The 72089-nt window shown below is 38.3% G+C and overlaps 1 protein-coding gene and 1 long non-coding RNA gene across 3 annotated transcripts; one reads left to right on the top strand and one right to left on the bottom strand.

Annotated features, from left to right (window-relative positions):
• Positions 1-13607: 13607 nt before the first annotated feature.
• Positions 13608-18916, bottom strand: LOC101179151. Its single transcript, XR_179513.3, has 2 exons — positions 18718-18916; positions 13608-16901 (listed from the first exon to the last, which is right to left on the bottom strand). It is a non-coding gene; the product is annotated as an uncharacterized LOC101179151 (long non-coding RNA).
• Positions 18917-19256: 340 nt separating this feature from the next.
• On the top strand, positions 19257-43414 carry TMEM64 (transmembrane protein 64). Of its 2 annotated transcripts, XM_003268281.3 has the most exons (3): positions 19257-20244; positions 33713-33868; positions 39528-43414. In XM_003268281.3, exons 1-3 carry the CDS (start codon positions 19453-19455, stop codon positions 39717-39719), a joined length of 1140 nt encoding a protein of 379 aa, XP_003268329.1. In that variant the 5' UTR covers positions 19257-19452; the 3' UTR covers positions 39720-43414. The 2 variants fall into 2 exon arrangements, with proteins under 2 accessions (XP_003268329.1, XP_003268330.1); XM_003268282.3 differs by lacking the exon at positions 33713-33868 and having other exon boundaries at positions 19453-20244.
• The last annotated feature ends 28675 nt before the right edge of the window (positions 43415-72089 follow it).

Genomic DNA, 72089 nt, shown 5'->3' on the forward strand with positions numbered 1-72089 from the left:
TAAGGTTGAAATCAACACAAAGAAACTTCTAAATCAATCCAGCAAATAAAAGAAGAAATAAATATCTTAAAAATAAGTCAATCAGAGCTACTGTAACTAAAAAACTCAATTAAGGAACTTCAAAATACAATGGAAACTTTTATCAATAGACTGAACCAAGAAGAAGAAAGAATTCAGAGCTTGAAGATTAGTCTTTTGAATTAGTCCAGTCAGAAAAAAATTAAGAAAAAAGAACTACAAAAATGAACAGTCTTCAAGAAATATTGGATTATGTAAAGCAACAAAGCCTATGGATTATTGGTATTCCTGAGAGAGATGGATAAAAAGAAGACAACCTGGAAAACATATTCGAGGGAATAATTCAAGAGAAATTTCTTAATCTTCCTAAAGACATACACATTCAGATACAAGAAATCCAGAGAACACCTGCAAAATGCTATATAAAACAAATATCACTAAGGCATATAATCACTAATCTGTCTACAATCAATGCTAAAGGAAAAATTTTAAAGGCAACTAGAGAAAAACGTCAGATTATGTACAAAGGGAACTCCACTGGGCTAATAGGAGACTTCTCAGCAAAAGTCATAAAGCCAGGAGAGATTGGGGACCTATTTTCAGCATTCTTAAAGACATGATACTTCAATCAAGAATTTCATATCCCATCAAACTAAGCTTCATAAACGAAGGAGAAATAAAATATTTTCCAGACAAGCAAGCACAAAGAGACTAACTTTACAAGAACTCCTTAAGGGAGGAGTGCTAAACATGAAAATGAAAGAATGATACCTGCTCCCTCCAAAAGACACTTAAATACATAGCCCACAGACACAGAGTCTGTAAAGCAACCACACGATAAAAACTACAAAGCAACCAGCTAATAACTTCATGATAGGATCAAAATTTCACATATCCACATTAACCTTAAACGTAAATGGTCTTAACACCCCACTTAAAAGCCACAGAGTGGCAGGTTGGATTAAAAAAACAAGACCTAGGCCTGGGGTGATGGTTCATGCCTGTAATCCCAGGACTTTTGGAGGCCGAGGTGGGCAGATCATTTGAGATCAGGAGTTTGAGACCAGCCTGGCCAACATGGTGAAACCCTGTCTCTACCAAAAATACAGAAATTAGCTGGGCGTGGTGGCATGTGCCTGTAGTACCAGCTTCTAGGGTGGCTGAGGCATAAAAATTGCTTGAACCCAGGAGGCGGAGGTTGCAGTGATCACACCACTGGGCAACAGAGCGAGACCCTGTCTCAAACAACAACAACAGCAAAAACAAAAACAAACCATCTATCTGCTGTCATCAAGAGACCCATCTCATGCGTAAGGACATCCCATGCTCAAAGTAAAGGGTTGGAGAAAGATCTATCATGCAAATGGAATGCATTAAAGACAGAGGTGACTATTCTCATGTTAGATAAAACAGACTTTAAACCAACATTAAACCAACAACAGTAAAAGAGGACAAAGAAGGACATTACACAATCAACATGCAGACTTAACTATCCTAAATATGTATGCACCCAATGTTGGAGCACCCAGATTCATACAACAAGTACTTCTAGACCTATGAGTAGAAATAGCCACACAATAATAGTAGAGAACTTCAACACTCCACTGACAGCGTTAGACAGATCACCAAGACAAAAAACTAACAAATAAATAGTGGACTTAAATTTCACATTTGACCAGTTGGACCTGATAGACATCTACAGAACAGTCCACTCATCATCCTTAGAATATACATTCTTCTTATCTGTACACAGAACATACTCTAAGAGTGGCCACATGCTCAGCCATAAAGCAAGTCTCAGCAAATTCAAAAAAATCAAAATCATACCAATTATACTTTCAGACAAGAGTGGAATAAAAATGGAAATCAATACCAAGAAGCTCTCTCAAAACCTCACAATTACATGGAAATTAAATCACTTTCTTCTGAATGACTATGGACAAACAACACAATTAAGGCAGAAGTCATTGTTATTTGAAATAAATAAAAAGAGAGACACAACATACCCAAATCTCTGAAAAAAAGCAAAAGCAGTGTTAAGAAGAAAGTTTATAGTGCTAAATGCCTATCTCAAGAAGTTGAAAGCTCTCAAATTAACAATCTAATATCACACACAGAGGAAGTTAAAAAAGAAGAACAAAGTAACCCCAAAGCTAGGAGAAGGAAAGAAGTAACCAAAATCAGAGCAGAACTGAATGAAATTGAGAACTAAAAGTCATATAAGGGGTGAATGAAACCAAAAGCTGTTTCTTTAAAAAGATAAAGAAGATCAATAGACTGCTAGCTAGATTAACAAAACAAAACAAAAACCCAGAAGATCTAACTAAGCACAATCAGACATGATCAAGGTGACATTACAACAAACTTCTTGACATAAAACAGTTCCAATGAGGGCATTTTAACAAGATAATCCATGAGCAAAACAAAACAAAACAACAACAACAACAACAAAAACAAACAAAAACCTAGAGGGATTTTCTGTCCAATTTTGCAGTTGGAACAAAGCAAAATAAAGTCCTGTTTCTCTGTCAAAAAAAAAGTTAGAAAGGATAAAAAGTACTACGCTGATTTAAAAAAATTACTTGTAATAACATTCAAAGGAAAACATTTTGGTATATTTCCTTCCAGTGTTTTTATGCATATTTTCAATATACATTTCTTATACACTAAGTTCTCATTTTATGTGTCAAAATAATACTGCCTAGCATAAAAGGGAATATCATACATGTTCAGTATTTAGTAAAAAATTAGAAGGGAGCCAATATAAAAGATAATATGAAACAGAGTAAAATACTAGCGCGGAGGGGAAGGGACTCAGAAGACAGTGGGAGTAATTAAGAAGGATGACCCTCAGTATGAGAGAACCTAGTGAGGATCTTAAGTTCCAAAATAAAATTTAGAGATAACTTAGACAATAGATCACATATTGCTTTACAGTTTAACCTGTAATAAAACCAAGAAGGACACTTTTTAGGTCACTCTGTAGCTTGCTGCACCAATATAAAACTAATATAGGGAAGAATCTTGGACTATTCATACCCAAGTCTAAATGCAACCCAAGGAATAATGCTCAATACATTCTTTCTGCGTCATCACAGAGCCAATTTGTTATTTGGCTTTTTGGCTTTTAACCTGAGGAACGGCTCCAGGACAACTGTGTTTTTGAAATAGGTACTGTATTTATGGGCTGTCAGAATATTTTTTAAAAGGCATATTTTATATACTGGGTATATGAAGAGGAATTATGCACAAATGCCCCCCTAGAAAAAGTCTCTTTATTAAATAGATTTTCCAGCTTATTCTCAATTGAAGATTTTCATTGGTTAGAAGGGAATGTTATTTCATCAACTTATAAGGCAATAAAAATATAAAAACAGGAATACAAAGATATTAATTTTAACTTCTATTCACGTGCATTAAATCTGAAAAGGAGTTTGGTCAGATTTTTTTGTGCAAATGAAAAATATTTAACTGTTTTTAAATATTAAACTGGTTTTGTTACGCAAAGCAGTATTTTTCCTGTATTTATTAATACTTATTAACAAACTCAAGCCAATTCCTTTTATTTTACCAACTTTTAGAATACCATTTTCCAAAGGACATAGAAGAATAACCAATATCACATTTGGCTGGGTGCAGTGGCTCACACTACATGGTGGCTCACACTACTGTAATGTCAGCACTTTGGGAGGCCAAAGTAGGAGAAAAACTTGAAGACAGGAGCTCAAGACCCCTGTCTTAAAAAAAAAATTACATTAAAAGTGTTTATATGATTTCTTGGTACTTAACTTTTAATATAATGATATTACTAAAATATAAATAAAATGTTTGCCTCTGTAAGTCATTTTATTTTCATATTAAGGTATTATTCCATTTTGATTAATCATTAAGTGGTAATATTTCCTAAGAATTAAGCTTTCAAATTATTTTCTTTCAGCATATTTCTCAAGTCGTTATCACTATTAGTAAGCATTCAACTAAATTAGAGGATATTTTATTTAAAAAATTTATTTTATAAAGTGAATGGCTTTAGAAGTACAAGTAACCTTTTTAAAAAATTAATATTTTTATCCTATTCACCAGACAGAATTATCATCATGGGACAAATTGCATATCTGATTTTCTTAGACAGGTAAACTTATTTTTCTAACAACTCAGTGAGTGATTTCCTCATTGCCAAGTAGCCTGTAATTCTCACATGAAATTTATTTTTAAAATGAATAAAATAGTATTGTCTACGAACATCTATGTTCTCCAAGGAGACAAGGAACCTCTTGAGGGCTGGGACCCTGTGGTTCATTTTATATGCCCTGCACCTTTCAGCAGCTGAAGCATTTCAGATAATTTTTTTAAAAAGTCATGAATGAATGAGTGAGCCAATATATAAAACTAATGTAAATAGTGCTCTGTGCTTCTCTCAGCATTTCATAACAATACAAGAAACTGTTCTTTTTATTTCTCCGTGTCCAGTTTCTCCATCCTCATGATCAAATTTTATTAGGTAGCTGTTCTAGTTTCCTGGAGCTGCCATAAGACATCACCACAATCTATGTATGTGGCTTAAAAACAACAGAAACTTATTTTCTCACACTTTGGAGGCCAGAAGTCTAAAATCAAATTGTCAGCTGGGCTACACTCTCTATAAAAGCTCTAGGGCAGAATCCTTCCTTGCCTTTTCCAGCTCCTGCGGACACCAGGTGTCCCTTGGCTTCACAAGCCTCACTTCCAACTCTGCCTCTGCCTTCACGTGGTTTCCTTGTCTTCTGGTTTCCTTTCTGTCTCTTATAAAGACATGTGCCATTGGATTTAGGGCTCACCTGGTTAATCCCGGATGATACCATCTGGCGATCCTTACTTTCATTGTATCTGTAAAGACTATATTTTCAAATAAACTCACATTCACAGGTTCTGAGTAGGCATATCATTTGGGGTCCATTATCCAATCCACTACAGTAGCTAATTGTACAGATATTTTCCTATTGAATTTTTTTTAAAATACGTTTCAAATGGGTATACATATTTGCGTTAAATGATATGTTAAGCTGATACAAAAAAAAAAAGGCCCTAAACATATAGTGGCCTAAATAACGTAGGAGTTTATTTCTCATCTCACAGTCTGGCCAGACTATGTGGTTAGAGTGGCTCTGCTTCATTAGGTCACAAAGGGTCCCTGGTGCCTTGGGTCTCTGCCATGTTGGCATTCAACTCAGAGGAGGAATGAAAGTGGGGAACAACTACTGGTTTTAAACAAGTAAGTTTCGGCTGGGCACGGTGGCTCGTGCCTATAATCCCAGCACTTTGGGAGGCCGAGCGGATCACTTGAGCCCGGGAGTTCAAGACCAGCCTAGGAAACATGGCAAAAACCCGCCTCTACAAAACATACAAAAATTAACTGGGTGTAGTAGCATGCACCTGTAGTCCTAGCTATTTGGGAGGCTGAGGAGGGAGGATTGCTTGAGCCTGGGAGGATGAGGAGGCAATGAGCTGTGATTGTGCCACTGCACTGCACTCCAGTCTTGGCAACAGGGTGAGACTGTCTCAAAAAAAAAAACCCAAAAAACAAACAAATGAAGTTAGATTTGCACACATCACTCTTATGTTACCATTCCACTGGAGAGAACTTATTCATGTGGCTACTTCTAGCTGCAAGTAAAGCTAAACAATTGTATTTCTAGCTGGGTGGCCATGGATCCAGCTTTAACTCCACCACTATGCAAACTGGAGGAACAGATGGAAGAAGAACTAGTGTGTGATGTTAGAAAACCTTAACTCTCCTAATTGTACCTTCTAAAAAATTAAACAGGCCTTTAGTGGAGTCAACACAAGATATGTATGTAATTAATCATCTTCATTCATAGATTGGAAAATATTAACTTTCTTGAATTTTTAAAATTCCTTATTGTGTTTGACATTTATTACCTTTGAGGGAAGAAACTATTTTTCTATAGTTTAGAAGTCATTGTTAGACATGGTTAGCCTTAGTCATTGTTATTTTCTTTTTTTAAAATGTATTTTGCAGAGATGGGGTCTCACTATGTTGTCCAGGATGGTCTCAAACTCCTGGTCTGAAGCGATCCTCCTGCCTTGGCTGCCCAAAGTTCTGGGATTACAGGTATGAGCCACTGCACCTGGCCATTTTTTATTACTATCTTTAAAACTCTCTTATAGAACATATGTCTTACATAACTTATCCTTTGCTTTCCATGAGGAAGTATTTCTCGTGGTTTCTTGCTCCGTGTGGTGGTTGAATTAATTACCTGGTAAGTGAGTGACAGTTATTGGCCTAGGTCAGTCTGTCTGCTCTACACTCAAATCTTCTAGCTACTGGGCTATTCCAAGTTTCCTGCTGGCAGCAGAGACTTATTATTTGGCTCTCACTCTAAGGTCCATTCTCCATCAACTCTATCAGGAATATTGCTAAAGTTTTGACCTTCATTTGACTGACCTACATCTCTCTCAACAGTTCAAAACTTAGGTGGTGAGGAGGTCTAATTTATTAACCCCCTCTTACCCCAATACTGAGGAAATGTATTATGCAAGTTTTTGTTTCCCATATGATTTGTGAGCACAAAATGGTGAATCAGAGAAGTTCCTGAAAGACTGCAGCCAAAGACTGTGTTTAATATTGCTATAAAGGAAGGGTAAAATTTCTGTCCAAGGGAGGAATTTTTCTTAGATTTATTTATTGTTGCAGGAAGTCAGGGACCCTGAATGGAGGGACCAGTTGGAGCCATGGCAGAGGAACATAAATTGTGAAGATTTCATTTTAATATGGACATATATCAGTTCCCAAAGTTAATACTTTTATAATTTCTTACGCCTGTCTTTACTGCAATCTCTGAACATAAATTGTGAAAATTTCGTTTTAATATGGACATTTATTACTTTCCAAATAATACTCTTATAATTTCTTATGCCTGTCTTACTTTAATCTCTTAATCCTATTATCTTCATAAGCTGAGGATGTACATCACCTCAGGACCACTATTGTGTTATCTGTACAAATTGATTGTAAAACATGTGTGTTTGAACAATATGAAATCAGTGCACCTAGAAAAAGAACAAAATAACAGTGATTTTCAGGGAACAAGGGAAGACCAACATAAGGTCTGACTGCCTGCGGTGTGGCGCAGAATAGAGCCATATTTTTCTTCTTGCAGAGAGCCTATAAATGGACATGCAAGTAGGGAAGATATCGCTGAATTCTTTTCCTAGCAAGGAATATTAATAATTAAGACCCTGGGAAAGGAATGCATTCCTGGGGGGAGATCTATAAACGGCTGCTCTGGGAGTGCCTGTCTTATGTGGTTGAGATAAGGACTGAAATACGCCCTGGTCTCCTGCAGTACTCTCAGGCTTATTAGGGTGGGGAAAACAACCCACCCTGGTGAATTTGAGGTCGGACTGGTTGTTTGCTCTCAAACCCTGTTTTCTGTTGTTTAAGATGTTTATCAAGACAATATGTGCACAGCTGAACATAGACCCTTATTGGGAGTTTTTGATTTTGCCCTTTGCCTTGTGATCGTTGCTTTGCCCTTTGCCTTGTGATCTTTATTGGCCCCAGAAGCATGTGATCTTTGTTCTCCTTTTTGCCTTTTGATGCATGTGATCTTTGTGACCTACTCCCTGTTCATACACCCCCACCCCTTTTAAAGTCCTTAATAAAAACCTGCTGGTTTTGTGGCTCAGGTGGGCATCATGGTCCTACCAATATGTGATGTCACCCCTGGAAGCCCAGCTGTAAAATTCCTCTCTTTGTACTCTTTCTCTTTATTTCTCAGCCGGCCGATACTTAGGGAAAATAGAAAGAACCTACGTTGAAATACTGGGGGCGGGTTCTCCCGATAATTTATTATTATTATTTTTAGATGGAGTCTAATGCTGTCACCCAGGCTGGAGTGCAGTAGCGTGATCTCAGCTCACTGCAACCTCCACCTCCTGGGTTCAAGCAATTCTCCCTACCTCAGCCTCCCAAGTAGCTGGATTACAGGGGCCCCCCACTACGCCTGGCTAATTTTTGTATTTTTAGTAGAGACTGGGTTTTACCATGTTGGCCAGGCTTGTCTTGAACTCCTGACCTCAAGTGATCCATCCACCTCGGCCTCCCAAAGTGCTGGGAATACAGGCATGACCCACTGCACCAGTCTTTTCTTCAGTTTAAACCCCATATGAAAGTTATCCTTCCAGTCAAAAGGAGCAAAATGTAACTCCTATCTTACTCCCACCCCACTCCATACTTTCCTTTCACCCCCTGTGCAGTCCTAACCAAGGGCACACCACAAAGGCTGTAGTCCAATCCAAGAGACACAGAGGGTTCATGGGCTGCAAAAACAGAAAGGCTAATGAGTTATAAATATTTAGCAATGAGGATTAAGGAAAGCAACTGCTTTGGATATACTACTGACAGAAATTATATTGATGGGACAATTCAAAATCTGCAAAAAGATAAATAAGTGTTTGTACAAAAGATTTGATTATTTCAACAGCCCCGCAAGAGATAAGAACATCATATAACTCGAGAAGAGTGTCACATAACCAAGGTACCTGAAGAAGAAAAACATTCAAAGGAGGATAGATCAGAACAGAGACTATTCCTTAAGTATTCTTGGCTAAGGGCTTCATAGTTGCTAGACAGAAAAACTGGAAGTTAATTTCAAAACTTCCCTGTAAGTGTTTAATATAATTGGTATCAACTTACTCAAATATATTTATGTTGCCATTTTGTGGCTTCCACCGGTCTCAATTTATCAATTTCTTATAGTTTTTATGAAGTCTCTTATGCACTGGGGGTCAGGGGACAGGGCTTCTACGCTTGCTGAAGTATATTCAGGCTGGTAACACCACAATTTTATTTTAACTTTTATTTTAGGTTCAAGGGTACATGTGCAGATTTGTTACATGGGTAAACTGTGTGTCATGGGAGTTTGGTGTACAGATTATTTAGTCACCCAGATAATAAGCATAGTACCCAATAGGTATTTTTTCTGATCCTCTCCTTCCTCCAACCCTCTACCCTCAAGTAGGTACTGGTGTCTGCTTTCCCTTCTTTGTGTCCATGTGTTCTTATTGTTTAGCTCTCACTTATAAGTGAGAAAATAAGATATTTTGGTTTTCTGTTCCTGCATTAGTTCCCTCAGGATAATGGCCTTCAGCTCCATCCATGTTGCTGCAAAGAACATTATCTCATTCTTTTCCATGGCTGTATAGTATTTAATGGTGCATATACAACACATTTTATTTATCAGGTCTACCATTGATGGGCATTCAGATTTATTTCTTGTCTTTGCTATTTGTGAATAGTGCTGCAATGAATATATGCATGCATGTTTCTTTATGGTAGAATAATTTATATTCCTTTGGATATATGCTCAATAATGAGATTGCTAGGTTGAATGGTAATTCTGTTTTGAGTTCTTTGAGGAATTGCAACACTTATTTCTACAATGGCTGAACTAATTTATACGCCTCCCTCTCGTTTCTCCACAACCTTGCCAGTATCTGTTATTTTTTGACTTTTTAATAACAGCCATTCTATTTGATGTGAGATGGTATCCCATTGTGGTTTTGATTAGCATTTCTCTAGTGATTAATAATGTTGAGCATTTCTTCTTATGCTTTTTGGCCACATGTATGTCTTTTTTTGAGAAGTGTTCATGGCCTTTGCCTATTGTTTAATGGTGTTGTTTACTTTTTGCTCGAAAATTTGTTTAAGTTCCATATAGATCCCGGATATTAGACATTTGTCAGATGCATAGTTTGCAAATATTTTCTCTTATTTTGTAGGTTGTCTGTCTACTCTGTTGAGTTTCTTTTGCTGAAACACCACAACTGATTTACAGCCAAGGTTCTGATACTAAGAGTGGGTGCAATGATTTCTGCAACCACCAGAAGTGGGTTAAGCACCCCTAGAAGTTTCCTTAGGAAGTTTTGCTCCTATCTGAGTGGGCTTCGTGTTACACATTTTTGAGATATGACTGCTGAATGACCATGACTGGGCCATCTCTTTGTCTAGCTGTAAAGGCCCAGCTCATGATACTGGCAAGAAAATGATCTAAAACTTTGTATGGTTTGTTGGTGGAATAAGATTCTTTGAATTCATAAACACTATAGAATTTCATTTATATTGTGGAACATAATTTTAAAATCCTGGACTCCTTCCCTTTCTTTTATTCCCCATATTCCATCATTCCAAGTAATCTTGTTATGCTTTAGACATTCTCAAGTTTATTTCATCTTTCCATAAATGGGTTGCAGTCTATTTACTGTGTCTCTTGGACATGTGACATAATCTACCAAGTGGTTTCCTTCCTTTTAGTAAATTTTCTAAATCCAAATACGTTTATTTCTTTCTAAAGCTCTAACAATTCCAGGGACTCCCAACTGATTATAGGAAGCAGTCCAGAAAACCAGAAATGGTTCTTAAAGTATGGTCCCAAGACCAGCTGCAGCAATATCACTCGGGAATTTGTGAGAAATGCAAATTCTTGCCTTCCAAGGCCACACACCAGCAGAATTAAAAACTCTGGGGATAAGGCCCAGTAAACAGCTCTTTGAAAAGCTCTCCTGGGAATTCTGATGCATGCTCAAGTCTGCAAACCACTGTTAGAGGATGGCATATTTGTTGATATTATTTGCCTGGCGTCCCCCAGAGTACACAGAGGTGCATTCTATGCATGTGTCCTCAGAACAGCTTGCCACTTCCCAAGCACATTGTACCTTTTCACACTTCTGTGCTTTGGCACTTTCTGTGCCTGAAAGGCTATTCTACCCTCCCACTGTCTGCTCAAATCCCAGAGACAGCTTAAATCCTTTTGAAATGAGTAAGATATAAATAACTGTATACTTATCCTTCAACACCCAGCTCAAATATCATTATGGCTGCAAAACTTTCTCTGACTCCCAGGCATTTAGTTATTCCTTCTGACAGTGCTGTCACCGTATTTAACACTTTGTGGTGCAGTTCTTTAGGCCTTGTCACACTGAAAGACAGATTCTTGAGGGCACATCTCCAATGTATCCTTTAAAATGCTGGGATCATGGTAGATGCCCAACAAGACCTTTTTGAGTAAGATCTTATTTAGTGGCTTAGCAGGCAAGCCCCTCTCTTCCTGTGCTTTGTTTTTCACTCCTTTCTTCTAACTGAAGACGATGTTTCCCCTCTTCTTCCTCTTCAACTGAGAGCACAGGTTTGGGAGAGAAGGTTGTAAAGAGATGAGGTCAGTCACGTTAAGCCTAGAGTTCCACAGAGTGGATCTTTCCTCCCTAACTCATATCTTATAAATGAATCAAATAATATTGATGCAAATCCAGATTCAAGTTCAAATTCTTAAAATTTTCTCCAATCATAGATTTTATTTGTCTTGATTAATGAGAAGAGTTAAAAAACCATAGTATTTAATAAATCTTGAAAGACATTATTCTGGGTGACTAAAAAGACATTATTAGTGTGACTAAAAAGTAATGAATTTATTCTGTGAAAGTAAGCAATATAAGTTTCTAATCATATTTTCTATACTAGCAAACAAAGGTTCATTGGCAGTAGAATATTCTGAATTTTCCTTTTTCTTACATTTTTAAACAAAAATTTAAGGTGGATAGTTTATACTACTTTTTCTCCTTAATATGCTATATGGTATTAATTAGTGTAGTGGCTAGACTGAGAAGTACTTTGTGTGTATATCAACTTGTATGGTAAGATAAGTATAATAACAGTAAGATTTGGCATTTTTGTTCACCATTATAAATGAACAACAGTTTTCTATTTGGAATCCTGAAATACTATTTCCCATGAAATTGAAATTAACAGAAACTGGAAACACCAAATCTTCTGACTCTTCTGGACTGGAAGTCACATCTACAGAGTCAACCTATAATTTTTCATTTTCTGACTGGGAGTGGTAATTAGCTAAACAATTACTTAGCTAATACGAGTTGGTGCTTACCCTTTCTCTACTAATCCTTATATGTTGCCTCCACTAAGACTCACTTCTTTGGGTCAAATATGTAGTGAGGAGCAGTGTGAGAGGGAGACTGGAGAGACTCCTCAGGGTGGTGTGTACTTGGTGAAGCATAGGCAGGTGTGTAAACATGAGGATGGCAGATCAAGCATGAATGAGATTGCAGCATTTCCCACTACAACTGTAACCTTGCATGGGAGAGTGGTCCAAGATTGGTTATTTTCACCATTAGCTCAGAGTATCAAGGACACCTTCAGTTTCAAGTGTCTAGTTAATACATCCAAGGAACAGAACTAGGAGCACTATTTGGAAACGGCCACCCGTTTCCATTATGCTTTCCCTTGCCATCCTAAACCTTTCAACACCACTCTGATGCACGCGCCACACAGGCTTTGTAATGGAGTTATTGTTCTTTTCTTCACAATTGGATTGTACTCCCTGAAGGTAGGAAATGCCTTTAATTCATCTTTATAGTCTCAAAAGAGTCTAGCAAAGTATATACCCTCAAGATACTCTTCTTGAACAAATAAGCTGAATACTCCTCATTCAGGAAGAATTAGTTGCTAACAGTGAAGACCAATTTCATACAGGGTCCAAATGTACTTATTTAAATTACAAATCTTAAGCAAGTCTGAAAAAAAGGCACTTGTCTTCTGTAAAATGCACCAAAAAGGGTCTACAAACTATTTGCCTTGCTAGCTGAAGAGCCTGTTAAAGAACAGCATTGTTTTCCTGAGGCCACCATTTGATGCAATGCACTTATATTTTCATTTCCTTTTGCTGCAGGAGTTATTCACTGAGGGATGCCTGGCTTATGTGTTTATGTGGTTCAGAATTTCATGAAGAATTCAGAGCTTCTGGTTAGCCACAGTGGCTCACACCTGTAAACTCAGCACTTTGGGAGGTCGAGGCAGGTGTATCGCTTGAGCCCAGGAGTTCTAAAGAAGCCTGGGCAACATGACAAAACACCATCTGTATAAAAAATACAAAAATTGTCGGGCGCGGTGGCTCACGCCTGTAATCCCAGCACTTTGGGAGGCCGAGGCGGGCGGATCACGAGGTCGGGAGATCGAGACCATCCTGGCTAACACGGTGAAACCCCGTCTCTATTAAAAAAATACAAAAAATTAGCCGGGCGTGGTGGCGGGCGCCTGTAGTCCCAGCTACGTGGGAGGCTGAGGCAGGAGAATGGCGTGAATCCCGGTGGGTGGAGCCTGCAGTGAGCCGAGATTGCGCCACTGCACTCTAGCCTGGGTGAAAGAGCAAGACTCCTTCCCAAACAAACAAACAAAAAATACAAAAATTAGCCAGGCAGGGTGGCATACGCCTGTAGTCCCAGCCACTCAGGAGGCTGAGGTGGGAGGATCACTTAAGCCAGGAGGTGGAGGCTGCAGTGAGCCATGCACACTCCACTGCATTCCAGCCAGGGTGACAGAGCAAGACCCTGTCTCAAAAATAAAAAATAAAATAAAATAAATAATTCAAGTATTCTGGAGCCCTGTTATAAAATAAACCAAATTCTAATTTTGAGCACACAACTCTAAAATCTCCCTTAATTAAAGATTTTAATGGGAGCCAGAGAAAGGCAAAAACACAGCAGGCCACTGAACCCAGAAGAAAAGGGGACTCCAGTTGCATTTGATAAACCATTTGTATGAATAACAATAAATCACAGCAAACTAATTTTAACAGTTAGCTTCAACAACCACATATCAAAACACATTTAATGTTATGGGTGCACTTAAAATTAACTGAAGCTAATATTGTACAGTACACGGAAATTCATAATTATAAAATAGCAAATTTAGAGTTTAGAGAGTGATGTACCATTGAATTCGTTAATAGTATCTTCCCATTTTCCATTTAAATGTGATTACTTAATGCTTGATTGGATTTTTCTCTTCTATCTCATTTTCAGTCCTCACAGATACTAACAAAGTCCACATCTAAGTCAGAAGTGTAGGGGCAAGTGTATAACAGGCAGCCTGGAAAAATTTGCTCATTGTATAATTGACACCTGAAGAGCTGAGAAGATAGATCGGTTCTTATTTTTGATCAGGAAAAGTCATAGAAATGAAGCCCCAGGCTATCAAAGGGGAGAGAAAAACTACCTGCCACTCCCCAACTACATTAAAATAAATACTGAAATGACAGAATCTATTACAATTAGAAATAGGCAGTGGCAAATTTGCATTCATCTCTACATCTTTCCTTTGAACCTCAGAGGAAGCACTGTCTCCCCTGCATCTAATCCTTCCCCTAATATCTTAACCACATCCTCTTTCATCTCCTTTACAACCTGGCTTCATAATATTTCCTCCCTTCTGTGCCTTAATGCCGTCTTCTCGCCAGCTTTCTTTACCTCAATCTATAAACACACTGGAATCCTTCAGTTAGAATGTCCCCATCTTCCTCACCCTGTATTACCTTCTAGCTATCACCTTTTTCTTCCTTTCCATCCAAAATTATTAAAAGTGCTATCTAAACTCACTCTTTTATAGTTACCTTTCATTCACTCTCAAACTGGTGCAATTTGTCTGTTCCTGAAAGTACTTTCCCTAAGGCCCTAGTGGCTACCTTTAAAAGAAGTATCTAAGGGACACTCATTGGTCCTTCTCTCATCTTGGGTCTTTATCTTAGGTCAGTAGTGCCCAATCTTAGTAGCACCCAATCTTTTTCTTTTAGAAATAAAATAAAATAGAGAATTAAAGGCTTCTGGAGCCCTATTACAAAATAAACCAAATTTTAATTTTGAGCCTAGGACTCTAAAATCTCCCTTAATTAAAGATTTTAATGAGAGTCAGAGAAAGGCAAAGGTACAGCAGGCCACCAAACCCAGAAGAAAAAGGGACTCCAATTGCACTTGACAAACCACTTTAACAATCCATCTTTCCATCTTAATATCTTAACATTCTCTCTTTCTTGGAGTTCTAATATAACAGTTTCTGCAGATCTCCTCACACTCCCTGAGTTTAAATTTGAAATCTGCTTCTATCACTTTCTCTGTGTGGCTATGGGTGAGTTATATGAACTCAAGTGTTAGTTGTACTGAGCTTGTCAGCCCCTGACCTGCCCCTGCTGTGTCAGTGAGAGTCCCTGCAGGCAACAAAAGCAACTGTAAATAGAGTCTAATCAAGGAAGTATTAAAAGGGATGACAAAGCATCAGAAAATCATTACTAGAGCTGGGAAAAAGTTGGAAACTTGGCAAATAAGAACTTCGTTCATAGAATTCAACCACTGCCAAAACCATAGTGAAACTCAACCGGGAAGAGGTAAATACCCTGACCACTTCTCACCTGTACTATCCTCCAATATTCTGCTGGTGCCTCTCACTGGTCAAGCCTAACTGGAAATCCAGAGCCCAGTGGAGGCTAAGTGACACCGTCTCTAGAGGCCAACCTCCTGAGACACACAGCAAGCCAGGGAAGGGTAGACACTGAACCTGGATAGAGGACACCAGAGAACAACCAGCACATGAGCACACTGCCCATCGTCCCTTTCCTTCACTTAAAAAATATTTAGTGTGCCAGGGACTATTCTAGGGAATCAGAGTACAGGGGCTCACAAGACAGGAAAGATACTCACTCTCACGGTATTTCATTCTGCTTAAGGAAGACAGAAAGTAAAGGAATAAACAAGGCAATTTCAGGTGATGATAAGTGCTATGAAGAAAATGAGGGTACCAGTAACCCGATGTAGAGAGGGCAGTCCTTTAGATGAGGATAATGAGGAAAGTCATCTCTGAGGAGAAGACAGAAGAGCTTAAAATGAATAAGAACGAAGAGACCAGGCTTTCTCAGAGCCAAGGGCAGCGTGTTCCAACAAGAAAGATTGGCAAGGGCAGAATGCAAATGTCCTGAGGAGGAAACAAGCTTGACTCATCCAAGGGAGACACAGGAGGCCTGGGTGGCTGGAACGTGTGAGAGGGAAGGTGGCAGAAGGTGAGGTAGGAATGTCAGGCAGAGGCTAGATCATAAAGGGCTTTGTAGGCCAGGCAGGGAGTTGGGTCTTTCCCTAATGCAATATAAGGGTTTTAGGCTGGTTGTGGTGGGCTGGTAGATGTGGATTAAGACACATCTGATATCCAATTTTAAAATATAATTTTCACAATTCTGTGAAAAATAAATTGTAGTGGGACGAGAATAGAAATATCCCACTGCAGCTTGCATTGCCCTACCAGAGGTCCTATGCCCAGGAAAGCTAAATGATGTTCCAGGTAGGAATGACACTGTTTAGAGCAGGATGAGCACCTGACCCAAGAGTAGCTTATTTCCACGTTGGCTGGCAGCCCATGAAGTGACTTAGAGCTAAGAGCTCTGGAACTGGCTTATATTCTTCTGAAATGCAGACTAGAGGATAAGAAGTGGATTAATTAGCCAGTTGGTAGTGTGAGAATAGATTGAAGAGGTAGAGAAGAGCAGAGACACAATGAGAAAGAAATAAGAGAGTAGCTTATGCCTGGGCTCCTAATAGCTACTCATATACCTATATAAACCCTTGTTCCTTCTTTTCATTAGTCTCTTGAGTTCCTCTTTCTTACAAGCAAAGGAGTCTGACAAGCACATTGGTGTTCACAAGTTTTCTTCCTTAAACCTTTTCTTCTCAGGCACATTAGCCAGGATGACAAAGATCTGCTCTGGTAACAAAACTCAAATCTCAATGGCTTAAAACAACCAAGGTTTACTTGTCACTTTACATGTCCTTCATGATGTGACTGGGACTCTGTTCTGCATCATCTTCCCTCCAATACCAAGACTGATAGTGCATATGCTCTCTGGAACACTGATGATTGCCATGGCAAAGAGAAAAAGAGTTCTGGAAGGTCTTGCATCAACAATTAAATGCTATGTTCACAATTAATTCGGAGAACATGTCATGTAGTTCAACCCCATCAAAGGGAGGCCAGGGCATACAATCCTATATTCCTGAAAGAGAACAGGAAATATTTGGCACACCTATCACCATGCACTCATTCATAACCATGGTCTTAACTGCTGCCCATATACCAATGTCAAAATTTCTAGGAGAGATGCCCCACTTAATTCCATATCTATATTTTCAACCACCTACTGGAATACCACATTTGGATGTTATCATGAGACCTCAAGTCTCATGTATCAAGAGTGAAGGCTATCTTTCTTATAGACTTGCTGTAGTCGCTTTCTTGGTCAATGGCCCCATTATCTATTACTTTAAATAAGAAATCCAGGTGTTATCCTTGACCCCTCCGTCTCTTCTGAAAACAAATCAGTTGCCCAGCTCCTCTTTAAACTTATCCCTATTCAACTAACACCAGGACCATTATCTTACTTCACGGATCCTCACAGCTTCTTGCCTATGCAATTTTGTCTGGTTTTCCTGCCTTCATTTCCCCCTACAAATGGCAATCACTTGTGTATGTTACAAACATTTAAAGAGGGCTCATTGCTCCTTAGATTAAATAAGTAATGGGCCCATCTTGAAGAAACTCAAAGCCTAAAGAGGGAGACAGTGATGTAAACAAAAAATTACAATACAACGGGACAAATGTGATAATGGCCATACAGAAAGTAGCCTGGGAAAGGAAAGGAAATACCAAATTGAGGGTGGTGGTGAAGGGAAGGTAGTGTAGGACTGATGATTTGGATTTGTGTCCCTGCCCAAATCTCATGGCAAACTGTATGTAATCCCCATTGTTGGGGGAGAGGCCTGGTGGGAGGTGATTGGATCATGGAAATGGAGTTCTCATGAGTGGTTTAGCACCATCCCTCCTTGGTACTGTTTTACGGAAGTAAAACTTTAGGTAAATGCTGTGGGAGCAGTAACAGCTACTCCTCCGTGTGAGTCACAAGACTTGGAAAAGAGAGTTGAAGGATGCAGCACTTGCCTGGCACCTAGTAGGGACTCTACCTGACTCAGCCCAACCAGGGTGGGTAGGAGAGAATGGCATGGAGGAGCAAGCAGGAGCCTGATCAGCAACAACCTAAGGTGTCCTGGTCCGTTATTTGGCAGGCAACTGGGTGGAAGGTCATCCACGGAGATATGAAACCCAGAAGGAAGTGTCAGTCTATGACTTTTAATGAAGGTTACCATCACATAGTTAACATTTACTGACGACTGATTTCAGGCATACTGCTAATCACATTACTTTCTATTTTGTTTAATCCTCACACTCTTAAGAAGCAAAGTTGTACCATTATCTCCATTTTGCAATAAAAAAAAAAAAAAAACAATGAGATTCAGGGACTGATTGACCAGTTACTAAACGTGATTTGCACCAGAGCCCAAGTTGATCATCTATCTACGAAGCTCTGCTGAGTTTCAGCTGCCTGCAGGAATTCCACCTGGATGTGTCCACAGGCCGGACCACAAGCTGGGAAGTGTGGGCAGAGACATTCACTTAGGGGTCACCTCTTATGGGGGGCACGGCAGGATCAAAGCTGTTGGGCCTGGATGAGATGGCTCAGGAAACTCTAAAAAGGAAGAAGGCAAGAAGACCTGGGGAACACACCTTAAACAGGCAAAAAGAGGAAAAGAAACCCGCGAATGAGTTTGAGAAGCTGCCCTCTGAGAAAGCGAACCCTTAAGAAATGTCCTTCAGTAAATCTTTTTCAAATGCCCTAGACCAATGCCTTGGCATTCGATGAAGGACCTCTGGAGTCAGAAGGGGCGTTCTGTCAAGGGGGTGAGGGGACTTTATACCTAATTTTTCCAGCTCCTAAAGGACCAAGCAATATGAAACCCACAGGGTGACCTCGCTACCTGGGAGGCAAGTCTGAGACAGGGCGAATAGGGTCAAGGACAATAGCCAAAGCCTCCTCAGAACAGGACAAGAACTCTTTCCCCAATTCGACAGGGCAGCGGCGGATGTGAGCGCCACTCACAGCTGCCCGCTCCGATAAGAGGTTACTGCGGAAACTACCAGGAGGGAACGGGCGAGGATCCAAGCCGCTCACGGACTGGGGTCGCCTCGGTCCGAGAGGGGGAGCGCGCGCCCTGACACGCAGGCATGCGCGCGCCTGTGGGAGGTCGGGGAGCGCGCCTGGGCCCCTGCCGGTCGCCCGGCTCTCCCCTTTTTGCAGCCTCGCTCTCTGCGGGCTCCTTCTCCCCTCCCAGCGGTTTCCCTCCGCAGCTCTGGGCCTCTGCTGGCCCAAGCGGACGCCCCGCGATCCCTGCAGCCTGGCGGGCAGCGCGTCACGGCAGCGGGACCAGAAAACAGCCCGCTCCGCCCCGAGCACCCGCGGCCCCGCCCCCTCTGGCCGACAAGGGGCGGGCACCACCGGAGTGGGCTCCGTGGGCGCTGGGGCCGGAGTTTCCTCACTCCCCGCCTGGCAGTCGCTCCTAGGCTGACTCCGCGCCCTTCTACGGGCCGTCTCCCACTCCCTGAGCGGACGCAGGGAGTCGAGGCCGGGCGAACCGGGCGCCATGAAGGGCAGCTGCCTAACGGGCGCCGCGGCGGAGGGGCTGGCCGGCTGAGGGCCCGCGCTGGGCCGAGGCATGCGGAGCCCGGGCGGGATCCTGCTCCAAGCGCTGCCTCGGCTGCTGCAGCACGCCGCCCTCCCGGGCCTTGCCGAGCTGCCGGCCCGCTGGGCCCTGCCGCGGGGTGCGGGCGGGGACGGCCCGGCGGACCGCCTTCCCCGCGGGGGCGGGGCGAGCGCGGCGGCGGCAGCGGCGGCGGCCTCGGGCGCCCTGCTCGGCGCCTTTCTGGAGCGCCACGGTCCGCCCGAGGCTTCGGAGCTGCCGGAGCCGGGCGGGGCCTTGGCGGGCGGCCCCGGGAGCGGCGGCGGCGTGGTGGTCGGCGTGGCCGAGGTGAGAAACTGGCGCTGCTGCTGCCTCGGCAGCACCTGTTGGTGCCGGAGCCTCGTGCTGGTCTGCGTGTTGGCCGCCTTGTGCTTCGCTTCCCTGGCCCTGGTCCGCCGCTACCTTCAGCACCTCCTGCTGTGGGTGGAGAGCCTTGACTCGCTGCTGGGGGTCCTGCTCTTCGTCGTGGGCTTCATCGTGGTCTCTTTCCCCTGCGGCTGGGGCTACATCGTGCTCAACGTGGCCGCTGGCTACCTGTACGGCTTCGTGCTGGGCATGGGTCTGATGATGGTGGGCGTCCTTATCGGCACCTTCATCGCCCATGTGGTCTGCAAGCGGCTTCTCACCGCCTGGGTTGCCGCCAGGATCCAGAGCAGCGAGAAGCTGAGCGCGGTTATTCGCGTCGTGGAGGGAGGAAGCGGCCTGAAAGTGGTGGCGCTGGCCAGACTGACACCCATACCTTTTGGGCTTCAGAATGCAGTGTTTTCGGTAAGTAGGGTCCTGCTGGCCTATCCCTCTCCAAGTCTGTTTTTGAGCAGTCTTGTGGCAGCCCTAGGAGGGCGCTCTATCAGATAAATACCAGCAGGGAAGTGACATTGACGGCAGGAGTTACAATTACTTTCCATCGCACCCTGGGAAATCTGTCATACACATAAAACTTACCTAACGCAGAGCCTCGAAAGAGAGTTTGTTAGATAAAAAACTAATGTTTGTTTTCGGGATGGGAATGTAATTAAAAATGAAAAGCCCTCTTAACAGTGGGCATGCAGGGACATGAATGGAAATGCCCATCTTTAATACTTGTCATCTTTTGTAGCAGCGTTGACAACATTTAGGGAGGAAAGCTTTCTCTCTTGCTTGCATAAATACATCCAGGGTTTGGATTCAAGTTTTTAGCGACGTGGACCGAAGGAAGTGTTTCAGTAAACAGTGGAGGAGCTAGTTGCAGACTCCAGATTTTGGAGTTTCCTAAATTTGTAATGGGCTTTTTCTTCTTAAAGTAATTGTGCTTTAATGCGATGTAAAGAAGAACATCCTACTGTTTATCTTTCTTTCTTTGGAGGAACTTCATTTCGAAATCACGGGGTAGTGAATAAAACAGAACAGATAACCTTTTGCTCAATTAGCATATATTTTTCTTCTGTATATGCACCATTATAGACTCTTTTCTGTCCTTGTATTCGTATGTTTTGCTTACTCAAGTTTCTGTAGCTAGTGTGCATCTCCATGCAACTGATTTAGGATAGAAACACTGCTAGTGAAGAGATCATCTTATTGGAAGAAAGTAATCTGGTTTTTACAAACTTTGTGACTTTGGATCAAGTTACTGACCCTGCCTGGCTTCACTTTTCTCTTTTCTAAAGTGAAGGACTTAAAAAAGTAGATTACCATGTTCCCCAAATTCAATGATTCTAAACTACCAAGAGCTTATGTAGATTCCCAGGAACTTAACCCTTCAGCTAGACTTAAAGAAAACTGTACTGAAGTAAAGAGATAATTGCATTCAAAACCATAGGAATTGATGTATTTTAAGTGATTCTGATGCATTGTTTTGTTTCAAAAAGTAAATTATTGTTAGTCTCTGGAAACTTTCTCATTTTGTTTTGAATTGGGAATAATTCTAACCAATCTACCTCTTTGTGATGAAATTAAAATATTTCTCTTTTTTCTTTTCTTTTAAATGCCTTTTGCAAACCTCTTGATTCCAAGCAACAGCAGCAATGACTATGGAGTGGTATTTGGTAGAGGCAGTGGAAACAGATAAGGGGTTTTCTGTAGAGATAAAGTTTAGTGTTAGCAGTAGTTTGGTATAGTCTTAGTCTTAAATTTCTTTTTCATACCCTCCTATAGTATGAAATATAAACTTGAACTTTGACCCAGTCTTGGGTAATAATAAATAAACTGTCCTAGGACTTTGAAGGAAGGTTGGGCTAAGGAACCTGAATAGATTGATTCTGTTAGTTTGTGTTTCAATATAGCATGTATCCTTGGGCCTTTTCTTGTCCACCTACTGTGTACCAACTTCTGTCCTAGGCTATCCACATATTTCTGATCCTTAAACCAGCCCTGCAGAAGTTGATTATGCACATATTACAGACTAGTGTCTACTAGTTGGGAGCACAGGGTTGGTGTTGTGAAGTCCTGCTGTCTGCTTAGAATCTAGTGACCTTGGGCAGTTGTTTATTCTCTCTGGGCTTCAGTTTCTTATTTGTAAAATGAGGAAAGTAATGATGCCTACTTCCATGGGATTGTTGAGAAGATTACATGAGATGAATACATGCAGCAGAGACTGGCTTAACAAAACGTGTTGGCTTTTGTCGTTTCTGTTGTTATGACCCAAGATCACCAAGGTACTAAATTAATGGTAGAGTCAAACTTTGAACCATGGTCTGATGGTAGGGTCTCAACCCACCACCTCTTTATTTCTTCAGTATATGTTTAATGCCTGGTGTAGTCATGCGTAAATAGTAAGGGCTCTTTATGTATTTATTGATTGACAATAAGGTAGGCTTTTCTTTTGATTATGTCTGTTACATATTAAGTATGTGACTAAGAAGTTGTATTTTGTACTTGGTAATAATTTAAGGTAATCATGTAGTTGAAACTGAGCTTGACAAGGGATAACTCTCAATTTAGCATTGTGTGGTCAATAAAAAAGAAGGGAAAAAAAAGAAAAATGGCCTCTTGCAATAGGTATTATTGTCACCATTTCACTGAGAAAGAAACAGAGGCTCAACCATCCAGGAACTTCTTCAGTCACCCACCTACCAAGTGGCTGAGCTAGGGTTTGAACCCAGGATCAGCTGATATGGTGCATCTTACTGTAAAATTTTGACTCATAGCCATAGCAGAGTGGGCTGTGAAGCCCCTGGATATGGTCTGTTACGTCCTGTTTATACCTATTGTTCTGAACTGCCTGCTTACAGAAGTAGTCCTTTCAACCAAAACAGTTTACTGAATTCACCCAGGATATGTGAAAGAAAAGAAAGCTTAGTTAAGGCTGACGTTGGTTTTAGTCTGACTTGACTTTCTGCCTTCTAGAATTCCATTCTGCCTCCTCATATATCCTCTCCACCTCATACCCCTCCTGCTGACCATAGCTGCCCCCTTTCTAGGCATATTTCTTGTGTTTTCCACATCCCTCCCTATCTTTGAAATCATCCTTTAAAAAAAAAAAATTCCAGTTAAAACTCATTTTTTTTGTGCCCATAATTAGAGAAATTCATCTGGGCTTACCTCAGAGAAGTTAGGTGTAGTGGTCATGTGAGGCCCAGGCTTTGGAAATAGATGATCCTGAATTAGTCTGTGCCGTCTGGCCTTCTCCATTTCCTCATCTGTAAAATGAAGTAGAGTTATAAGGCTTAAAAAAGCTGATACAGTGAAGGCGTTAAGTATTTTGTCTGGCTCATAGTCACTTCCCAGTAATTGTTAAGTGTTATTGTTTGTAGTGGTGGAGGTAGTTGTATTCACATTTTAGAAGCAGGGGCTGATTGTAAAGGATAATATATGGAAGAAGGAAAGGCGCTTTCCCTTACTTATCTCCTCAGAACCATTTTTTTCCCCTCTCCCATGCATGCTAGAAACTTGACATCAGATTGGTTCCAACATTTACAGTGTCATCTTGAAGTTAGTTATAGTTACTCTTTTGAGCTGTACTTTCTGTTGTGGGATGTGTTTAATAATACCTGCTGCAAAGCTGTGATAAAATATATAGTTTGCTCATTATTTACTATTTCTTTCTCATCATCCTCTGCTTTCTAAAATGAGGACACTGAAGCTGAGCTACTTTTTAAAAAAATTTAACAAATACCTATATTGTACTTAACTAATTGCCAGGCACTGTTTAATCATGCACACGTAACATTTACTGTTCATTTCAGCCCTGATCCTCATCTTATAGCTGAGGCAGTTGAGGCACAGTGGTGAAATAACTTAATCAAGATTACACAGTTAGTAAATGTTTAGAGTCATTAACTTACCCAGGGCACTAGTGTTGGTCCAAGAAGAGCTGGATTTCCCAGACACATCCTGATTCCAGTTGTCGAATACTTGTCCTAGCGCACCTTGAAGATCAGACATTATGGAGGACTGGGTAAGGTTCTATACAGTTGACTTAGGTATCATCCCAGATGTTAGAGCAGGGGTCAGAAAACCACAGCCCAATTTTGTATGACATACAAGCTAAGAATGATTCTTCCATTTTTAAATGGTTGGAAAAAATATCACAAGAATATTTCATGTACATGAGAATTGTATGAAATTCAGATCTCAGCATCTGTAAATAGTGTTATTGGAATACAGCTGTGCTCATTTATGTGTGTGCCATGTGTGTCTCCTTTTAAGCCAAAGCGGCAAATTGAGTAGTTACTACAGACCCTACTGCCTACAGAGCCTGAAGTGTTTACTACCTGGTGTTTCATGGAAAAAGTTTGCCAACTTCTGCCTTAGAGTCACAGCAACAAAACAGCTACCAAGGCTGAGCCCCTGCAACTGTAGGAAGAGGCCCTTAATTTCTCACATATATCTTGTATTTTTATTTAACAGAAAAAAAATTTTAAACAAAAGCAATAAGTGGGTACTGTGTGTAAAATGCAAACAAAATAGAAATGAGTAAATTTTAAAGTGCAAGACCTTACCCATCACCCTGGCTAACTTCTTAGTGAACTGCTTTATAGAATTGTGTGTTACCAACCTGCCAGTTACTTTGGTTATTTATATGAGCCCACCATAGGTTTGAAGCAACAAATAGATTCTTTGTTTTGGAGGGAGCCGGGGAGCTGTGAAACTGGTACTGACTGAAATAATAATAGTGAAGGATGTCATCATAACTTTAAGCAGATATAACTGTTCTCAAGTTTTTTTAGAGTTTGCATTGAGCTATCAAGAAGATAAATTACTTTTAGTAATTTAGTTTATATTTGAACTGAAATTTATTACAACTAAATAAAAGTTTTTGGCAAATGACTCTAAGACCACAAATACAGTATAGTCTTAGCTTATGCTATGGGGTCTTCTGGTTCTGTCTTAGCTCCTTTGTAGCCCTGGTGAAGTCATTTAATGATTCTGGCCTCCAGTTTTCCTTATTTGCAAAATGAGAGGATATAGATGAGGTCGGAGTTTGCTTTTAAAAAGACAAATGTTCTGAGCAACAATGTAACATTACCTTTTATTTTTTAACAGTTTAGTGATAGTATGTGTTATAAAAATACACATTTTCTCATTTTCGTAAGTTCTTATTCTGTAATATGTTTTCTTATTTTCTTAAATTCTTATTCTGTGCTGTAGATAGAGCCATAGATTCAGAAAAAGATATGATGGGTCATAATACTTGTCACTGTATGAGTGTATCTAATGATGATTTCTTCTTACTATTAAAGTGTAATGATTCGCTGCCAGTGGTACAGTTCAGGCAAAATAGAAAGGCAGACACAGTCTGTGTTTTGAAAGAGTTGGAGTCTGGCCCTTAAGGGTCATATAGGATGACCAAGTTGTGTGATGTCATCTCAGTGCACATCCTGAGACCTCACAGTACCACTGAATGCAGTTGACCTTTATTTCCTTGAAACTGTTTTCCCCTCTTTGTGTCTCTTTAGTTATCTCATCAGCTTCTGCAGTTTTTGTGTCATATGTAGGCCTACAATACACTAATATATATCTCTAGCCTGTTATATTGATGTATATACAGTATGTTTTATTAACCCTTCCTAGATTAAAAAAAGTTTGTTTAAAAGCAAAGAGGTTATTAAAACGTGTTTTAACAATATTTGTTTTTTCTGTCTATATGTATTCATTGTAAAAACTTTGAAAAGTATAGCAAGTACAAAGAAAAACATCATTAACATTTTAGTGTTTATTTTTCTCTTTGCAGTTTATTGATATGTATTTTTAATGTAATATTGAGTTAATGACTTTTGTGACCTTCTTTTACTTGAAGTAATGAACATCTTATTATTACATGTATTACAACATGACTTTTAATGACTGCACAATCAGCTGTAGTTTTCTATCTATCTTTGTATCTTTTTTATTCCTGCTTAGAACTGGGTCTTATATATAGAAGGCATATGATACATTTTTTTAGTACAAATAATAAACCTATAGTATGTCAGATTGTATGAAGAAAAGCTTTTCAACTTGTGTTCCAGAAATTATGTACAATAAGATACACATTTTTCCCCCCTTGGGAGAAGATTCAAGGCCTCTGTGTGTATGTGGGCGGGAGGGTGGAATTGGGGTTAAACCAGGTTCTCAAATAAATTGGTGACCCTTCCCTAAGATATTTGGGAGCCATTAAAAGCAGTTCCTAATTTAGGAACAGTGAACTCATGAAAAAGCTTGCATATATGAAGATGCTTCTGTGTTGTAGACAGACATTGACCTAACCATTTCTGTCAATAGAAATCTCTTTACCCTGAAGCCCTCTCTAGCTGTTAGGGTCTCAGCACTGCCGCGGCCTTGTTCTTCTTCTTTTTTTTTTTCCTCCAGTAGCAAGACTTTTTTCAGTACTCTCGGGGTTGCTTGGGAGACCCTAACCAGAGGGTCTTAGCCTTGACATTAGGTTCACCTTGGAGGTTTCTGGAAATATTTTTAGTATTTATTCAGTAAATAATTGGTAGGTGCCTAGCATGTGCCTGGTGCTGTTTTAAATGCTGGAGGTGTAGCCGTGAATAAAAGAAAGTCTGTCCCTTGAGGTGGTAGCATTCCAGTGGAGAAATAGCATTCTAGGTAAATCATGGTGTAAGTTTTGCTGATAATAAGTTAATTTTCATTTATAACATTTTTTCTGTGTGTTTGGCAGAGTGTTCTTAATTTCTGAAAATCCAATTAAAAATAGACTTTGCATTCCAACTTGTTTATAAACTGGCAACTATTCTAGGTTTCCATATTTATAAATAAAACATTGTTGGTGTTGGTACGTCCAACCTCCAATAAACATATATTTAGCACCTAATATATAGTAGGCATTTGTTAAGATCTAGGGACACAGTGAGCACCAAGACAGACAGATCCCTTTCCTCACAGAATTTGTAGTCTGGGAAAGGACTGAGGGGCAAACAAATGGCGAAACCTTCAGTTGTTCTCCAGTGCAAAGGGGACAGGGAAGTATAGTGTTCTGTCAGAGCACTTGAAAGCACTTACAAAGACTTGGGGAATCTGGGAAGGTTTCCTAGAGTAATTGATGACTGAGTAGTGAAAGACAGTGTAGGAGTTTTCGGAGTAAATGGAGTGGGAAGAAGGATGTGCTTGTTGTACTCCCCAGAAGGAACAATGTAGAAAGGCCCAGAGGGAAAGGGGAGCAAGTAGTGTTCTAGGAACTGAGAAAATTTTGATGTGACTGGGACATAGTGTGACAGGGTGCATGAAATGCTCAGAGGCCAGATCATGAAGCACTTTGCACTCCGAAGAACCTCATGGCAGTAGGAGGGAGTTTAAGCAGGATTAGGCTCACTTTTTTAAAAGATTTCTGCAGGAGTTAGCATAGGTAGTGAGTGGGGGTAGTCTGTGTGTCAGGACCAGAGAGGAGACTGAATGAGGAATAGGCCTAGACGGTGGATAGATTTCCCTAGAGAAGTTGACAAGACGTAGTAGATATTGGATGTGGGAATGAGGAATTAGCTATGTGCCTGACTGATGAGGTCTCCAGCTAGGCCGCTGAGATTGGGAACACAGAAAAGATGAAGAGGTATTTTGGGGAGCAAAGGAAAGAGAATAGGTAGTTACTGTTTTTCTTTAAACTGATTTTTAAAGTTTTGATTTTCTGAGAGTGAAAAATAGTTGCCGTTTCTGAATTCTTTTTCTCTCTTCCCCAATTTTTCTGAAATATTAATAGGAAGTATTTTGGGGATATGTACAGTAAAATAATTTATCAGTAAATATTAATTAGATGAAAAGACCAAACTGGTCATTTTAATTTCTCTTGACCAATCCTTTCTTAACAGTCCTAGGGATTCGTGATTTTTTTCTATAGGGGTTCATGATTTTTTCGTATATAATTAAATATATTTTAATTGGAATTTATAATATTTTAACAGTAACTTTGTTAATAAGCAGCATCCCAAATACCAAGCAACAAGTCTATACAGGAAGGTATAATTTGCCAAAATTAATGCTAGATTGACAGAGCTGCACATAAAATTTGAGGTCTTCTGAATACTGGTCACCTTTATATTCTTTATTACATCCATGCCAAGATATTCTATGTAAAAACAAAGTTTCTTGGTGGGTTAAATTAAAGTGGTAAAGCCATTGTGTAAACAGCTATAATCTTAGAAAGCGGAAGAGCTGGGTCGGGTTTCCTGAGCGCTGTGCTTGGTGCTGTGCCTAAGAGGACCGACCACAGCCCCAGCTTCAGTGAATGATCTGAAGACAGAGGTTCTCTGTTGTCAGCTCCAAAAATGCTGTGTTCAGAGGTGAATCAGCTCTTGCTCTTCAGAATTAGTTTTTTTTTTCTCTCATTTTTTTTCCCTCCCAGATGGAGTACTTCCTTGTTTTCAGGATCTATTTGGTATAGTGGTGAAGTGATGTTCTACATGTTAACCCCTGCTGACCCAGTTAAGTGAATCACATCTCCAAGTATATCACTGTACCTCTGGGAATAAGAGGATATATAATTTTATAGTGCTTCTAGAGTTTTTAAAACATGAGAGGACAGCAATCAGGTGGTGTTTGCCATCCCTTAAACTCTTGCTGTGGTATCTCATCATAGAAACTAACTAGCAAGATAGCATTGATATCCTAGGTTGAGAAATCTAGGGGTTCTTTGATTTGGAATACAACTCCTGAGCCAAAATGCTGGGTACTGCAGGCAGGAATTCCAATGGTATTGATATAGGCTCATGTTTAATGCCTTTCTACAAAGTAGAACAAGGAGACAGAATTTTAGAACTTTGGTGCTTAAAGACTTAACTGGGGAGGGAAGGCTGGATGCGTCTCCTTGTGGGAACAAGTATTCCAAATATGTTTGTCAAAGACTGAGCTAGATGGACATTCTGAGGAAAATGTTTGCTTATAGAAAATGCCATATTAAAATAAGCTGGGCACAGTGGCTCACGCCTGTAATCCCAGCAGTTTGGGAGGCCGAGGCGGGCAGATCATGAGGTCAGGAGTTCGAGACCAGCCTGACCAACATGGTGAAACCCGTCCTCTACTAAAAATACAAAAATTAGCCAGGTGTGGTGGTGTGCGCCTGTAATCCCAGCTACTCAGGAGGCTGAGGCAGGAGAATCGCCTGAACCTGGGAGGTGGAGGTTGCAGTGAGCCGAGATTGTGCCATTGCACTCTAGCCTGGGCAACAGAGCGAGACTCTGTCTCAAAAAATATATATAAAATAAAAATAAAATAATTTGGAAGGAGCTGTTCATCTTTAATAAAGTTATTAATTGTTTAAAACCTGTGTATATGTATGTTACTGTGTTGCTTCATTGGTTAAAGCATTGAGCACTCCAGCAAAAATATTTATGATTATTAACTAAAATTATATGTATGCATAATAACACTTTTTCCCAAGGGTAAGGTTTGGTCATGAAAGGTTTGATAAACTTCAATTTATGCAGTTTATGCATGGGCAACGGTCTTGTTTAGTTGAGTGGTAGAGTTGTTTCAGATTTAGGAAATCTGTTCTTAAATTACCAATTTGAATATTATTGATGTCATCTGTGAATGTCAATTATGTGTTCTATTTAGAGAAACTTCATTACATTTAAAGGTAAAGGTTGTGGCCAGAAGCTTTGCATTCTGAAATTTTTGAACTGAGATATTTATTTTAAAGATAACTTCCATAATATGTAATGTTTTGTTATTAACTGCAATATAATTTTATAACATTCATTTTTGTCATATGTTCTCATTTTCTATATTTGACATGTTTATTCTAAAGAAATTTCTCTGCTCCTGTAAGTGATCTAAATTGAAGAAGGAACCTTGCTTAGCTTAGCTCCATTCACATCATTCTTTGACTAGACTCCCTGGTACCTTTCCTCTGAGTATAGGCTCCTTCCTCTTTTATCCAAGGCCCCAACAAGTATCACCCCATGTAGTTTTCCTGTCTTTATTTTACGGGATTTGTATGTGTCCTATAAACAATCCTAGCTGTACTGCCAACTTTATGAATACATTCTGTACTTTCCCTGCCATTGCACTCTAGCCTGGGCGACACAGCGAGAGTCTGTCTCAAAAAAAAAAAATAAATAAATAAATAAATAAAATAAAATAAAATAAAAAAGATTTGGAAGAAGCTGTTCATCTTTTGTTCATTCTCTTCTTGGAACACCTGCCTTCCTCATCCTGTCTGTCTTTGCTTACCAAACTCATACTAGGCTTTCAGTGTCTGCCTTGAATCCCTCTCTTCCCAAAAAGTTACCCTTTGGTTTCCACTTGTACAACAATTTTCATCCTTTATTCTTTAATGCTCAGCATGTAGTCTTCTCAATGCTCCCCATTCTGCCTGTTTCTGAGGTAGTTTATGTGTACTTGTCAGTGTGTAAATCCATCAATGGTAGGCATTGTGTCTTTTTATCTCTTCCAAGCACTTCTTGGAGCATCTCGCATGAGCAGTTGAGTCAGTGATCGTTAAGGTGGATTGTTAACAACCAGTCACCGTAATATTCTTTCCAAATCAGCAGTGATACATCTCCAGTTCATTATCTATTAATAGAGTTGAATGTAGTTTTATTGAAAATATGAAATATTTTTAGGTTAGGTTGTATTAATAGTTATAGAGTCACCTATAGCTGATTAAAATATTAGATTTTAAAATTTGTAGAAAAGTTTAATAAAGTGGCCAGTAGCTTTCTTATATACCAGTAATACTCAGATGGGGATGTGGAAAAGTTACTTTCAAAATCAGTAGTAGTGGCAACAATAATAACATGAAGTGCTTAGAAATAAACTAATAAGAAATGCATGAGATATGTGAATAAAGTGACCAAACTTTAGTAAGAGGTATAAAAGAATAACTTAAAGTATAATAATAATAAAATAAAATAAACTTTAATGACTTACACAAAGAAAAAAAGATTTTGAGTAATTATAGAAAAATTTCTGGATCAGAATACCTAATATTGTAGAGTTTTCAGGTCTATCCAGATTAATTTGCAGATTTGCCTTAATCCCAATATAAAATTTACCGATTTTTTTTTGAGTGACAGAATGATCTGCAAGAATAAATATGGCCAAGAACAGTTATGGCCACTTTTAAAAGAAGCATAATGAAGGAGTTTGAATAGAATGGGAAATTCCTTGCCACTATTAACTGGTAGTCTTTATTACAATTTGGTTTCAGTACAAGATTAGAGATACCCATGTTTTAGTTCTAGTACAAGATTTAAAATATAAATGGGCAGTATTAGAGCTCCAAATAAGCCCTTTTTATATGAAATAACTTTTATTTCTACTGAAGTAAACATAATAAGTCAATGGAGAAGTTATTGATTATTCAGTATCTAATGCTGGGAAAATTGGCTACTGGGATAGGGGAGGGATCAGGCTATATCCTCACCTTTAATTTGAATAAATTTCAGAAGGAATAAGTGGTGAATGCTAAAAAGGGAAACATAACCAGAAGAAATATATAGGTAGAAACCAACAATAGACTCTTAAAACACTTTCTAAAGCTAAATGCAAAGGAAAAATAAGAGGAAAAAATAGATAATATTTGATTATGTAAAAATTTAAAAACATTTGTGTGTCAAAACATAAAATTAAGAGATAAAGGACACTTCAGCAAAAACTATATGCCACACATAATAGACAACAGGTTGCCCTCACTATATAAATAGTTCTTACAAATAAACAAGAAAAACACTTAACATCCCAATAAAAAAGAGCAAGTGAACAAATGAAGCCATAAGGAAATGTGAATAAAAAACATATATAGAAAATGTGTCAATATAAAATAGTACAGATTAAATAATGATGAAACATCATTTTTACTCCTATCAAAATAAGAAAGATTAAAATTTAATACTTACAATTGGTAACAGTATGACACAATGGACACATTCATGTATCACATACTGACAGGTGTGTTAAATCATTGTGAACATTTTGGAAAATAAGTTTTTTACTGTTTGAACCAATAATTCTACTCCTAGTGATCTATCCTACCAGAGTTAAGATACATGTGTCAGGTATTGCTGTATACCAGATCACTTCAAAACTTAGTAGCTTAAAACAATCATTTATTGTCTCACAATTTCTCTGGGTCAGGAATTCCTGTGCAACTAGCTGGGTACCCTGACTCAGGCTCCCTCACAATGCTGCAATCAAGGTTTTGGCCAGGGCTGCAGTAATCTTAAGGCTTGACTGGGGCAGGATTCACTTCCAGGCTATTGACTGGCTATTTTTCCAGACTATTTTTGCTAGCTATTGACTGAAGACATCAGTTCCTTGCCACATGGGTCTCTCCATGGGAGCTACTTAGTGCATGGCAGCTTACTTGCTTGAGGAAGAAGTGGAAGTCCTATTCTTTTTGTAACCTAATTTTGGAAGTGACATCTCCTCACTTCTGCTCTTGCCTGTTTGCTAGAAGTAAGCACGAGGTCCAGCCCACACTCTAGGGGAAGGGATCACACAAGGACATGAATACCAGGAGATCAAGTCATTAGGAATATTTTAGATGTTGCCTACCACAGAGGTTAATATCCAAAGATGTCATTGTAATTTTAGAATTTTTTGATAATAGCCAAAAATAAATGTGTAATTACATATATACAAAAAATAAAGCAATGTAAATATTCTACAGCAGGAGTGGTTAAATTGTGCTACATCCACACAATGGTAGTATAATTGCATAATAATGATAATTTTCACCTTTTTTGAGTGTCAGTCATATGCCAGGTATTTCCTAGATACTTTAGAAATATTTCTGATCCTAACAACAGCCATCTAAGCTGGTGATGATTTTCATTTTACAGATGAAAAAACTGATAGCACTTTGGGAAACTGAGGTGGGTGGATTTCCTGAGCTCAGGACTTCAAGAGCACCCTGGGTAACACGGTGAAACTCTGTCTCTACTAAAATACAAAAAAGTAGGGCCGGGCGTGCTGGCTCACGCCTGTAATCCCAGTACTTTGGGAGGCCGAGGCGGGTGGATCACAAGGTCAGGAGATGAGACCATCCTGGTTAACATGGTGAAACCCTGTCTCTACTAAAAATACAAAAAATTAGCTGGGTGTGGTGGTGGGCACCTGTAGTCCCAGCTACTTGGGAGACTGAGGCAGGAGAATGGCATGAACCTGGGAGGCAGAGCTTGCAGTGAGCTGAGATGGGGCCACTGCACTCCAACCTGGGTGACAGAGCAAGACTCTGTCTCAACAACAACAACAACAACAACAACAACAAAAAGTAGTGTGGCGGCGTGTGCCTGTATTCCCAGCTACTTGGGAGGCTGAGGCAGAAAAATTGCTTGAACCCAGGTGGCGGAGGTTGCAGTGAGCCCAGGTCACACCACTCCCCTCCACTCCACTCCATTCTGGGTGACAGAGCGAGACTCTGTCTCCAAACAAAACAAAACAGATATTTAGAGACAGAGTAGCATATTGAATTATCAGCACCAGAATGCCATTCTAGGGTTATCTGGCTTCGAAGCCCAGCGACCACACTGCTATTCAAGAATGCTTATGAAGAATGTTTAATGATATGAGGAAGACTTACAAAACTGTTTTTACAAAGTTATCTATGTGTGGATTTTATTTACATGAAAGAAAAAATAGTCACAAATGTTATCTTTCAATGGTAGTATAATAGAATATTAAAATTTACTTTTATTTCATTCTAAATTTTCTACATTCTGCATGTATTCTCTTTATAATCATTTTGTAAAGTCAGAATACTGTTGTAAAGATGTCAGCTCCTTCCCAAGGAAATACCACTAGTTAGACTTAATACACACATTTTTTTATGTTGAATTGAAATTTTACTTGGTAATGAATCATTCCCTTTAATCTACTCTTCTAGATTACTGATCTCTCATTACCCAACTATCTGATGGCATCTTCGGTTGGACTGCTTCCTACCCAGCTTCTGAATTCTTACTTGGGTACCACCCTGCGGACAATGGAAGATGTCATTGCAGAACAGAGTGTTAGTGGATATTTTGTTTTTTGTTTACAGGTGAGTTTAAGGCCAAGGGTTGTCTCTTTTTTTCTCTCTGCTTCTTTTTGTATGGTATTGCTGATTTGACAGATTTCTTTGAAAATAATCGGAGGGTTTTTCCATTTTAGATTTTTTTCTTGGTTCTTTCATTACTACTTCATATTTTGACAACATTAAAATTTTTTAATTGTGTGGATATGTGCAAGTGTGTAGAACTGAATTGATACAGAAAAGTCCTCTTAAAGAGGCAAAAAAGAATGACAAAAATAGGGTTATTTTTGCAGTGATTATTTTCAGAGTCATCACAAATCAAATACTGTGTTTTGATTTTGTGTGATGTGTATCTGAAAATAATTTTAGTAAGATTGGGCAGAGTTGAGTGCTTATCTTCTTACTTATATTCAAATTATTGAAACTCACCTATTTGTATTTTTTAGAGTATTATGTTGACAGTGTAAATTTCTTTCTAGTACAATTTGATGTGAAACAAAAGATTTGTTTTAATAAGTATTACCTCATAAAAATGTCTAAGGTTTTCTATTACAAGTCCAAATAAGACTTGTGTAATGGATTATTATTACCATGCAAATTGTAATATAGTTTGGGGCACATAAAATTTTACATAAGAAGTTGATAAAAGAGGAAAACACTGCCATGTAGGCAAGTTTCTTTAGAGCCTTTAAATTTGCATGCAGAAATAGTTAAAAATTTATTTGTGATTGATTTTATTCCTGAGATTTAACAAAATAGAAAATCATAATTTTTCATGAACTAGTAAGATGATGATGATAGTTAACCTTTATTCCATGCTTTATATGCCACATATTTAAGCTCATTTAGTCCCTACCAAAACCCTAGGATGTACAGATGTTTATTATCTTGAGCTGGTTATGTATTATACATCTCTTCCCAACTCAGCATTCAGTGACATCACATTGATAGCTTGAAATTGCCCATGATGGGAATATTTACACCATGGGAAATGGCAAGTGCTGTAAATCAAGCCCCCTATCTCTGATCCACAAGAGCTGGTTCACAAAGACACCATTAGATAGTAACTTGTTTAAAGTCCCCACTAATAAGTGGTAGAGCCAGGATTTGAACCAAGGTGGTTGGTTCTAGAGATCATGCTCAAAACCAGTAGAATATAATCAGCCCTCTGTATCCATTGGTTCCACATTCATGGATTCAACCAGCTACAGATTAAAAATATTTGGGAAAAAAATAATAACAATACAACAATAAAAAAAGCACAAAAAATGTATTACAGTAACTATTACATAGCATTTACATCATATTAGGTATTATCAGTAATATAGAAATCATTTAAAGCATGGAAGGATATGCAAAAGTTATATGCAACTATCATGCCTTTTTATGTAAGGGACTTGAGTATACCCAGATTTTGAAATTGGTGGGAGTGGGGGGGTGCCCAGGAACCAATACCCTACAGATACAGGGGACAACACTATACTCCTCTAAGCAAATAATACTAATGAAATGGTCCTCCAGACTTACTGGTCTTTTAACTTGTTAGTTTTAACTTAACTGTTATTGAGTATATGCTACTGTATTACAGATTTAATTTTGGTGGCATTATTCTCAAGTTTTTGAGGCCCTATTGTATTTAAAACACTATGATAAAATAAAGCCAGAGTTAATTTTCTTTGTGCTTATGAGGTACAAGTTTAGTACATGAAGTAAAACCATGAATATTTACATTGAAATATTGCCTAAATAAAGCTTATCAATAAGAGTACTTGCTTTAAGAAAAATTTTGTAATATTTTTGACATGCAAAGAGTCAGTTTTTATTTTTCTTTACTTTTTTTCCCCAAGCTATATTTTCTTCAGATAATCTGAATCTAAGTTAAATGTTTTTGTTACAGTTGATTTATGTTAATACAGCATGCTAATCATATGAAGTTAAACTTTCTATGCATTATATCTATAGCACAGTATGTAAATTAACATTTATGATCATCCCAAAGAACTGTAAAATTATCTAATATGTATTGCATTCTCAGATTCTTTTAGTATGAAGTTAAGCATTTTTTTTTTAGTTTGCTGAAAATAAGTAATCTGTTTGAAACATTTTTTTCCCTTTGACTTTGCATTTGAGTAATTAGAATCCCTCATTGTTAGTAGCTTGGAGAGAACTTTTACTATTTGAAACTTTATATTTTTATGCATCTTAGTAAATTATTCAACTATAGTCAATGAAGTTCATGATTATTTTTAAACTATAGAATCTTCGTTTATTCAGTGATTTCTCACCCTTTGGTTAAGCTGGCAAATTTAAGCTCAGAATACAAGACAGTGGGGAAAGCACTTATTTCTTAGCCTAAGGATTTATGAAAAGAAGTGTAGACATGTTTACACTTGTTTGATTTAATTGATATTAGTTACAGCTTAATTTGTATCAGGAGGCATTTAATGCAGCTTACAAAATATACAAAAGAAAAAAAAGAGAGCTTAGGTTAAAGCTAGCAGAATAAGTATATTCATGAGATTCCTCTTATTTTCTAGAAATGAGCCACAAATTTGCCTCTGAGTTTTATGGCCGTCAGCCTAAAATAAAGCAATACAAAATAAATGTTCACAGGAAGCCACAACCATTTCTTGTACAGTTTGATTATCCCTTATCTGAAATGCTTGGGGCCAGAAATGTTTTAGATTTTGAATTTCCTCAGATTTTAGTATATTTACATTATGCTTACCTGTTGAGTATCCCTAATCCAAATGTCTGGAATCTAAAGTGTTCGAATGAGCATTTTCTTTGAGTGTCTTGTTAGTGCTCAAAAACTTTTGGTTGGAGCCTTTGAGGTTTGGAATTTCTGGATTAGGGATGCTTAAGCTGTACTGAAATCCAGCTTAGATTCTGTGGTCTATTTAGTTATTCTTCCATCCCTGTTATTTTTCTATGTATCTACTAACCAAAACCCCAAACCTGAATACATCCAAGTTTTATCTGCTTTGCCCCTATTCTTTTGGGGAAGTCATGTAACCAGACACATTGATATTTAACTCACGGTTGCAAATCTTCACCTAGTTTCTCGACACTGTCCCACATCCCATCTCTCTCCTTTGTCTTCTCACTCCCCTGCTGTTGTCTTGAAATAATTATTTTAAACTATCTTCACTTCTCACAATTTTGACTCCTTCACCTGTTTCCCTCTTTATTGTCAACAGATTACCTCTCTTAACAGAAAAATCAGAAGCCATCAACTGAGAAACCCCTGAATTTTCATATAAGAAATCTGTTAACTTCTTATGTTCCTGCCCCTGCTTAGCCTGCTTTCCAGTTAGCATTAAGAGATGCCTGTCTTTCTGTATGAGGCTTGACCTTCTGCCTGTGTTTGATTCTTTGATTTCATTTTAATAAGGAAACTTTTAAAACAATTGTCTATACTATCTGTTTCCATTTTCTAATCCTTTTTAACACTTCACTCAGCTAAGGAAGATGGGGAGGGTGTGTTGGGGAACAGTACAAATCGTCAGGCCCTGGGATCAGAAGTGCAGCTGGGAAAGTCCCACTTCAAGATGTAACCATTTCACCTTTGCTATCTGTGGCCCTGCCACTTCCTTCCCTCAAACTGCTCTTTTTAGGGCTGTCAGTAACCTTGTCTAAATGAGATGTACTTTCCATTTCTCATCTAGCTTGACCTGTTAGCAGTCTAAGACTCTTGACAGTGCCTTCATTATTAAAACATTCTTTCCTTAGTTTCTTTGATACCACTGTCTTAACTTTTTTTTCCCACTTGCCTAGCTTATGCGTAACTTCTTCCTTTCACCCCTTATATCTGTGTTTTTGAAGGTCCTGCCTTAAGTTTTCTAGTCCTACTCTGAAAACTTTTTTACAGCAAATCCAGTTACTCTGATGGTTGCTAATATGTGTATTTGGGTAAAGACCCTCCCCGCTCCCTCATCCTACTCCCCAGCACTTGTCTTTAGCTCAGCCCTCTTTCCATAGCTTCAGACCCATTCACTGACATCCATGAACTTTTTCGGATATCTAACAGGCACCTCGAATTCAGCATGTCTTAAACAGAACGTAGCATCTAATTCACAATGCACCCCACCCCCCATATTTTCTTCATCTCTTTACATAGTGTTTCCATTTGTTGATACGTAGCAAACTTAGGAGTTTTCAGTAAATCTTGTTTCTTTTAAGAGAATTAGAAAACAATTACAGAATTTAAAGACCCAGCTTTAAGATGCCTAACTTATTTACAGTTTTACTGAGTGATGGGTACTCATTTAATGGCATCCCCTTGTGCAAGTTCCAAGTTCCTCCCCTTTCACACTTACCATACCCCCAGTATGCTCTGCTTCTGTTATCTCCTCCCCTAACCACCCTCAGCACTTGGATTTAGAATACTTTCCCTATAAAGCTTATGTTATAATTATGGGTAGATTTCATTGAAATTGTGTTATATTTCCATATCACTTTTGGTTACAGCAGCCTTTGTAAACTTGCTGGGACCTTAAATAACACCTGCTGTGTTTGCTCCAAATCCTAAAGAACTGATTTACAAATGAACTTTGGAATAAAACTCATTTAGAAAATGTACACTGCTTAGACATTCTGAGGAATTGTATATAGAATGTTAAAGTGGGCCGGGCACTGTGGCTCACACCTGTAATCCCAGCACTTTGGGAGGCCGAGGCAGGCAGATCATGAGGTCAGGAGTTCGAGACCAGCCTGGCCAACATGGTAAAACCCCGTCTCTACTAAAAATACAAAAATTAGCCGGGTGTGGGGCGCATGCATGTAATCCCAGCTACCCAGGAGGCTGAGGCAGGAGAATCACTTGAACCCAGAAGGCAGAGGGTGCAGTGAGCCGCGATTGTGCCACTGCACTGCAGCCTGGGTGACAGAGTGAGACTCCATCTCAAAAAAAAAAAAAAAAAAAAAAGTACAGAGGGACCACAGCTTCCTATAGGACAATGAGAAACTGAAGCTTCCCAAAATCACATCACTAGTGAATGAATAGCTAAGCTAAGACTAGAAACCTGACTTTCAGTTTGATCATTGTGATGATTTTTCTAGTATCCCTTTGACTAACATTTTTAAATAATCATCATGTTTTCCTCTGATTTTGTTTTTTTCTAAGTACAGGCAATTACTTGCTCACAATCTCTTGTTAATTCTTTGGAAGTTTATTGGCATTTCATTTTTTTAAGTGGTCTGTAATACTTTTAATTTTGTCTGCACCAGGTAGTTCATTGCAAATAGTAGTGCTTCTCACTAAGTGGGCTTAGAAATACCTATGGACATTTATAGTCATGCAAAGGTATAATACTACATTAATTATACCAACAAAGTTTAGCCAGTTGTTACCTCTATTGTAGACATTTTTTACTCCTTGAAGAAAGCTTTTTGGTACAAAGAGACAGGTTTGGCTTGTATCAAATGAACCAAAAGGAATGTGTGTTTTCCTAATACCATGTCATGGTTACCTATAGACTTCGGTCCTCCACTACCAGGAGAAGCAGCAAAGGAAAGAATAAACAATAACTGTGTGTAAACTATTTAAAAATGTATAACCTTTTACCTACCATCTTTGAGAAGCACCCTGTTTGAAGCATTTCTAAGCCAAATATTTATTGGATTTATTTCTCTCTTTTTTTTGTATAAAATATTGATAACTGTAACGTTTTATTTTTATTTACAGATTATTGTAAGTATAGGCCTCATGTTTTATGTAGTTCATCGAGCTCAAGTGGAATTGAATGCAGCTATTGTAGCTTGTGAAATGGAACTGAAATCTTCTCTGGTTAAAGGCAATCAACCAAATACCAGTGGCTCTTCATTCTACAGCAAGAGGACCCTAACGTTTTCTGGAGGTGGAATCAATGTTGTATGATTTTAATGAGATATGTGATTGTCAAGAGCCTAATGTGCTGTCTAAGGTCTAGCAGTCACTTCACTAGTGGGCAGAGACAAGTTCTAATTGTATTGCGGCACAAACAAAACTGACTAGTTTTTAAATTGCACAATTTTTTTTTTAAAGCAAGAATTATTTTCTGGATATGTAAGTGTAAATGTAGATGCAAATTTGGCTGCACCTCTTTATCATGCCTGTATTGGCCTATAGGTCTGCACTTTAGTGTTTTTTAATTGTTTTATTTCTGGGTATTTACGAACAGAGAAATAACCCAAATATTATTTCTGCTTAGTGTCTTTATTTATAAAGCCCATGAGTAGTTTATATGCATCTTTCCTACTTGTAAAGATGAGTAAAAGTATGCAGTTTTAAATGTATAATATTATTGGATGTTCTTTGCTTTGGTGTCTTTCCAGAAAGGATAAACAGTGGTTTTTGTTTTGTTTTGTTTTGTTTTATTGTTTAAGCAGGACCACTTAGCTTCCCGTTTCCTTACTAGTTAGAGAACAGACATTAATTTTCAGTTGAATGTATTTTTGCAGGCATTATATTGTTACAGGACCATTTACACCTATTCACAAAGCTTAAATCCTACCTTGTGGGACTGAAGTGCTCTTAAGATAACTGTTTATTTTCACTGTGTAATATGCAAAGCAAAAGGGAAATTATTTGGTGGATGGTAGCTCAAAATTAGAACTCTTGTTCTAATTCAGTTACGTTGGCTTTACCCTCCTTAGATTTTTCATCAAAGGGCTGTCCCATTGCAATCTTACTAAAACCTTTTGTTAAAATAAACTTTTTTCCTTTTTATATTAATAATTAGGCTTTTAAATAAAGATGTTATTCCTTTAAAATGGTGGGCTTACCATCATTGAAGATGTCACTCAGGTGGCCTTGTTTGATCAAAACGCCTTTTTTTAAAAACTAAGCTTTAAAAACATGTTTATAATTTCATGAAGTACATATATATTGTTCCCATAGTCTTCAGCTTTAAAACTATAAATATGATATTAATGCCCAAATTTTTGTTATTTGCCCTACTTTAAGTAGGTTTATTTTATTTGTTTTTTCAGTACTTGTTTTTCTCTGATAAGACTCAGGAATTCTGAAATGTGAAATTGTCTCAATTCTTTCTCTTGTAGCATGAATCAAATGTATTTATTAATAGCACTTATGACTATAGAATATAATTTGGCATATGATTCATATTACATATGTATTCATTTTATTTTTAAAATAGTTTATAAACTTAATGATTTTTTTTTACAAATGAGATTTTAGATATTAATGAAATTTTCTGGTAGGTATCTCTTTTTTTGCTATGACGATTCCAGCTTATCAGAGACCTCCCATTTGCCTTTTCATTACAGTAAAAGCTTTGCCCTCATCTACTAAAGTACAAAGGAATTCCTTGGAAGCAGATTATTCTAGTCTTATGCTAGAGATGAATTTGATCATTTTAATGTGTGATCTTTTTGCTCTATCAGGTATAATTGTTTTCCTTTCCTTTATAATGCGTAAGTTTTCTCACCTTTGAGTAACAGTAAAGTTCATTTATATGTTCATACCTAGAAGACCAGTGCAAATACTTTGAGAGCACCTGGGTCTACAGGACATAATTGGCCTCTAAATCCTCATTTCTTGGTATTAGTAGGAAAATAGATATAGTATTGGAATACCCTTATTCTTTTTGAATCCTATTTACTCATTTCATTTTTTTTTTCTCTCTTTTGAATCCTAGTTGCTGGTTTTTGTTTAATGATTTTAGTTTAACAATCCCAACCAACAATACATTTGATTTATTTTTTTCTGTCTAACCTGACAACCTTTTTCTTGTGCTTCTTGTTTGTTGGTTAGTTTTTGTGAAAGGAATCATTATTTAAGATCACTGTTTTCATACTTGTTTTACACTTCACGTATTTTGAAGTGCATTTATTTACTTAGCATTTGTGACTTGAATAATTTCACCAAATGAATACTTTTTGGTAGTTTGTAATGAGTTCTTCTAATTGTTACACTTTGCTTGGTACTTAAAATAAATATGTAAAGGTAAAAGAAATAATTTTCTGTATTCTGCCAATCTTAATTTTATATAATAAATCATCCATTTTTTTCTTAAAATAGTATGGATTGACTGTTTCTAAAATACCAATCTATGGCTGTGGTTTTTCTTTTCTTCAGCATTTCCAGCATCCAAGTAAACAATAGTCCCTTATAGTCCTGCCACTTGATGGGTGAATTTGGTTGCTGGGTTTTTAAGTTGCACTCACAATAAATCGTGCAAAGCATTGTCATGCCTTGTTTACTCCATTTTTAATCCTGCATCCCAGATTTATGGCAGCAACACATATCTACAGGATACTTTTATGTTGTCCAAATATTGCTCTCAGTCATATATACTTATAAAATGTCTCCAGGCATGTATATTTATAGAAATGAAATGTCAAATTTCTCAGACTGTTAAAGTGCAGTATAAATTTGCTTAATGCACACTTAAAAATGATATATAATTTCTGAATCTTATGAAATATGTTTTCCTTTTTAATTCTTTGGGTGTTTTCTTAAGTTTTACATGTTTTTTGGTTTATTGTTGACTATTTTGTTTACTCTTTGCCAAATTTTTTCATGTAGGTTATTTTACAATAGCACCTTTTAAAAAAATGTATATACTAATTTACTAAGTATATTCATGTTCGTTTTTATTTGATCATCTGATTTGTGAAATAACTTGAAATTTGTACTGTTTGGTTTGTGAAAATAATATTACCAAATCTCTGTCATTAGAATGTGTATTTTATGTTCAGAAGTGACTGTGGGTTTATTCAGAGCCAGCCATTCTCTCCCTTGATGCACTTTGTAACCAGCTACAAATCCTTTTAGGTGGCTTTTCCCTGATAGGGTCAAGTATATGCCTATAAAACATTTTTCTTCTTGTGAAGCTATTAAGTTCATTAGTTACTCTTATTTCCCCTTGTTGTAACTAAGTGTTGCAGGTATAAGCATATCCCCAGCATTCCTGTGTGTGTGAATGTGCACTGCTGATTTGGACTGTTCTTGAGAAAGGTGCTGTGACTTATATATGTCAATATTTGTTAGCTCTGGGGATATCTTTAGAATGCTTGAGAAAGTTGCTAGGTCTGTGCCAGATTGGTGCAGGTAAATCCATGCTGTTCACAGCCAAACAGCATTTGCAGAGAAAAGGAAAGTTTTACATAGACCCCAGGAAAAACAGTACTAACCTAGTGGATGGCCTTGGTGGTGAAATTTTGTTTCAGCCAGAGGCTACTCATTATATCAGAATGATATTCAGTATAACACTATCTGATTTTTAGATTGGTCGATTTCTGTTGTAATCAAGTATTTAGGATGTAATCTTTTTAAAGTCATTGCTTTAATCTGAAAAGCCATTAGAAGGGAGAGGAATCACTGTTCCACAGGATATTTAAAACTCAGGAGTTCAGATAACCTCACATATTGAACATAAACTGTTAACTTATTCCACAACTAAATTCTAACCTGATACTTATGAATTGCAAAGTGATTGCTGCAAACTTTTTCTAAGGTGGCTGAAGATTTAAAATAGATCATTCTAAAGGGAAATCAGTAAAATGTCTTGATGATTGGTATCCAAATCACTTGTGTGCCTGAGAAAATAAAAGGTAATATTTTACTTTCTTCTTGCTTTTCTTTCTTTGTCTTTACACTTTAATGGATGTAGAGACATGACCCTACATGTCATGTAGGGTGGATTCAGGGGATATCCTGAATCTCCTGAATCACTCCTTGATTCAGCGGATAGGGAGGATGTGCTCCTAAAAATGAGAATGTTGATAATTGACAATCCATGGGGTGGTTATGGTTCTCGAAGAAGCCTTAAGGAGAAATTCTTCTGACATATTAAATTGGCACTCCAGTTTTTTTCTATATCTTTAAGTCATGAAATGCCACCTGCCAAACAATTGTTAGTCATTTGTCCCAGTCAGTGGCAATATTTATGATGCTTTTCATAATGTCAAAGGACTTTAACCAATCTAATGTTCTGTTGATCTCTACCCTGTTTCCATGACTGTTTCCTAAAAGGCACATTTCATTTGCCATAACATTTTCATCTTACCACCAAGAACAATATTTGTCCTTGTTTATTTGTAGAAGCTCCAATACTGTTGTACACCTTTTGTTAGCCATTTTGGGCCATAATTATTTGCTAGTTTATAAAATGGGCCGCAAGACATAGCCACATGTTGCAGACTACTTTCACCAAGGTGGTGTAGAGGAGCATTCATCAGATAAGCGTTTTGACATTGTGGTGTGCTAATTATCCAAGGTTGTACGATACTGTCTGCCATGCTTGCTCTTCTTGGTTGACAGTGCCTATTAGCATCGTGAGTATGGGGAAAGTGTATATTAGTGGTATACTCTATTTTAAGTTAAATATTTAACATTTATAGAGGTAGCATTATATGCATGGTGATATTAAACAAGATATGTGTATATAGTAAATTTATATTTAAGCACTCTGCCAAGTTGATTATCCAAATTACTAACTGATATCACTGTCTTAAAAGTGACTTAGTGTTCTATAAGTAGCCTGCTGGATGAAAGACTTGAAAACCTTAAAATATGCAGTGAAGTTCAGTAAGAAAGGCTGAATAGAATATGTATTGAACAAAAAATAATAATTCCAAAGTTACAAAAATTTTAGAGTGCAATTTGGGTGGTATGCTTCAATGTAAGGACATTTATCCTAGGAGACATAAAATTAATGACCACTACAAAGTAGGAGAAGCCAAGAGGGAACTCTTTGGTTCTGTCTTTGTTGATTATCAAGACATTTTCCGTAAAGCGATTTGAAACATGGCCTGTTTCATACTCTAGCTCTTATAGTCCTGTCCTAAGTTGACCTTGGCAGGCAAGGCAGGAACTGAGTTATTTTCCACTATTTTTTTTTTCAGTTAATTACTCTGATTTTTAAGTAAATTAGCTGGTTTTGTATCACCACATTTCTACTTTAAATATACAATAGAACAGCTTTGTTTGGAATGAGCATTTCAAGTAGGTTTCATAGCAGAGCACTAAATTATTAGATGGACTTGGAATAGGTTCTGGGAACATAGAACCTGGGCTTTTCCTTCCCTCCCTTGCTGCCGAGTGCATATAAAGCCTTGCTTTCTGGTGGGGGTCTTGGCAGAGAAAACCAGGACAGGATTTTCTCATACATGGGCCAGCAAGTGTCAGGAGAAAAGACTGGAGAGCAGATCTTGAAGATCTCTTTGGCTTTCAAATTTGAGCTTCTGAAGAGAAGTTTGATATTGGCCCCACCAAAATAGGTCACTTCTCCCTTCCTGACCCCCAACAAATGGCTGAGAAGGAGGGAGTGTGCCCTGCTGCCTGAGAAGAGAATTCAGGAAGACCAGAGACAGAGAAGCTTCCTCCAAGGAACTCAGTTTGCCTGCTTCATGTTCCACCACTGGCATTTCTGATGTCTTATATTAATTGCAGCTTTGTTCTTAGTGTCAAACAACTGGAAACAAAGTGAACTTTGTTTTCACCCACTCCTTTATGAATAAATTGTGATAGATCCACACAAGGAAGATTGAGTAGCCATCAGAAAGGATGAACTAGAAACTAGATGTATTCCAGTGAGAGACGTTACCAGGAGGTATTGTTTTGTGAAAGAAGATGCACAAAGTTGTAAAAATATTGCATTTTTAAGAAAATGCCCTTTCTTCCTTGGTATATGTATGTATATGTGGGTTTGTATGCATGTGAATATCTGTATCTCCTCATATAGGGTTAAATTAGTATGGATAAAAATATGGAAGGGAAAGTACTTTAAGATGGATTACTCTGGTGGGGGTGGAAAGCTGGGTTCAGGGGTTTGATGGGGATAAAATGAAGAGGAGAGAGGGGGAAGATAATAAAGCCAAAAAGGAAGGGAAAAAAGCAATTATTTTTAAGGGCAAAATTGGCCTGTATTTCTTTCATTGACATGTTAGAAGTCATTCTCTTCTTAAAACATCCCAGTTGATAGTTGTTCTACTCAAGTACTTGAGGTGATGTAGTAGAGAATTGAAGAATGTCCTTTCTTAAGGCCAGCTACTAGTATTCAAACACCAGGGCCACTGCTTCTTGGATACATGATCTTGAGAAGTTAAGAAGTTACTTCTGTGTTTCAGTTTCCTCACTTGGATGACGATAGCCTAGCTTAGCTCATTGGGGTGATGGTCAAAATTAAAGAGTTTAATACAGTTATGTGTTGAGAGTAACACTTGGTAGGTAGTAAGTACACAATAAGCATTAGCTATTATTACCTGGCACTAACTTGTTCTTAGGCATTGAGAAGCTCTTTCAGTATTTGAGTATTTGGCAGACTATACATTGAGTTGGTCATTTATGGGCTAGAGTAGGACAGAGTATTAAAAGTTACCTGGCTCCTGTCTTTACAGAGCACGCAATGAAGGTAGAGAGACAACAAATACAACAAAAATGACAACCATACAATACTTACAGGGTAAAATATCAATGTAAAAATTATTATAGCACAAACTGAGTGGTGAAAGGAGTACTTAAAGAAATCATTGCATGTGGGGATGGTTGGGGAAATTTTCTAAAAAAGATACGTTTTTTACCTTGTTTTTGGTTTTTGCAGATAGGAACTATAAAGCTCATGGTACTCAAGGGGGTCTCTGACCAAAAAAGGATTAAGAAGAATTGAGGCAAAAGGTAAAAGTCATGCAAATAGAAACTTTTTTCAGGGTGGTGTAAACAATGAGTTTTCAGTCTAGTGAGTTTTTTTCCCCAGTTGACTACTACCTCCACCAGCAGCTTTAAAAAATTATTCAGCTAACACATAACCTAGACTCATTTGATTCATATCTTTTGAGTTATCCAAGTTCTTTCCTTCATAAACAGTTAAGGTTAAGTTTATTGAATTCTTGTGATTTTTTTATGTCAATTTTTCTGTTATCCATATAATCCCTTATATTATTAGTGAGAATGTAAGATTTAAATTTTCTGAATTTCTGTGTAGTCATTTTTTGAGTAAATAGAGAAAATAGGCTAGATATCAAGCATTTGTTAGGCTTTGGGGTTACAGAGATAGAAATAACACTAGAGGGATTCTCAGTGGGGAAAGTAGAAAAGTGAAGACACAATTACAATAAAGTGTGGCCAACCAGGTCTATAATAAAGGTTTCTACTGTAAAAGAAGGATAAAGTAGAAATAGGAGCTGTGGTGTAACTGCTCAGTGTATTTTTCTTGCCCATTGCCCAGATGGAGCTTATTATTAAGACGGGAGAATTGTATTAAAGAGTTCAATACACATAGAGCTGGCTAAATTGGTGACTGGAGTTTTATTACTCAAATTAGCCTCCCTGAAAATTTGGACACTAGGGTTTTTAAAAGATAGTTTGGCAGGCAGGGGCTAGGAAGTGAGTGCTGCTGACTGGTTGGGGATGCTATCACAGGGGTGTGGAAAATGGTCCTGTGCACTGAGTCCACTTTTGGGTGGGGCCTGGAGAACCAATTAAGAGTCAGGCTCAGGTGGGGCCATCCTGTTGTCAGAAGTGCAAATGCCTAAAAAGACATCTCAAAAGTCCAGTCTTAAGTTTGTAATGTGATGTTATTTACAAAAGTAACTGAGGAAGTTGTGAATCTTGTGACCTCTTGAATAATGGTGGACAATTGTTTATGCCTGTGTTTTAGCAGAATTTAGGCCCCTAACTTGGTGGCCATTTATTAGTTTTATAAAGGTGGTTTAGTTTTGGGAAGGGCTATTATTATTTGAACTATAAGCTATTTTTTTTTCCAAAGTTAGCTTGGCCCATACCCAGGAATGACCAAGGACAATTTGGAGGTTAAAGGCAAGTTGGAGTTGGTTAGATTGGATCTCTTTTACTGTTATAAAAGTTGACACAAGTTGTTATAATTTTGCAAAGATATTTTCAATCCTCCCTTTTGGGTTTTACCACACTTTATTCTTAAGGTGTGAGCTTTGGAGATTGTATTAGTCAATTCTCATGCTAATAAAGATATACCCAAGACTGGATAATTTATAAAGCAAAGAGGTTTAACTGACTGTCAGTTCCACATGGCTGGGGAGGCCTCACAATAGTGGTGGAAGGCAAATAAGGAGCAAAGTCATGTCTTACATAGTGGCAGGCAAGACAGTGTATGCAGGGGAACTCCCTTTTATAAAACCATCAAATCTTTTGAGACTTATTTACTATCACGAGTACAGCACAGGAAAGACCCGCCCCCATGATTCAATTACCCCCGTCCCACAACACGTGGGAATTATGGGAGCTACAATTCAAGATGAGATTTGGGTGGAGACATAGCCAAACCATATAATTCCACCTCTGGCCCCTCCCAAATCTCACATCCTCACATAAAAACCAATCATGCCTTCCCAACAGTCCCTCAAAATCTTATTTCAGCATTAACTCAAAAGCCCACAGTCCAAAATCTCATCTGAGACAAGTCCCTTCTGGCTATGAGCCTGTAAAATCAAAAGCAAGTTAGTTACATCCTAAATACAATGGGGTACAGGCATTGGATAAATACATCTGTTCCAAATGGGAGGAATTGGCCAGAACGAAGGGTCTACAGGCCCCATACAGTTCAAAATCCAGTGGGCCAGTCAAATCTTAAAGCTCCCAATGATAAATCCAAATCTTAAATCTCCCAAATCTTAAAGCTCCCAAATGATTTCCTTTGACTCCATGTCTTACATCCAGGTCATACTGATGCAAGAGGTGGGTTCCCATGGTCTTGGGAAGCTCCACCCCCTTGGCTTTGCAGAGTACAGCCCCACCTCCTGGCTGTTTCCACAGGCTGGCATTGAGTATCTGTGGATTTTCCAGACACATGGTATAAGCTTTCAGTGGATCTACCCTTCTGGGGTCTGGAAGACAATGGCCGTCTCCTCACAGCTTCACTAGGCAGTGCCCCAGTAGGGACTCTGTGTGGCAGTTTCCACCCCACATTTCCCTTCTGCACTGCCCTAGCAGAGTTCTCCATCAGGGCTCCACCCCTGCAATGCACCTCTGCCTGGACATCCAGGCATTTCCATACATCCTCTGAAATCTTAAGTGGAGATTCCTAAACCTGAATTCTTGACTTCTGTGCATCTGCATGCTCAACACCATGTGGAAGCTGCCAAGACTTGGGGCTTGCACCCTCTGAAGCCACAGCCAGAGCTGTATGTTGGCCTCTTTTAGCCATAGCTGGGATGCAGGGCACTAAGTGCTGAGACTGCGCAAAGCAGCAAGGCCCTGGGTCCAGCCCACAAAACCATTTTTTTCCTCCTAGGCCTCCAGGCCTGTGATGGGAGCGGCTGCTGTGAAGACCTCTGACATGCCCTGGAGACACTTTCCCCATTGTCTGGGCAATTAACATTTAGCTTCTTGGTACTTATGCACATTTCTTCAGCTGGCTTGAATTTTTTTTAAATAAAATGGGTTTTTATTTCTATTGCATCATCAGGATGCACATTTTTCAAACTTTTATGCTCTGCTTCTCTTTTGAAGCATAAGTTCCAATTCCAAACCAGATCTTTGTGAATACAAAAAACTGAATGTCTTTAATAGCATCCAAGTCACCTCTTGAATGCTTTGCTGCTTAGAAATTTCTTCTGTCAGATGCCCTAAATCATTTCTTTCAAGTTCAAAGCTCCACAAATCTCTAAGGCAGTGGCAAAATGCCACCAGTCTCTTTGCTAAAACATAGCAAGGTTCACCTTTGTTCCAGTTCCCAACAAGTTCCTCATCTCCATCTGACACCGCCTCACCCTGGACCTTATTGTCCACATCACTATCAGCATTTTGGTCAAAGCCGTTCAACAAGTCTCTAGGAAGTTCCAAACTTTCCCACATCTTCCTGTCTTCTTCTGAGCCTTCTAAATTGTTTCAAGCTCTGCCCGTTAGTTCCAAAGTTGCTTCCACATTTTTGGGTATCTTGACGTCAGTGTGCCACTCTCGGTACCAATTTACTGTATTAGTATGTTTTCACACTGCTAATAAAAACGTACCTGAAACTGAGTAATTTATAAAAGAAATTTAATTGACTCTCAGTTCCACGTGACTGAAGAGACCTCAAAATCATGGTGGTAGGCAAATGAGGAGCAGTCATGTCTTACATGGTGGCAGGCAAATGAGGAGCAGTCATGTCTTACATGGTGGCAGGCAAGAGAGCATGTGCAAGGGGACTCCCCTTTATAAAACCATCAGATTTTGTGAGACTTATTCACTATCAGGAGAACAGCGTGGGAAAGACCTGCCCCCATGATTCAGTTACCTCCCGCGAGGTCCCTCCCATGACATGTGGGAATTATGGGAGCTACAATTCAAGATGAGATTTGGGTGAGGACACAGCCAAACCAGAGATGGAAAAAAGCCAATGACTGCTCCAACTTCCTGCTGACAGGGGGCTTAGTTGAGACAGGGGTTAGTCCCAGGGTAAGAGAAATGAAACTGCTTTGCAGCTGTCTGCATGCCTAATATAACAAGCAAAAGTTCTGGCTGCAGGAGTTCTTGTAGAATTCATCTGAGGCCCTGAGAGATCCTGATGAATAGCCCTGAGAGCCAATCAGAGATGGGTTTGCTAGTAGAGATTTGGGTCAGAGGTTGTTAGAAAGACAAATTGGGATAAACAGGAAAGAGTACATTTAAATATACCATATCTTTTATAGTCAGTTTTAGTTCTGTGACTAGATCAGTTAAACAACTGTGTCTTATTTCAGAAGGTTGTACTGTAGATGAGCTAGGCCTCTATATATGATGAAGGCAAAAGTTTTTAATAAAAGGCATTTTTATAGAAATAAAAGCTAAGGTTAATGTTGGGCACAATTTATCCAGATATTAGACTCAAAGCATTTTTAGTTACAGAGGAAAAACGTGGTGGCAATCTGATCTGACATGATTTTCTTGCCTGTTTTACAAGGAATAAGTTCTAGCTTTCAAGGTCTTAGGGAAAAGGTAGTCGCAATGTCATTGTCAGAAAAATGGAAGAAAAATTTGAAAACGTTAAGTTTAGGGACTTGTAGCCTGGAAAGAATTCAGGATTCGATTCAAATTGCAGAAAATAATAAAAACCCCAAAACAGTGGACAAGACTAGAACCTAAAAACAGATGTATTATAGGTTTTTTTATTTGAAACATAATTTTTTTTCTCTCTCCAGTTTCTCTTTTATTGACGACAAATCATAGTAGGACAAATTTATTTGCAGAATGAGTCTAGTTTTTTTATACTTGGCTTGATTATTTGCATAAAGTGCAGCAAGAACAATTATTTGCCATATAGGCTTTCAAACCATTGGCTTTGCTGGAACTTTTTAAAATAAGGAATTGCAGATTGGAATTTTTAAAGCCTTGAGCCAGCCATGGATTTATCTGTGCCTGCAAATACTTGTATGAATTGGATAATTTTTCTTTTCTCCAGGTCTCAAGATAACTTGAGGCTCCCAGGCCTATCAGAAAGTGATTTTTTTTTTCTTAAATCATAGGTCAGGAACCCTGTATAGGGACTAGATAGACAAGGTATGAAGTTAATTTTTTCAAGGGGCTTTTATCAGCTCTGTAAGTCAATTTGATTCCTTAAAGCAGTCTGTTTATATTTGAAAGCATGCCATTCTAGTCAAAGCCTTGGTAAAATAACCAATGGTATCTTGTCATAAAAGAAAACAGATTTTTATTGAACTTATGCATGTAACTATACTGTTATAAATTAAGTATATGCTTACGAATAGTTTTTAAATTCTGGAGAAATAAGATAGAAAAAAATGTGTTTTAACTTTTACTCCCATGAGTATACTCTGTAAATACCTTAAAAGAAAAAAGTTTTCTAGACTCTGCAAAACAAAAGAATTAGCAATACATTAAACAAAATGTCATAAATATTATTTCAGTCCTTTTTTTTTTTTTTTTTTTTTTTTAAGAGACAGAGTCTCCCTAAGTTGCCCAGGCTGGTCTCAAACTCTTGGGCTCAAGCAATCCTCCTGCCTCAGTCTCTCAAAGTGCTGTGATTACAGATGTGAGCCACTGCACCTGATGTTGGTCTTTTATTAATTCAGTCCATGCAATTCCTGTTTTGCCCAATATTGGACCAGTAGTCCTCATGAACACACTAGCTCTCTATGACAGTCCTGGAAGTTTTTTTTTTTTTTTTTTTTTTTTCATTTTAATGGCACAGTCTCTACAATTATCAGAAGCCTGCATCCAAGAGCACCCATTAGCATCTTATAGCTGCTTATAAACCACCTTTTGAAAAGGATCAAAACAAGACAGTTATCCGTGGAAGATAAAAGTCAGGATAGCCACAGTTAAAGATGCAACTGAAAAGGAAACCTGGTCATTTTTTATGGCACATAACCATATAGTAATTATTATTATTTATAACATATACTGAGTCGTATCAGAATTATAGGAAATGCATATAATTTTGGAACACATATTAATAACACATTTATTGACTGCAGCCAAAAAAAAGTTGAATACCATTTTATATTTGACAATGCTCTCTGTATGATTTTAGTATATCAAATAAGTCAAATATGTGTCTTTTGGACTTCAGGGGACCTAATATTTAAAAGTTAATGAGGTCAAAAAAATACTTTAATCAGAATTTGATTTTGGAATGTTTGTCAAATATCTAACGTTTAACACTTGATATCACAAAATAGAATTCTAGGTCACTGTAAGTCATTTATTTAGCCAAAATAATAATTTAAAATTTCAAAAAGGCAAAAATCTTTACTTGTTAATAGAGAAGAGTCTCAACTTGTTAAGACCAATACAGATAGCATGAAGCGAACTGAATCTGTCTTTTCTCTCTCCCCTGTATTTAAATGGCAAATTTTTTTATTTCTTAATGTTATGAAAATCGTATTTAAAAGAGAAAGCCAAATTTTAATTTTGCATTAGTGTATTCTTAATGTTATACTCAATTTTTAATATTTTATAAATATGCCCAATTTTAATTAGTTTGACTATGAGGTATAATTTTTATGTCTATTTTTATAATCCTTTCTAATTTTTTATTAAAGGGCAGATCAGTGTTCTAAGGAAACTCTGTTATTTAGACAGATGGACCTAGATTCTGGCCCTGCATCAGTGTACTCTTATTTTAATATTTTAATTTATGGAAAAACTAAGTAATAAATATTCTTTTAATTTTGGCCAACTTACTTATATACAGAATTTTGTTAAAGCCAATTAATTACAGTTCTTTTATGTATTTTGGTAACAAAATATATTCCCAGTATATATAAATAGAACCAGATCTGGTGGGGGGATAAGATGGTGATGATGATGATGATTGTTATTATTATTATTAATTAAGACAATGTCTCTGTTGTCCAGTCTGGAGTACACTAACATAATCATGGCTCACTGCAGCCTTGACCTTCTGAGCTCAAGCAATCCTCCCACCTCAGCCTCCCAAGTAGCTGGGACTATAGGTGCACACCACCGTGCCTGGCTAATTGTGATAAGATTCTTTGTCAGTTTTTAAGTTTCCCTTTTTGACCTCAGACCATTAGTCTCTTGATTATCTGTTCTCTGACCTAAATAATTGTCAGCCAGGCAATTCTAAATTTGTGTTTTTAAATGGATAATTTTTAGGTGAAACAAAATAGAGAATTTATATTTTATTTAAACCAAGGGAAAATGGTGTGGATAAAAGTTTAGTCAAGATGACCAGGAAAAACAGACACTCTTACACGGGGAGATTTTTTTTTTTTTTTTTGAGATGGAGTCTTGCTCTGTTGCCCAGGCTGGAGTGCAATGGCGTGATCTCAGCTCACTGCAACCTCCACCTTACACAGAGAGACTTTTTAAAGATCTGTTTCTTGATTGGATTATTGGCTTCAGGTTGGAGTCTTTTAGGGAACAGGGCCAGGAAAACATGCAGTTTTTAGGGTCCAATAAGCAGGCACAGCTGGAAGGCAAAACAGATCCCCAAGATCAAGGATCTCATTTTTACACCAAATCCTGGGTCCCCAAAAGAGGGAAATACTGTAAGACAAGACAGTGCAATCATTCCACGGTGTATCTCATTGAAAGGACATTTCTCCTAGACCGCTTGGCAACCCAATGCCAATCAGCCTACGCTATAATCACCCCATCTTCCATTCTGTACCTTCCAGGTGTTTACAAGCATGCTTTCCTTATTTAAACATACAAAGAAAGACGTACAACTCTGTGGTGATCGTTGTTCACTGTAAGCAACTGACATCAGCCATTTAAAAAAGTATACCTCTTATCTAGCTATTATACATTAAGGTTAAATTTTCTCATAATGCAAAGTAATCCTGGTGCCCCCAAAAGTCAGAGATTAGATACAGTGGAAGGAGGGACAAACAGGAGTAAATGAGAAACAGAATTCAGTTGACTGAGTAGTTTTTACAGAGGGAGAGCAAGAGCCTTAAAACAATATCTGTACCCATATAGTCCAAATTAAATCAATTTTAACTACAGAGCTTTCAAAAAAAATCCTTTAAAAAATTTCTTATTACTAGATTTCAGCAGGAACAAACAGTGGATATTTTCAGCTTTTGAATTTTTTACCAAAGGTAACCTCCCACATAAAATTAATAATCCTTAACTAAGGCTATGACTTAACCACAGGCACATGAGGTGTCTCCAAAGAGATGGCAAGTAAGCTTTACAAGATCTAAAATCACCCTAAAGGTAGCTCAGGGAAAGAAAAATTTAAGACAGGATATCAGAAGCTGTACATGGAGGAAAAATAATAAATGGCAAAAGTCCCACAATTTTTAAACCAGAAAGGACTCATTCCCTAATCTGGGAATTGAGCCCAGGCCAGCATTGTGAAAGGGCCGTGCCTTAGCTACTGAACTACAGCATGGGACAATTGTCATTGCTCTCCCAGAAGGAGTCTAGAGTGGTCATTTTTAAGCTTGTAAAGGATTTTAACTGCTCAAGAGAATTCTTAAGGCTAGCCATGACATGAACCTGAAAATTCTTTCCCGCCAAATGGCAGAGACCGAGAGTACCTCCATATGGTCACAAAGTCAAGTTTTTAAGGACATAAGACAAGAGGGAAACCTCATGATTTTGTTTCAGGGATGTGCAGCAAAGTTTGTATCTGATCAGTCTTCAGGGTGGGCTCAAACAATGGGTTTATAGGGGTCTTAGGCCCACATTCTATCCTGTGGTACCCCTCTCCACAATAGAACAACACAGAAAGACAAATTTATGGTACAAAATACACCAGATTTGCTACAGCCTAAGTCTAGTCTCACAAATCTTTTTTCCTATTAATCAAAACCTTGCAGAGGAGACTTGTTTCTTACCATTCATTCAACCAACTGGTTTGCTCAGATGGAGGCCAGAAGCCTGCCTGGTAAGAAATTCTTACCCTTTTGCCAGTTTGACAGGTTTCCAGGTTCCCTTTCTCAGTGACTTTGGTGACTATGTTTGCTGTGCCATAGATAGAGGGGCCAAGCTACAATACAAAAGAAAGTCATCCTTCTCCACTTCATGGAACCATAGGCAAAAGCCTCTCAATTTTCATGGGGGAGCTGAATTAACATCTCTTATTCTGACTGGAACAAAATGCACATAACAAAACACACACCAGTCACCCCACTCAGCACTTGAGTGTCGACCTGGCAAGCCTCAAAGTTGCTCCTATTGGACCTTGTCATCTTTGATCTACTCAAAGTGGAGTCAGATGATTTCTGACCAGGAATTTCAACAGGTGGTCTCTGGGCAAGATGGAAGAATAGACAATCACCGAGTTAGACCTGTTGAACTCCTGCTAATAGTTCCTTCAGGGCTCACCGAATGTGACCTACCAGATAAACCAGGAGAGGCTGCTGGACTTCAACTAGCAATTCCTTCGGCGATCTCCTTTACATAAACACACGCAACAAATTAAAGACATAAGACCTTCCAAACCAGATTCCAAACCAGAAGAATATTCCTCCAAACAGGTCCCCTATTCTCCATATATTTGGGGAGAAATATCCCTAAAGCAAAACTTTTCCTACAATCCAGGGAGAGCCAAACAGTCCCCATGATAGGCTACACAGCCAGACAGTCTCTGTGATGGGAAAAATGGAGGAAAAAATAATAAATGCCTCTAGAGAGGCCAACAGATCAAGAGAAGTAAGGGGGTGTTGACAGCACCTGGAATACTCACCAATATTTCTCCATTGCAATTACATCCATCCACTATGGGTCAACAGCACCCCGCTGGTAGCTGCAGTGCCAGAAATAGCCCTTAGTCTGATAGATTGAGGTGGCCACTTGGGCTGGCCTCCAGACCCATCACCAGTGAGGGGCTGCCAAACTGCAGGCAGGTGCCCGCAACAACTATCCCAGATGAGCTCCCAAATATGTAACTACCCAATGGGTACCTCTTGCCCTCTGCTGAGATGAAGCCTATTTATCAAGATGGGAACTACAATAGAGAAAGAGCTCAATACACATAGACCCAGCTAAACAGGAAACTGGAGTTATATTGTTACTCAAATCAGTCTCCCTGAAAATGTGGAGGCTAAGGTGTTTCAAAGATAGTTTGCTGGGCAGGAGCTGGAGAATGCAGAATGCTGATTGGTTAGGGATGCAATCATAGAGGTATGGAAAATTGGCTTTGTGCATTGAGTTCACTTCTGGGTGGGATTCACAGGACAAACTGAGTCAGAATCACAGATTCAGGTAGGGACATCAGGTCGTCAGAAATGCAAAAGCCTGAAAAGACATCTCAAAGGGTCAGTCTTCAGTTTTATAATAGTGATGTTATTTACAGAAGTAATTAAGGAAGTTGTAAATCTTGTGACTTTTAGAATAATGATGGGTAATTGTTTAACTGTGCCTATATTTTAGCAGAATTTAAGGCCCTTCTCATTTTTTTAATCAGTAAATGTTTATTAGTTTTATAAAGGTGATTTAGTTTTGGGAGGGGCTATTATTATTTAAACTGTAATCTAAATTTTTCTCCTAGCTAGCTTGGCCCACACCCAGGAATGACCCAGTTTGGAGGTGAACGACAGGATGGAGTTGGTTAGAGTGTCATAATTTTTTCACTGTTATAATTTTTGCAAAGGCCGTTTCGGAGGTAGGGACAGAGGGCACTGGAGGTGGGAGGGGTTGAACCAGAGTTGGAAGGTATGCTATAGCTAGTGGTTGCTGAATTGAATTTGGAAGAAAAAACACAAATAGTCCAAGGGGAAAAGAGGAGGAAGGGTGTTTTAAAGACAAAAGCACAGGAGAGAATGGCAAGTAGTTCAGTATAGCTAGAACATAGAGGTCTAGAGGGGGTTATTGAACTGAGGCTGGAGATTTGCATATAGGGGTGTGTGTGTGTATGTCTGCGTGTTACGACATGTATATAAATAGAGTAATGTAAAATATTAAGAATTAACAAGTGTGGGTTTTTATTTTTATTTTATTTGAGGTGGAGTCTCGCTCTGTTGCCCAGGCTGGAGTGCAGTGGCACGATCTTGGCTCACTGCAAGCTCTGCCTCCCAGGTTCACGCCATTCTCCTGCCTCAGCCTCCCGAGTAGCTGGGACTATAGGCGCCCACCACCACACCCGGCTAATTTTTTCTTTTGTATTTTTGGTAGAGACGGAGTTTCACCATGTTAGCCAGGATGGTCTCGATTTCCTGACCTTGTGATCCACCCACCTCGGCCTCCCAAAGTGCTGGGATTACAGGCATGAGCCACCGCACCTGGACAAGTGTGGGTTTTATATGTATGGATGAGGTGATATTAAAGAGACAATTGTGTCTACATTTTAAATCACACTCATAGAAGTTTGGAGAAATTGAAGAGGGTAAAAAGTGCCAGTCTGAAGACTGACTACAGAAGAAATAATGAAGGCCAGAAATAGGACATGAGGGAGTGGTTGTATTTGAGAGCCATTAGTATAAAGAAAATAAATTTGGCAAGGATAGGATGAATGGTGTCAAAAGAGGGGAGAAGCTGTGATGGCTCCTCAGTTTTTGGAATGGATGGTGTCTTAGTCTGTTTTGTGCTGCCGTATCAGAATACCTGAGACTGGGTAATTTATAAAGATCAGAAATTTATTGGCTCATGGTTCTGAAGGTTGGGGTATAAGGTCAAGGCTGGCAGATTTGGTGTCTGGTGAGGCCATTCTCTTCTTCCAAAACTATGCTTTGCAGACTCTGGAGTGGAGAAAGCCTGGTTACTCAGCAAAAGGCAGAAGAACCAAGAGACAAAAAGGGGTTGAACCTGTCCTTTTATAACAGCATTAATTCTACCCAATCATTTTATTTGAAATGCCTATTTGAAATGCCTATGTGCCATGGAAATCAAGAGACACTGGGTAAATGGACTTACAGAGCTGAAACTCAAGAAGAGAGAGAGCCTGGAGATAGAGGTTTGAAAATTTATCAACATCCATAGGTGATATATCAAGCATTTTGTGTGGATTTGGTACCAAGTGACTAAAACTAGAGCCAGGCATGAGAGTCCCACAAAGGAGTCAGATAAAAAAACAGCTAAGAGGAAGGAGAAAGTGTTGAGAAACAGGAGGCTGTTAAATACTACAGAGAGGCCAAATGTGTTAACTTAAAAACACTGATTGAGTTTGACAATTTAAGCAGTCATTGGTAGCTTGCTGGCAGTAATTACCCGCAACTTGGCAACACAGAAGCCTTGCCACAGTGCTGAGTTGCGAATGGGGGATGGGAAAATGTAAAGCACTCTAGATAAGCTTAGCAGCGGCAGTGGAAGAATACAATATAAACATTGAGGCTTGTCAGAAAACGGCCTGCTTTTCAAAAAGATTTGCATTTCTTTACCCTTTACTGTAAATTTCACCTGTTTTGAAGTTTTTAATATAGTTAATAATTATCTCATTGTAAGTGTTGGAAAGTCAGACTGAGTTAATGACGAGAAAGCAGTAGGTGAGGAATGGGAAAAGATGAAAGAGGTAATGAGAGGTGACAACGTGCTAGCAGCCCTCCCTCGCTCTCGGAGCCTCCTTGGCTTCGGCGTCCGCTCTGTCTGCGCTCGAGGAGCCCTTCAGCCCGCCGCTGCGCTGTGGGGGCCCCTCTCTGGGGCTGGCCTAGGCCGGAGCCGGCTCCCTCTGCTCCCTCTGCTCAGGGAGGTGTGGAGGGGGAGGCGCGGGAGGGAGTCGGGCCACGCCTGCTGAGCTGGATCAATGGTCCAGCTCCCTCTGGGCTGCCAGAGTGCCCGGGCTAGGTGCTGCAAAGTCCCCATAGCAAATGCCAGTGAGAGGTGAAGCCGGCTGGGTTTCTGCGACGGGTGGGGACTTGAACTTTTGTGTCTAGCTAAACGATTGTAAACGCACCAATCAGCGCTCTGTCAAAACGGACCAATCAGCTCTCTGTAAAATGGACCAATCAACTTTCTGTAAAATGGACCAATCTGCAGGATGTGGGTGGGGCCAGATAAGGGAATAAAAGCAGCCACCCCAGTCAACAGCTGCGACCGGTTTGGGTGTCTTTCCCTCCTGTGGTAGCTTTGTTCTCTCGTTCTTCGCAGTAAATCTTGCTGCTGCTCACTTTTTGGGTCCGTGCTGTGTATAAGAGCTGTAACACTCACTGGGAAGGTCTGCAGCTTCATTTCTGAAGTCAGTGAGACCACAAACCCACCAGAAGGAAGAAACTCTGGGCATGTCCAACTCCGGACACACCATCTTTAAGAACTGTAGCACTCACCGCGAGGGTCCGTGGCTTCATTCTTGAAGTCAGCGAGAGCAAGAACCCACGAATTCCGGACACGGTAAGACTGTAGTTCTCTCATATTAAAGTCACCTGGAGAACTTTAAAAAAAAATCGTCCATACCTGGCCGTTACCATCAATTAATCATAATCTTTCCAGGTAAGGCCTGGGGCATTGACTTCTATGTAAGAGCTCCAGCTAATTCTGATGCCTAGTAAGAGTGTGAGACTGGAAAACCGCAGAGGAAGGGCTTTTCGGTTAAGATAGGAGTGAGTGAAGCCTACTTAAATGCTGAGAGAGATAAGCCTTCTGTAATTTATATTAGTGTGTCGTAACTCATTGATTAGAGATACCCTTAGCCTATATCACAAGGTACTGGTACTATACAAGTAAATGCAGCATTGGTCTGGGAGTTAAGAAACATAATGCATTTTAATTCTCACTCTTGCCAGTTAGCTACATAATTTTGTGCAAGTAAAAGATTTCCACATGGGCCGGGCGGGGTGGCTCATGCCTGTAATCCCAGCACTTTGGGAGGCTGGGGTGGGTGGATCACAAGGTCAGGAAATCGAGACCATCCTGGCTAACATGGTGAAACTCCGTCTCTATTAAAAATACAAAAAATTAGCTGGGCGTGGTGGCAGGTGCCTGTAGTCCCAGCTACTCAGGAGGCTGAGGCAGAAGAATGGCGGGAACCCGGGAGGCAGAGCTTGCAGTGAGCCGAGACTGTGCCACTGCACTCCGGCCTGGGCGGCAGAGCGAGACTCCATCTCAAAAAAAAAAAAAAAAAAAAAAAATTCCACATGTATACAGTGTGGAGGCTGAGATCTTTTACCTAAGGTCCATTTCAGTCTAAATTTGTTTTAGTTTTCAACTACCTTTTTAGCAGAATCATGGCTCTCTAGAACAAGTAACTGATTTGTCCGTGGGGTTAAATATAATTCCAACTCTAATCAATCTTAGGATGCTTTGTTAACATTTTTTCTTTAATTTCCTAAATAAGAATATCAAAAGATTCATATGATGAAACACATCTGATACCCTCCTTGGAGAACTGCAGGACTTGGAGAAAACTCATTCTGTGTTCTCTACCCTCAACATTCTTATTCCAGTGAAATTTATTTTAAAATTAGTTGAATTTTAGAAAAACATGTTTTAAACCTGAAAGTAATGAAGATTATCTAGTTCAGATTTTTCATGTTGAAAAAAGAGGATATTTCCTAGGGTGAGAGAAAGTTAGTGGCAAAGCATTTTAGTATTTCATTGTCCCATTCTGTGCTTTCTATGCTAGTCAACTCAATGGAAACAGGAGGCCAGCAGAAGCAGTGACAGAACAGCATCCGGCCTGTGTTACCTTGGTGATACGGGAGGCTCCAGAGAACCTTTAGAATTTCCTAATTTATTGAAAGTTTTACTTCACAATCACTTAAATTTCATATAATTTGATTAAAGCTGAATTCTTTAAAAGCATTAAGCTGGGCTGGGCACAGTGGCTCACACCTGTAATCCCAATACTTTGGGAGGCCGAGGCGGGCAGATCACGAGGTCAGGAGATCGAGATTGTTCTGGCTAACACGGTGAAACCCCATCTCTACTATAAATGCAAAAAGTAAGTCGGGTGTGATGTCATGCACATGTAGTCCCAGCTACTCGGGAGGCTGAGGCAGGAGAAACACTTGAACCCGGGAGGCGGAGGTTGCAGTGAACCAAGATCGCGCCACTGCACTCCAGCCTGGGTGACAGAGTGAGACTCCGTCTCAAACAACAACAACAAAAATATTAAGTTCCGGAAAATTGCGTATGTAATAATAACAAATAGTTTGAGACTCATGGTATATATATGGGGTTTGTGTGTGTGTGTGTGTGTGTGTGTGTGTGCGTGCGCGCCACAATCCCTTAGTTTTAAATCTTTGCCATTGAAATAAAGAAAAATGAATTTTAGGGTAGTTAGTGATACACAGAAAAGTTTGCTACATGTCAAAGTAGACATACTTTCTACTCAGCAAAAAAAGCAAAATCTTTAAAAGTACAGAGACACGTATAAGAAGTAATTGAAAAGAAAGGAAAATTATTCCTAAGGAATAATTGCAAGCCTTATCATATCTCCTGGCTGGATATATAGGACATTAGGTCAGATATAAGATAATTTTTGCTCTAGCGTTAGTTTCAAGCTTAAGAAATGATAAAGTTAAAAAAAAAAGAAATAAAGTTCTGGAGATGCATATATTCATAATATGCTTTCAGGGTTAAAATGTGTGCTAAACACTTAGGAGCAGATGTTATCAATGGAATTCTTTGTATTTAGCTTACAAACCTTTTGTACTTAGTGATTTGGTAGACACAATTAGAAACAACATAGGATTTATTCAAACAGATCAAAAGAAACAATTTTATTTGTAATACTATGGAAAGATTGAAGTGTACATAGGAACTACTTTTACTAGTCTTTTAACCTAAAGTTCTGAATTACAGTGCTCAATGAGTTAACTCTGATGTCAGAGAAGTGAAACTTGATTTGGCTTTGGATCACAATTTTTGTACTACATTTCCCCCCACCACCAAAAGTTATGAAATGATGATAACATACGCAGAAGACCTAAGCCATCCATTATAGACACTTGAGAAATGTGAATTTCTTTTCTCACTGCTTTGCTTTCTTTAAGTGACAGAATTAATGACCATTTCTGCAGGACACACTGTATGGAAGAGCATCCAGTGATAAAAGAGGCTCAAATATTTTCACTAAGGTGTAAGAGACCAAATAATTTACAATTACGTGGCCAGGCACGGTGGCTTACACCTTTAATCCCAGCACTTTGGGAGCCGAGGTGGGTGGATCATCTGTCAGGAGTTTGAGACCAGCCTGGCCAACATGGTGAGACCCGGTCTCTACTAAAAATACAAAAATTATCTGGATGCAGTGGCGCACATCTGTGGTCTTAGCTACTTGGGAGGCTGAGGCTGGAGAATTGCTTGAACCTGGGAGGCAGAGGTTGCAGTGAGCCGAGATCGCATACTCCAGCCTGGGTGACAGAGCAAGACTCCGTCTCAGAACAAACAACAACAAAACAATTACAATTATGTCTTTTTTGGGTGTCAGTTACTCTTGACTAATAAATTAAGAATTAGCTTGTTTAGGTACAGCTGTTACCATTTAGTAACACTTGAGTACATTGAATTTCTTGCCTTCATACTTCTGACAAATGAGCTGATTTAATTCGAGGTCTTTTAACCTCTGGATTGATAAAGCATTTTTTTTTTAAATTTTACTTTAAGTTCTGGAATACATATGCAGAACATGCAGGTTTGTTACATAGGTATACATGCGCCATGGTGGTTTGCTGCACCTATTAACCCTTGGTAAAGCATTTTTAAATTTTGTAATCAAATTAGAACTACCTTTCTTACAATGATTTACTGTATTTCATATCACCCCTTTAGAATAAAAAAGAAAAAATGCCCTACTGCTTTTCTTACAGGGCTTATTATATATTTGTTTTGTATTTAAATGTCTAACTTTTAGCTGGGAATGAGTAACCAGGACTGTGCCTTTATTGTGAGGTGAGAGAGGCCAGTTAAGTCACATCACATATTGAGTTCTGTCAACTTATCCTATCAATGTAGTTTCCTTACAATAAATATTCCAAAGCATTGTTCTTGTTTTTTAATTAACAAAATGATGCAAGGATCATCTGCAATAAAAATTTGTGAAAATGGCCAGGAAAGCTTTAAAATTATAAAGAAAGACTTCCTGTACCAAAATTTAATATGTAAAGTCATGGAAATCAGAAGAAATAGTTAGACTAATGGCACAGAATAGAAAGTCTAGAAGGAGACCTAGGTGTACATAGATTATATTTAAAAGGTAATATCAATAAATAGCATTTAGAAAACAATCTTTTGAAAAGTTTAAAGAAAAATCAGAGGTTTTAAATGGGAAAAATTAAATACAACATGCTACTACCAGAATGAAGGGGCATGGATAAATTTTGAATTTTTAACTTGAAAATCCAAGCCTTAATTCCACCTCCATAAAATACTTAATTTATTCTCATCTGTCATTCTATACATACTGTCTAATGAAGAAACACGTGTTTATAACATTTTATATTCCATTTTGTTTAGTATTATGCTCTTTCTTAGGTCTATGTAGTATTTTAAATTACCATTTTAATGGGTATTTTAACAGTCATCTTTTTTTGCAGGCATAGGTAATTCACAGCTAACAGTTTGTGTAAAATACTTTGGAGTTTTTTCTCTTTGTGTACAAGTATATAAAAATATGTTTGTATGCATTTGCCTCACTGACTATAATGGGATTGTGCTATATACATTATTATTGTCTTTAATTTTTTTTTCAGTGTACAACATATTTTGGAAACAAGATGACCTTTAAAATCACATTATTTACTGTCAAGTTCAAAGAAACAAGGTCTCCTGTGATTTTATTTGGAAATAAAGTCTTTTGTTATAAATTAATTTCTAGGCTATATTTATAAACGTTCCTACTTTATCTGTTTTGAAGAATGTACTGTTGCATATTATTATAATTTCTAAAATTCAAAATCTTAACAGTGAAATCAGTAGTAGTATACTGGGTTACTCGATAATATTTACCATTTCACAGAGCAAAAGAAGCCAATCTCTTTTCATTTCTTTTCCTTTCTCTGTCTAGCCTATGCACAATTGCTTTCTTTCTCTTTTTCTGGAGTAGACCAGGGACTCCGATTAGGGTTCAGCTGAAGCAGATATATGGAAATAGAATGTTTTATGGAGCTTTAGCAATGCCTACTAAGGTACACTCAGTTCTCTTGCTTCAACATCCTTGCCTTCTCAGAAGCATTTGTCTTGTTCTCTGTCTTGGTCATTACCATATGGCAGCACCTAGTACAGTGCCTGGTACCTAGTAGATATATTATACATTTGTTGACTTGTGAAATAGTAAAATTATTACTTTTTACAGTTCAAATGTTAATATTATTTGCTTACTTTATTGGATTTAATAAATATTTAAAAGTGTTGACATTAATCATTTTTCACTTTTAATGTGTTACGTAAATGCCAGGGGATATAATTTAATACTCACAATTATGCAATACTAGGGATCTTGCTTTTTCTGGGTTACTGAAAACAAAAACATTTAATTTCTTGTGAATTTGATAGAAACTTTCTGAATTTTTAAAGTAAATTTATTAAGGAGTGTTATTCTAGAATTCAGTATAATAAATATGGTCATTAGGATTTAGAAGTTAATTTTCTTGCTTGTACTTTCAGTAGTTCCAGTGTTTATGTTTAAAAATCTACTTTTATGTTATACAATTTTATATTTCACAAAAAGGAGAGGAGTTTATTTTAGATGTATAGAGACAGATTTTTAGAAATGAGGAGAAAATACATCAATTACCCTGAAAATATCATCCCCTAAAACAGTATTTTAAAACTGCAAGCATTCTTTATGGAACTAAAAATTCATATTAATTAAATGGGTTCCAAAGAGTCATAAGTATTATATTTATCAAGATGATTTCTAAGTATGTTTAAATGACACATAGTAATAATTCATATAGATTATATAAATGAATAAATATTGTCTCTTTGCTTTTGTAATAGATATTTTTGTCCTCTGATGATAGAAATAATTAAGTAGAAAGAAAATTATGTAATTGACTTGACACTACTCAATTAAAAATAAATTCCTGATTTTCCTAAACTTAAAAATACCTTTTTCTAATTACCATGGCTTATTGCCTCTAAATTTTTATTAAACTTACAAAAAAATGGGCTGGGCATGGTGGCTTATGCCTGCAATTCCAGCACTTTGGAAGGTCGTGGTGGGCAGATCACCTGAGATCAGGAGTTCGAGACCAGCCTGGCTAACATGGTGAAACCCCCGTCTCTACTAAAAATATAAAAATTAGCCAGGTATGATGGCAGGCAACTGTAATTCCAGCTATTCCAGAGGCTGAGGCTTGCTTGAACCCATGAAGCAGAGGTTGCAGTGAGCCAAGATCATGCCACTGCATTCCAGCCTGGGCGACAGAGCAAGACTCAGTCTCAAAAAAACAAAAACAAAAAAATAAAAATTACAAAAAATACACTTAGGTTTCCAGGGGAAATTGCTGCATACACATACAAGGTAGAGATGGAAACTTTGAGAATTAAACTCTATCTAATATTTAAGTATTAACATTCCTTTAATATTAACAACTACTTTGTTTATTTCATATGTTATGGCTCCTTTCATAAGTAAAATTACCTTTCATAAGTAAAAATATTATTACCGTCATTATATATGTAACTGGGAAGGTATACTGACAATCCAGCCAATATAAAACAAACAAAAAGTTACTGAAATGTTTGGGACTCAGTCAAAGCATATTTGGATAAGTTCTATTGAGCATGTCATGTGATATCTCTTGCTTCGGATATATGAACTTATTCCTGTCACTAGAAATAATGACAATAAATGTATCCTAGTATTTTTGCCCAGGTACCTTGATAAATTGATGTTGAAAATGTGTCCATCTTGAGTTTTCTTCTTAGGAAAATGCATAAAAATGCTTCTTGAGATTTATATTAATCTAGAGTAGAATTATTTTTTAATTTTATAAAGAAATTTCTTTGAAGCAAATTAGGTGAAAACACAGAAAACTCAAAATCTCAACACATTTCAGATATTGATTTTATGTTCTAATTGTATCTAGTGGGAAGTAAAGCACTAATTAAATATCCTTCTATCACAGAACATATGAATTCACTAAATGATGCTAATTACACTTACAGGTAGAGATGGAAACTTTGAGAATTAAACTCTATCTAATATTTTAAGTATTAACATTCCTTTCATATTAACAACTACTCTGTTTATTTCATATGTTATGGCTCCTTTCATAAGTAAAATTACCTCTTGACTTCATTAAATTTACATTCAATCTTATAAAATTTTCATATTAAGTTGTTGTATTGCAAAGCCCATGTTATCTTAGGTTTACATGCTGGTATGGTCAAAATAAAAAAAAATAGTTTAACTGATTTTTTTAATGTAGAACATAGAGTTATTTCTGAAATAAGGATCTGTGTTGTGAATCCTGTAAATTGATTGTTTGCCCATTGAGTTATACTTTGTTAATGTCTGGAGTTATTCTTTGGAAAAATAAATGCCACAATCTAGTTTAATTGTGACATTGCTCTTAGGAGAAGAGCACAGAGATTTCCACAGTAACTACGTAGCATTTTCTCTCCTGATCCATCCACTCATCTCCTAGGAAGCTGTGTGCCTTTCTGTTCCACTGCAGCTGATCTGGCTTGACCATAGTCTTTTGGAATAATCCTAGGGTTTGGAACAATGCAAAAGGTCATGTTTTTTAAGCTCCAACTGTCCAGGCACTTAACAGGAATAACCTAACCATATGAGGTATACTTTATTAGACCTTTATGGATGAAGCAACTGAAGGGCAGTGAGCTCTAGTGACTGAGAAGTCCTTTAGTTTGATTCTAGAACTGATCTTAGGACCACTGTGCAATATGCCTTCCCATTTTCTAGACTAGAGCTTCTCAGCCATGAATGTGCTACAGGTATACCCAGGTACTGATCCCCTCAGCCTCTGACGTTGCTGGACAGGACCTGGAGCCAGCATCCCAGGTCTCTTCTTATATCTGTGAGAAGCTTCATCCACTTAGACCAGTGTGCTATACAAAGATGAGGGTTTTCTCATGTGCTGTGAAGCAAAAAAGTTTGACAAGCACACATCCTAGAGCAAAGAAAACATTTAGAAATATTTTAAATATGTTTTCTAATTTTTAGCTAACATTAAAATAAAATTTCAGATTCAGCAATCCTCTGACAAGGGATAACTTTTATACCTTGTATAATTCTAGTTTATTTTGCTTTTTGTCTAAGTATTACATATGAAAAATAGTTTGAGTACAAAGACTATTAATTTTTTCCATTGATATTTTGTTATGCTGCATGTCAGTTATTCTTAACTGCTAATTAGGCAACATATATCCTAGCTAGAGTTAAAATGAAGTCTTTATATCATTAAAGTTGAATTCATTTAATTATTATTGATACTTTTTTTTTTTACTGTTCTTATGAACTGTCTACTTCCCAATTATCAGAATTGGCAAATGTTTAGGCTTAAATGCTGAAGTACATAAGGGTGAATGAGGTTAATAAGGGAACACTTTGTAAAGAAATGATACTTGCAAGTTTAAAAGAATATGATGGAAAGAATATGTATACTGTCTTGATAAGGAATGATTTGTGTTGTTCAGGAGCCCTTGAGTAGCACTGAAGTGGTGTTGGAGACTTTATATCACTTAGTACCATTAATGAAGAAAGATAAAATAGTTCAGAATTTCTGACACCACAGGAACAGCTCAGGGGAACCCAACTGGTAATCTGAATTGGCTTAAATGAGATTGTAGTGATGCATGAACACTTACACTCAAATGTTTTCATTGTGTTTAAAATGATTTTTTTCACAATGCATTAATCATGGAAGCTCATCTGAAAGTGTGTGGTTTGTGGTTTTCCAGACTTTTTCTCAATAGAAGTTTCCAGGTAAAGATAAAACATGTTGCAGATAAATCAAGAGGAAAAATTCATTTCCTCTTGATTGCAATAGCCAGAGAATGATTGTCCACTTACGTACATCTGATCTAGTTTAGTGACTTGCTAGGGACTGTTTAGGGAGCTTTGATTATTGGTGATCTGGTCTGAATACCTGATTACATATGAAATACAAGGCAGGGGGAAGCAAAGAAGGTGACTCTGAGTTTGTAAACCTCATGGACCTAATAACAAAATGGGCCATTATCGAGAAAATATTACCAGGAAGACGAGGTGAATGAATGTGCTGTGAGGTGGAGAGGATGTTGAATTCATTGGGGAGCATGTAGATCTGGAGAAACTAAGGAGAGACCCAAGAGGAGAGTTAATGAAAGCAATTGGAAATTCCTGCTTGGAGTCGTGTGCAGAGATTAGGACTGGAGGTTTAGAGTTAGGGTACTCTACTCATAGGTACTCATAGCAGGAGGGGTGAAAGAGACCTACAAGGAAGAAAGGATAAAGATAAACTTGATAAAAATAGGCCTCATTTTTATGGAGGAGGAGAAAGTCAAAGTTGGGCAGCAATGGAGACAGGCCAGTTGGCCTCTTTGATGTTCCTAAACCACCAAGCATAACCCTACTGGGGCCTGCCCCTTCCATCCTCAGCCTGCAATGCTCCTCCCACAAGGGTTGAGGTTCTTCCTTCATGCTCCCGTAATACTCTGTTTCTGACACTGCATTTACCAGAATATCATACTTACCTGTTTATGTTCTTGTGTCATAAGAACAAAACTCAGTGATATAAAATATTCATTGAATAAATGGAAGAAATGAAATGAGAAAAGATTTTACTTAAGGCCTCATTTCAGAAATCAAGATCTTGGAGTTCTGATAAAGTGGTCTGATGACATGTTATTTCAAATAAAATATAATTGGACACCCATTGTGTGCCAGCCATTCCTGGAATAAAGGTCAGACATTGTTAGACAATATCAGCAGGACTCTCTGTATCTCTCAGCTCTGGTGATCTAGGTACTGGCTTCTTTTCAAGCAAGCTCTCTTTAAGTGGCAGCAGAGTCAACATCCACTCCTTCAAAATGATTCTGTCTCTTGGGGTCACTTGCCTGTCAAGGAGGTAGAGCCCCTGGTGGGGCTACCCATGGGAGAGGAAGTGAGTTTGTGAAGCAGGGTGTGACATGGGGCAAAAACAAACTAACGGAAGTCCATTCTAGAAATCATACAAGAGGCCCTCAGGAAGTGGAGGTGAGAGGATGGCTTAAGCCAGAAGTTCTGGGCTGTAGTGTGCTATGCCAATCCGGGGTCCGCATTAAGGTTGGCATCGATATGGTGATGTTCTAGGAGCAGGGTCCCATAAGATTGTCTAAGGAGGAGTGAACTGGCCCAGGTTGAAGAGGCAATCAGGTGCTCATAAGTGGCAGCATGATCTGAAACCAATAGTGGAGGACAGCTAGGGAAACGGAGTGAATTCACTTTTCTCTTCCTCCCTCTTATTGTCAAAATTACAACTGATTACCAGAGAAAAGGATGCTAGGCCTGGAATTGCCTTTGTTGTATGTTTGAGGTTCCATAGATGAAGGAGAGTTTCAGAAGAGAAAAAGATCAGCTGACAGTAAGGCCACTTGTTGGCATTAGAACATTGAGGCTTGGTGATTTTATTTAAACATTGTTCTTGATTTGATATGAAAAAATAAAAAGTTTCATCTGAACTTCAAAAAGTTCTATAAAGTCCTAAACATATAATGATAACGATATAGTGTGGGCTTTCCAAATAAACTTGGGTGGTGCAAAGCCTATTCTGCCATTTTCTACCTGTGTAAAGCTTAAGCAGGTAACTTAAGCTTTTGTATCACGTTCTCTGCAGTGCTTAACTTAGAGGTTAAATAACAAAATTCATGAAAAGCACTTAGCATATCATATAGCAGGGCAGTCAAGACTAGTGAATACCATTGGTGTTGTTATTGCTTAAAAATTTTTTATTGTGGCAAAATATACATAACATGAAACTTAACAATTTTAACTGTTTTAAATGTACAGCTAAGAGACAGTAAGTACATTTACATTGTTGTGCAATCATCACCATCATCCATCTTCAGAACATTTTTGCATCCCAAATTGAAACCATGTACTCATTAAACAAATCTTTATTTCTTTCTTCCCTGTACCCTGGTAATCACTATACTAACTCTGTCTCTGTGAATTTGCCTATTCTAAGCACCTCATGTAAATGGAATCATACAGTATTTGTCCTTTTGTGTCTAGCTTAGTAAGAACTTTTTTAGTAGCAAAAGCTGAATGAATCCCGACTGGTTAGTCATTGGTTGCTGGGGTTTCTGTACTGCATGGGTCCCAATCCATAAACTTAAATTCTATCATCTTCGTGATAATGTCTACTAATTACAGGCATAATGTTCCTAGGAGAAAAGCAGTCTCTATGGCACACGCTTTAGGTGTTCAAATATATTTCAACAACAGTACAGGAGCAGAACTTTTTTTAAGAAGACTATAAAATCTGAAAACACTTCTGAAAGGTAGCTCTGAAAAATTCTTGGGTACTTTAACTGCAGGTGACGATAACAAATTTCAGCCTGTGAATAGCACCTTTTTATTTATCAGCCTCTTGATTCCTCTCCCAAAGTGACTGTATATTGTGCAGTTGGTAAGCAGTTAAATAATTGGCAACAAGGCATAAATATTTAAAATTTATTAAAAACTACGAAGGCCTAAATCAAGAGATGTGATTAATTATTCAGGAAAAGCTCTATTTAAAAAAATGTGCTCACAGATGTGTAGTAATTACACAATCTGTTTCTTTTTATCATGTATATAAGCTAAATGAAATGTTTCCCTGCCTTGAAAGTCTGCATTCCCTCAGTTCTCCATAATGATGCCAATTCATTCATGGAAACAAAGCAAGAATCATTAAGCTTATAACCATCAGATACCAAGGAAGTTGTTTCTGTAGCAGTGAATCAGCCACGTGAAATCTCTTAGGATTTTTACCTCTTTACTCCAGTGACTTATCAATGCAAATATGCCTCTATCATCAACTGGTATGTCTTAAACCTACAACTTAAAAACCAGTTTCTCCTTGGTTCAGCTTCTTCACACTTGGCCTTTCTGATATCCATGGCACAGATTATGATAACTGTTACTACAACCAACAAATGCCACTTCTGACCGCAATTTTTGCTTTCTTTATATAATCTTGGGTGAGCAGTTTATTGTCTCCAAACCTTGGTTGATTTATCTGTAAAATATGAGGAGAAAGATAGCTTGTGAGAATGAGTAGCACAGTATGTGTACAGGTAAATACTAGATTTAGGAAAGAAGTACGTGAACATGTACGTTGTACTTTTCCAGGCTTCTTCCTCCTTGAAACTGTTTCTCCTTTGTCTCCTAATAACTATATTGTAGCTGCTGGCTCCCAAATTTGGGAACTGAAGTTCCCACCTCATTTAGCCATCCGCTCTCAAGGCTTGTTCAACCTTGGGCACTCTTCCTGACATAAGCTAAGATTGCCGCTAGAAACCACTACATTTGGTAATTTAATTACTTTTATCTCATCCATCCGTCCCCTTGGCCCTCAGGACTCTGCTGATTTGCAGAGCAAGTTTGACAGCCTCCTATCTGTACCTTTTAATCTAAAAAAAAATGGCATTGATTCAGACAGACATTTGAAAGGACACTGTGATCACCAAGGGAGACAAAAATTCTCTAAGAACAAGAGCAAAAAAAAAGTGTTTATAATTTACATTAACCCTGGGCTCTTTATCAGAAAAGGCAATGTTATGTTTCACATATCCTTTTACTTCTTTGGACAGTTACGCTGGTTTATTGAGTACTTACAGTAGCCCAGACACTGTGCAAAGCACCTCACATACATTATTTAATGTAATACACCCAGGAATCCTAGGAGGTAGGTGCTGCTATAACCCATTTTATAAATAAAGAATCAAAGACTTGGGTTAGGTAACTTGCCTAACATCACACAGTAAGTTGGCAGAGCTGGATCCAAACCGGACAGACCTGAACCATGATCTGGCCACTACAGCAGAATATTCAGTGGTATGTTTAAAGGCAGTTACTCAATAAAG

The sequence above is a fragment of the Nomascus leucogenys genome, chromosome 16 (genome assembly GCF_006542625.1).
Source record: "Nomascus leucogenys isolate Asia chromosome 16, Asia_NLE_v1, whole genome shotgun sequence".
Lineage (NCBI taxonomy): Eukaryota > Metazoa > Chordata > Mammalia > Primates > Hylobatidae > Nomascus > Nomascus leucogenys.

Excerpts from the sequence above, each read along its gene's own strand:
- TMEM64 (XM_003268281.3), top strand. The coding sequence starts at position 19,453 with ATGCGGAGCCCGGGCGGGATCCTGCTCCAAGCGCTGCCTCGGCTGCTG. Across the intron at positions 20,245-33,712 it reads TTCAGAATGCAGTGTTTTCG|ATTACTGATCTCTCATTACC; the intron begins GTAAGTAGGGTC and ends CTACTCTTCTAG. Across the intron at positions 33,869-39,527 it reads ATTTTGTTTTTTGTTTACAG|ATTATTGTAAGTATAGGCCT; the intron begins GTGAGTTTAAGG and ends TTTTATTTACAG.